This window comes from Brienomyrus brachyistius, chromosome 3, assembly GCF_023856365.1.
Source record: "Brienomyrus brachyistius isolate T26 chromosome 3, BBRACH_0.4, whole genome shotgun sequence".
NCBI lineage: Eukaryota > Metazoa > Chordata > Actinopteri > Osteoglossiformes > Mormyridae > Brienomyrus > Brienomyrus brachyistius.
This window is the reverse complement of record NC_064535.1, coordinates 17,722,084-17,784,034: the sequence shown is the minus strand read 5'-3', so window position 1 is coordinate 17,784,034 and position 61,951 is coordinate 17,722,084. Positions and strand designations below refer to the sequence as shown.

At 44.7% G+C, this 61,951-nt stretch overlaps 5 protein-coding genes across 26 annotated transcripts in view; 3 read left to right on the top strand and 2 right to left on the bottom strand.

The window, feature by feature from the left end:
* Positions 1-3,089, top strand: part of LOC125738726 (elongation of very long chain fatty acids protein 6-like) — a 4,563-nt gene extending 1,474 nt beyond the window's left edge. The window contains exons 2-4 of the mRNA XM_049007962.1: positions 1-74; positions 709-860; positions 1,492-3,089. The exon at positions 1-74 is cut by the window's left edge and continues 58 nt beyond it. Coding sequence (XP_048863919.1) covers positions 1-74; positions 709-860; positions 1,492-1,919 — 654 coding nt within the window. The 3' untranslated portion in view covers positions 1,920-3,089. The remainder of the gene's footprint in view (positions 75-708; positions 861-1,491) is intronic.
* Positions 3,090-4,043: 954 nt separating this feature from the next.
* Positions 4,044-16,839, bottom strand: aifm2 (apoptosis inducing factor mitochondria associated 2). 4 transcript variants are annotated; one of them, XM_049007955.1, is made up of 9 exons: positions 16,705-16,839; positions 10,673-10,860; positions 10,413-10,528; positions 10,136-10,255; positions 9,859-9,951; positions 8,020-8,128; positions 5,537-5,689; positions 4,751-4,951; positions 4,044-4,591 (listed from the first exon to the last, which is right to left on the bottom strand). In XM_049007955.1, exons 2-9 carry the CDS (start codon positions 10,845-10,847, stop codon positions 4,434-4,436), a joined length of 1,125 nt encoding a protein of 374 aa, XP_048863912.1. In that variant the 5' UTR covers positions 10,848-10,860; positions 16,705-16,839; the 3' UTR covers positions 4,044-4,433. The 4 variants fall into 4 exon arrangements, with proteins under 4 accessions (XP_048863912.1, XP_048863911.1, XP_048863909.1 ...); XM_049007954.1 differs by lacking the exon at positions 16,705-16,839 and adding an exon at positions 11,585-11,668; XM_049007952.1 differs by lacking the exon at positions 16,705-16,839 and adding an exon at positions 11,217-11,578.
* On the top strand, positions 15,067-39,588 carry ninl (ninein-like). 17 transcript variants are annotated; one of them, XM_049007929.1, is made up of 30 exons: positions 15,067-15,315; positions 15,723-15,980; positions 16,929-17,036; positions 17,943-18,150; positions 18,329-18,425; positions 21,584-21,783; positions 23,174-23,240; positions 23,554-23,744; positions 25,708-25,863; positions 27,254-27,424; positions 27,539-27,675; positions 28,178-28,318; positions 29,557-29,731; positions 30,298-30,408; positions 30,496-30,585; positions 31,086-31,224; positions 31,328-31,387; positions 31,480-31,601; positions 31,738-32,084; positions 32,792-34,015; positions 34,526-34,633; positions 34,820-34,889; positions 35,203-35,487; positions 35,575-35,688; positions 35,776-35,922; positions 37,462-37,611; positions 37,896-38,009; positions 38,321-38,530; positions 38,635-38,748; positions 38,890-39,588. In XM_049007929.1, the coding sequence occupies exons 4-30, from the start codon at positions 17,968-17,970 to the stop codon at positions 39,079-39,081; spliced, it is 5,115 nt and encodes a 1,704-aa protein (XP_048863886.1). In that variant the 5' UTR covers positions 15,067-15,315; positions 15,723-15,980; positions 16,929-17,036; positions 17,943-17,967; the 3' UTR covers positions 39,082-39,588. The 17 variants fall into 17 exon arrangements, with proteins under 17 accessions (XP_048863886.1, XP_048863884.1, XP_048863885.1 ...); XM_049007927.1 differs by having other exon boundaries at positions 16,929-17,040; XM_049007928.1 differs by having other exon boundaries at positions 15,723-15,991; positions 16,929-17,040.
* A 22-nt stretch (positions 39,589-39,610) lies between these two features.
* On the bottom strand, positions 39,611-42,591 carry gins1 (GINS complex subunit 1 (Psf1 homolog)). Of its 2 annotated transcripts, none has more exons than XM_049007963.1 (7): positions 42,300-42,591; positions 41,995-42,059; positions 41,779-41,877; positions 40,745-40,835; positions 40,326-40,442; positions 40,095-40,169; positions 39,611-39,919 (listed from the first exon to the last, which is right to left on the bottom strand). In XM_049007963.1, exons 1-7 carry the CDS (start codon positions 42,372-42,374, stop codon positions 39,851-39,853), a joined length of 591 nt encoding a protein of 196 aa, XP_048863920.1. In that variant the 5' UTR covers positions 42,375-42,591; the 3' UTR covers positions 39,611-39,850. The 2 variants fall into 2 exon arrangements, with proteins under 2 accessions (XP_048863920.1, XP_048863921.1); XM_049007964.1 differs by having other exon boundaries at positions 39,877-40,004.
* abhd12 (abhydrolase domain containing 12, lysophospholipase) lies at positions 42,585-59,132 on the top strand. Of its 2 annotated transcripts, none has more exons than XM_049007951.1 (14): positions 42,585-42,715; positions 43,505-43,685; positions 52,169-52,290; positions 54,411-54,516; positions 54,840-54,959; positions 55,966-55,996; positions 56,107-56,152; positions 56,293-56,422; positions 56,506-56,543; positions 57,323-57,402; positions 57,574-57,656; positions 57,934-58,012; positions 58,579-58,706; positions 58,855-59,132. In XM_049007951.1, the coding sequence occupies exons 2-14, from the start codon at positions 43,507-43,509 to the stop codon at positions 58,886-58,888; spliced, it is 1,176 nt and encodes a 391-aa protein (XP_048863908.1). In that variant the 5' UTR covers positions 42,585-42,715; positions 43,505-43,506; the 3' UTR covers positions 58,889-59,132. The 2 variants fall into 2 exon arrangements, with proteins under 2 accessions (XP_048863908.1, XP_048863907.1); XM_049007950.1 differs by having other exon boundaries at positions 42,620-42,829.
* The last annotated feature ends 2,819 nt before the right edge of the window (positions 59,133-61,951 follow it).

Genomic DNA, 61,951 nt, shown 5'->3' with positions numbered 1-61,951 from the left:
TTCATGAGGGGCAGGCAGAAGCTGGAGCTGCGGCGACCCCTCGTTCTCTGGTCCCTCGGCTTGGCCATCTTCAGGTGAGCGCCACGGGCTGCTGATGCAGGTTGTTGGCGACTATAACATGACTACAATGCCAAAGTATTTGAATGCCCCCTCAATCCTTGTATCTCCCAATATATGCTAGTTTACATGGAAATGTGTGGTTGGTCAACCTAGGTGGAGCTACTGTTCAGGCTCTCTAGATTATTAGAGTCAATATTAAATGGGAGATTAGGTAGCATGGACACTCGGGGTGAAATGCATTAACTACAATCCCCTGAATCAGTTACTGCTCCTTGGGGTGCAAGGTGAATACTGTGCCTGAATAGCTTGTTGGCTGAAGTGGTTCAACAAGGCTAAGAGCTGTACTTATCAGCTAACTAAAGTAATGGCACTGCAGTAACCCTGCTGCAGTGAATCCATGTCCACTGTCCTGCACAGTTTTGGATCCTGTATTTTAAGGCTATAGGTTTTTGTAGGGGGCAGGGTGCTAATCAGCTTAATGACACATGTAAAAGCAAATGTTGGCCATGTCTATTTCTACCTTATTCCCATGTAGACTCAGACCATGGCTTGAGTTCTGTGGAACTGAGATTTTACACTGAGATGAGATTCCATCAAGTTATGCTGTACATGTGATGTACTGACCTTTGGAATTTCAACTTGCCACAGTATCATTGGCGCTGTGCGGACTGGATGGTACATGCTGCACATCCTCACCACCCATGGTTTTAAACAATCTGTCTGTGACCAGACCTTCTACAGCGGACCTGTGAGCAAGTTCTGGGCATATGCATTTGTCCTCAGCAAAGCACCAGAGCTGGGTATGTGGATGGAGACCAGACTGAGCAAGCACAACTACAGAAGTGGATGTACAGTAACAATTCTGCTTTCCATCAGGTTTAGTAGTGAGAGATGTAACTTATCACTGTTTGGAATTGGCTCCATGATCAGCATCTGAGTTATTGCAGGTTTTGTGATACAGCACTAATACTGTAACAATGGGTTCCTGTCATGTTATGCTTGCGTTCAGGGGCTGCTACAGTACTACAACAAACGGACCAATGTGACGACAATTTCAGCCTGCATAATATCCCACAATGCTTAACGATACCACTGGACTGCCAAATGTTGCATTCGGTCTGCAGGAGGGTCAGCTACACTGTCACAAATTGTAGCTGAGGAAGAACAGGCCCAAGTTATGAGTTCATTTTGTATCCAACTTTTAATGCTACCAGTAGCTTGTATGTTTAACCATTTAATCTGGCTGGTAAAGTTTGTTAGAAAAAATTCACATTAGATTAATTCTAACCGAAATCTGACATTTTGACCATACTGCCAATCCCAGTGGCTTACTTCTGAGCAGCTGAGTATGAATTGGGGAAATGGTCCTCTTAGCTGGATTGTCTTGCCATGAAATCCTTGTCTGTTCCATAAGCCCTCTGTTCTTTGCAGGAGACACCATGTTCATCATCCTGCGGAAGCAGCGCCTTCTCTTCCTGCACTGGTACCACCACATCACTGTCCTCCTCTACTCATGGTACTCCTATAAGGACCAGGTGGCAGGTGGGGGCTGGTTCATGACCATGAATTTCCTGGTGCACGCCCTCATGTACAGCTACTACGCGGTACGGGCGGCTGGTCTGCGTGTGCCCCGACCATGCGCCATGGTCGTCACTACTGCCCAGATCATGCAGATGGCTATGGGACTGACTGTTAGCTGCTTGGTCTATCGCTGGATGCAGGTGGATCACTGCCCCTCCTACCTGGACAACATCATGTGGGCCTCCCTCATGTACCTCAGCTATCTGCTTCTCTTCTCCTCCTTTTTCTACCAGTCTTACCTCAAGTGCGGAGGTGGCAAATGCTCAAAGGCAGACTAGGCTGACTGCAGCTGGGCTTAATTTGGCAGGCGTCCCCTCTGCTTGGAGTCTGCAAGCGTAGCACTACAGACTTCAAGTGTCCTTTATGGACTTTGCTAAGAGGCAAGCAGCTCAATAGTCTGAATTTTACTGAACTTTAGTTGTAGGTGAGTCGTGTAATTTTCAACCAGTTAATCAGGAGGGCTTTTACACTGTAGCCCGTCAAGTCCTTTTTAATGGTCACAAGTCTAATTGTGGTATGTTAACTCATTGAAAAGCAAAGACCTGGCTGGAGTTGATCTTCATGTGAGTGGCTTTGCACCCAGCTGAGTTGGTGGTAGCACAGGGATTTTATGGCTGGTGAAGTAGGTTTTTTTTTTTTTTTTTTTTATACACTTTTTGAGTCTTGGCTAAATCTATCTGAAGTGACATTGCCCCTTGTAGTAAACACGCAGTAAGCAACCTCTTGGTTCCCTTATGTGTGGCCCTGGTTTAGTTTCATGAGGGATGGGCACTGGGTTTCAGGGTGTGCAGTATTTGGTTACCTGTCACTTGGCTATAGTAATGGCATTCTGGTTAATGGGGCAGAGAAGCCCCTCCCCTGGGTTTCTAATTTGAATGTGTTCATCTGCACAGTGACCCACACTTCACCTTGTGATTATAGATGTAGTGTTGGAAATAGTTCCGTATGATTCAGCTGCATGCAAAGAGTGCCCCAGTTTCCTGAGGGAATATGTAGCTATCAGACCCAATTCCTGAAGATGTACAGCAGGAGTCAGGATACGATTGGAAGGTGGCTATGAGTTGCTGTTGAAGGATATATCCGTGTTTACGATGGTCCAGTGTCCTGGTTATCAAGCATGATCAATCAAAAGTGAGCATTGCTAGACTTTAAGCCAGTGGTGGGATCATTGGAGTCGCACTAGTTTGCTGCTTTTTGGCTTAAGCCAGACCGTCACTAACAAGCCTTGTCTCATTTAGTCATGTATTTGTCACTGACCATGTTTTGATTCATGTGGTCTTTAGCCTATTGTACAGTAAAACATGGTTAGCTGTTCCACATGGATTTCAGTCCATTAACTGATGTAAATAACTTGGTGCGGTCCTGCATGTATCAACTGTTAACATGTATAAATGTGAATATTGATGTTCCTAGGATTATGGAACCTTCTGAAATTGTTTGTGTGTGTGTGTGTGTGTGTGTGTGTGTGCCCTCCCCGGCTTTCCTTTCAAAGGTGGTGTCTTTACTATGTTCATGGTGTATGGCCTGATTATCAAGCAACTGTGCTGTTAGTTGTCCATCTTGTACAAAAAAATTTTAAATAAAATTTATTTTTATATATTTGTGTGTTCATTCACATCAACAGGTCTCTAGAATTCCAACTTTTGCAATGTTCATAAACTTTCTCCACAAGGTGGTGGTGAAGAGCCAAGAATCTCAGGTCTCAACTACTGGGTTACATCCACACAGATCGTTTCATCTGGCCTGCGGTGTTTTATTTTAATCTGGCCCTCAAATCAACCTTCCCTTTAGAGTAGGGATGAAATGATTATTGTTTTAATGGTAAAATTCCTGATGCTTAGTATTAGTTTTGAATTTTTAATTAGTAAAACTGGTTCATTACCATGCTTTGAAAAAGTTCTCCAGCATCAACCAAAGGTGTAGCAGGATGCCACATGGGTGGGTTCTGTCAGTAAAACATGACAGAAGGCAGTTGCAGCACTGGTGCTTCCTCAGCCGTTTAAGAGGACAATCTGGTGTGGTCATCTTTGTGATCCCCGCCATCCACTACTTTAGTGAATGCCAGGTAGGTTAACATTTAGCTTAATACATGACATTAGAACTTTGGAATGGAGGGAAAATGTCATGGCTTGTCTAACTTGCTAATAGTTTGTCGACAACCTGAAGCTTTTCAGTGTTGCCACCTCTTTGTAAAAACAAGTCAGTGGAGTAGTGTAGATGGCAGTTTTGCTGCAGCTAGCTGACTATTGCTAAAATGAATTCCCTGTATGTATAACAGATTAGACCAGTTTCCTTGTTGGATTTTCCAATTGCAATGAAAGTACTTGTATTTGAAGTTCAGTAGCTGAACAATTACAAGGTATGGTTTTCAACGGTACTGGCTGTTTTCATGTTTATGCAAATGAAGTGCATAGTGCTGCTAATTTTATTTCTGGTTTTCAACATAGAACTTGGTGAAATGGTAGCAGTTTGCATCAGTACTTTGAACATTCTCAGAACATTTTAATCATACCTTCATAATGCCGATGACATACTTCAGATGGAGCTTAGATACCTACAGTGCAGCCTTGACTTCAAAGTTTAAAATGCATCTCTGAAAGTTATCTTGCTAGTTGTGAAGCAGCTAATGTTTGTTTAGAAGCACATATTTTTGAGAAACAATTCTCCACAATGAACTTAAATCAGAATGCAGATCCAGGCTGTCGGATGACAGCATTTTGAGTTTTTGACCCTTGTTGTAGACATGCTGGATTTCCATGATAAAGGACTGCAGCATGTGCGCCTGACTGCTGTCAGGCTGTGGGGGCCTTCTGGCCCATTTCGCGCCAGCTCTTCCACAGCAGTAGGCTTCTGCTCTTGACTAGGGCCACCAGGAAGCGGGGCAGCCAGAAGCCGTAGATTTGGCCGACACCATCGTTGTAGCCCATGGCCAGCAGCATAGTCATGCTACCTGTCAAAAACAAACCCAGCATTTAGTATTACAATAGTTTGGTATTTAATCAATACAAGCATCTGTGGACTGGTAGTATTTATCTGTGGTTTGTTATTAAAGCTGACAAAGACTGTGGGACTGGAAAATCAGGAATCGGGGAGGGAGGGGGGCGGTCACCTGGCTGGTAGGTAGTGAGCGGCTTGCCGGTCAGGCTGTTGAAGATGTTGTTGACAGCAACATGCGCATGCAGACCCGCGTGATATGCCATCTTGGACTCATTGATGTCTGCGCAGTCTCCTATCACATAGAGGTTGCTGAGGCCTGCCAGCTGCAGGTGCTCGTTAACTTTGAGGCTCCCGTTTTCTGTCATAAACTCACCTGAAGGGGAGGCATGGTTGGCATTTCTCAATAAGACTGACTAAGATGGTGGCACAGATAACTGAACTGACATGATTACATTCCTAATATAACTTTAAAGGGACTGGTAACAGTCAGTCATGTCAGAAGTGAAAATGTGACACTGAGGCATTTTGAGTTTTCATGTAGTAATTTGTGCCACAGGGCAGCATGGTGGCACCTCCTGGGTTACTGGCTCGTGTGTGTGAAGCTTACACATCCATCCACTGAATACGATTTCCTCTTACAGTGAACAGGTACACAGATGACATGGTGTCTGAACTGCTCTTACATGTGACTGTATATAAGCAATGGACTCTGGAAGACTGTCACTGCATGCAGTGACCCCCCTGATTTCCCTTGTCTTTCCTAGAATAGCCATCCAATGTCTTCCCTAAGACATTAAGGTGAAAATTTGCACATTATGTCGTCTGATTAACCACAGAGTTTATACTTCATCCTTTCTGAAAAAAATCTGTCAAGTGCCACACAAAAGGTCCATCACACACACACACACACACACACACACACACACACACACACACACACACTTGTCCAATTGTTTACCCAGTGTGGATCTGTAAGCTTTGGAGTTGATCTTGCTCCCCATGCAGCAAATGACAATGTCACATGCGAGCACTGTCCCTTTGTCAGTCTGGATTTTCATATCCTTCTGGGTTTTGTTCAATTGCAGGTCAGAAAGGTTCACCACTTTCTCTCCTGAGCCCAGAAAATAATGAGATAAGATACTGAAAGGTGTGTTAATTCATAAACAAACTTATGACTGCACAGAATAATATTTCAAAGGTAAGCAAAAAGGTAATCATGCTTTTTTAAATTATATTATGGTTCCTGTGAACATAAATAAGGAAGTTTCACATTCGGGGAGCTGATACGTATTTCAGTTTAAAAAAAAAAATAAAAAAACAGCCCCTCTCCTAGCAACGGCCATAATGGTTGTCCTACATAAGAACATAAATTTACAAATAAGACACCCATCAAGCTCTTTGGGGTGAATTTCACTAATAGCTCAGAGTTGGTAAAATCTCAGATTTAAAGGAACCCAGGGCTTTAGCTTATGCTAAACTAGCAGGAAGACTATTCCATACTCTAACTACATGCGGTGTAAAGAAGTGCTTCCTCAAATTAATTAAAAAATGTTCTCCCGCTATATCGGTTAATGGCCATGAATGCCAGTATTTAAACTAATACTGAAAAAGCCTATTGGCTGAAAAGCATCCAGACCTGTTAGAATCTTATATACCTGGACCATGTCCCCCCCTTAATCTCCTTTGCTCGAGGCTAAACAGATTCAGCTCAGCTAACCTCTCCTCATTAGACATTCCTCTAAGACCAGGAATCATTCTCGTCGCCCTACGTTGCACCTTTTCCAAGGCAGCAATGTCCTTCTTAAGGTATGGTGACCAAACCTGCACACAATATTCTAGGTGAGATCTTTCCAAGGAATTATATAGTCGTAGTATCACCTCCCTTGACTTAAACTCCACACACCTAGAGATTTTTTCAAAATTGGCTACCAATCGGTGGAACCCATCAAATATCTGTACTTTATATTTCTGATCCCTGCATGGATTACCTTGCATGGATTTCATCTGCCAGGTATCAGCCCAGTCGCTAATTAAATCAAGATCCCATTGTAGCCTCTGTGCTGCTAGATCACCACCCACCTTGGTGTCATCTACAAATTTAACCAGTTTACTGTATGTATTGGTGTCAATATCATTAATGTAAATTAAGAACAATAGTGGTCCTAAAATTTAACCCTGCCGTACCCCACTATGAACGCAGACCCACTGTGACATTGTGCCTCTATAACTACTCGCTGCTTCCTGTCTGTTAACCAGTTTTCGATCCAAGCTGCTACAGTTCCTAAACTCCCTGTAGCTTTAAGCTTAAGCAAGAGCCGTTTGTGGGGGACAACATCAAAGGCCTTCTGGGAATCTAAGTAGATCACATCGTAGGCCTTTTTGTGATCAATTTCTCTTGTAGCTTCCTCAAAGAACTCACGTAAATTCGTTAAACAGGATCTACCTCTTCTAAATTCATATTGGCTATCCCTCAGAATGTTATTTCAATCCAGGTAATCTACCATTTTCACTTGGATTATAGCTTCCATTATTTTTTTTAGTAATGCTAGTTAAACTGGATTGGCCTATAGTTTGCTGGATTACTTCTATCCCCCTTTTTGAATATGGGCGTTATGTTAGCATGCTTCCAATCATAAGGTACCACACCTGCAGATAACGATTTCTGGAACAGTAAAGTTAAAGGTTGGCTAATAATATCCCTCATTTCTTTTAAAACTATAGGTAAGATGCCACCAGGGCCCTGTGATTTATTTGTTTTGAGTTTAGCTAGGCTGTGTACCACATCAGCCTCAGCTGTACATATATTGGTCATAGACGACGTTGTATTCATTTCAAATGGTGGTAAGTTACTCGTGTTCTGTTCTCTTGAAGTTAAATCTAACAAAGTGCGTACTGTGAACACCTATGTAAAATAATCATTAAACTCATTTACTATATCAATGTCATTTTCAATTATAAGGCCCTTACTACCTAGCACATTAGTGATTTTAACTTTTAGAGCTCTTTTGGAGTTAAAATATTGGAACTTTTAATGTCATCCTTAGCCTCCAGTGCAATCTTCCTTTCTACATTCCTCTTGGTGAGTCTTATGTTATTTTAATTCAACCTGTAGACTTAGATACTCCTGCTTTATTTTGAAATCATTAGTTATTTTCCATTTGTGGAACTGAGCCCTTTTCCTCCTGACTTTATTCTTAATTTCTGTAGTAAACCACCTTGGCTGCAGTTTCCTAGATTTAGTTTTGCTGGAAACAGGTATGAAATCCTCTTGCACTTGCAACAATGTGCTTTAAAAAAATTCCCATGCCTCTTCAACCGTTTTGCTATTTAACTCCATCCAGTTTACAGTTTCTAGTTTCAGTCTCGTACCATTTAAGTTAGCCTTCCTACAGCACCATCACCCAAACAGAGCTAGCCAACCGCCCACAGTAGCTCAGTTACCCAGTACAAGCTCCACTCCCTTCTCCAACAGAACGTCCTTGGCCTGCTGTCTGACGGAAGGTATCAGCTTCGGGTCACCCAGATCCATTTGGGAGTGAATCAGAACCACCTGAGGGCACATTGCAATGGCAGAACAGCGTCAGTTAACGAATCAGCAAATCATTTTATTTGTCACATTACTTGATACTAGAGTACAGGGGGGTATTTTCTGTACGTCATTAAATTATCCAAGATCCAAAGCCTCATCTCGGATAAGTTAATGGTGGTGAAACTCATCCTGTTAAGTCAGTTTTTGAAACACACCTGAGGAGTAGATTAGCCTAGCTGGATCCAATCATCCAAGATGACTCTGCGCGCCCGCGCTGCTTGAAAAGCCCTTATACATCGAGTCTAGAAAACCTGACCGGCAAGTCTCTCATTGGTTTCCACAAAATGGCAAAAAACAGGATGCATTTTTCACACGTGTGTATATATATATTACTCAGCTAATGCTCAATTATGTTTTCCTTCTTATAGACTTAAGGGTAGTAGTGTCTTTGTAGTAAATGTGAACTTTGTGTAATCATTATTGAAAATATCAGGCCACAATTCTGTCTCTACCAGCTTTCCTACAGTATACAAAAAATTGCCACTTGCAAAAAATCTCAAAGCAATGCATACTCTCTGTGTGGCTGTGAGAGTCCTACTTCGCCTAGTTTGACTTTGAATATAAGGTGCTAATAAATGTTTGAGGTACGATATTCCCCCTCAGCTAAAGCAGTATCTTTCTAAAAGAATTTCCTCCAGAATCAATAAAGGATCTTGCTGATCACGCAAAACCCTCTCTATATGAAATTCTCTTCTTATAATTTGCGCACGGATATCAATTGGTCGCTCATTCATGAATGGCGAAGCCATGACTGAATAAATTCCGTGCACGGACACTGATTAAGTGCGTGAGCTAATCCTTGCTTACATAGAACAAACCTGCTCGGAGCAGGTTTGAGGATTTGGATGTGTTGCTATGACAACATATCTAGCAAGAGTTTCGAAAAACAGATCCAGGATCATGCCAAATCATTAACAACTACATCTGGCTAAACAAGTAATCCACGTATGAAAAACATCCCCCCGGTGAGTTAAAAAAGTTCACAACAGCAGCAACTAGCATGTATACAAATAGGATGTATAGCGAATAACATGTATACAAAAAATGGTTAATATACCAACATAATGGTGTACAAATTATAAAATAAATATAATGTGCAAAAATACAATAATTACTAAACGAAATAAACAGAGGTAGTTAGTGGTAAGCAGGCACAACTTGGTGATGACTGACAGAAACTGCAGGCAAGGTCGGCGTCACATTTTCAGGGGCCCTAGGCAAAGCTTTACCTGGGACGCCCCCTGCTGAGAAAATCGATGTTCAGTTCCTTCCTCTGCAACACAGGTAACTCTAGGGTCCTTGGCAACTGCTTATTTTGTCTGTACCTAGAGCTGGCCACGTATATAATATGTATTACTTTCATGACTTTGTTTGGGCCGCCTTGTGCCAATCGTTTTTTATTTTGGATGTGGTGAATGTCACTGGTCCATCCTTTCAACAGACACAGAAGGAGTTTCTGGCTACGGTTCGAGTTCCGCATGAAGAAATCTGCTCTGGTGGCCTCAACCAAAGACTTGAGGCTGACCAGCTGCAGTAAACTCAGTGTACTGATGGGCAAACCGAATGGCTGCTATGCAAACAACTTTTGGTTGAGCCGCACAATGAAACTGCTGGTTTAAGAGTTACTACAAAAAGCTAACAGTAATTTGACTCAGTATCATCCGAAAGGCATCCTTTTCAGTGAGACTTACCTTTTTATCGGGATATTCAGTCTTGACTTCAGCAGCCATCTCCACCCCCGTACACCCGCCCCCAACCACCAGCACGGAGCCTGCAGCCTGAATCTGATACATAAGACCATGAAACAGTTACCAGAACAAGCGTGTCACCCTCTGCCCTTTTTAAGACAAAGTAAGCTCACACACCTTCACCACTAAACCCTAACCCCATGTACAGCCCCTTGTGCTGTCTGCCTCTTGAGGTTAAATCTAACAAAGTGCCAGCATACTGAGTCACAACGAGACTCACTTCCTTGACCAGGTCCTCGTACTTCTGAATGGCCGTGCGGTAGGACGGCTCTGCAGTGGCACTTCCGGGAAAGGTCCCCTCAGTACCAGTGCACAGGATCAAGTGGGTGTATGGAATTTCCTGTAATTCAAAAAGCATTAAATAGAATTTTTGTATCTTTGCCATGGAGCAAATATGTCATTTTAATAGCTGCTACTGGTGTCACCCACTTCCTATACCCGATGTTCCCCCAAAATACATCACAAAGTCTCAAAATTTATAGGATACACGTCTTCACCTGTTCTCCATCCAGTATGACTACGCGTGTATCGGTGTTCACTTCCTTCACCAATCCCTGCCGGAAGCTACTTCCAAAAGTTTCCGAATAGGGAATAAATGTCTGCAGGGCAAAACCTAATGAAACCACAATAACAACCACAATAACTTGGTCAACCGCAGCCATTTCAGTATCGGAAAAAACGACATTCCCCCAAATGACAAGAAAACCCATAAGCAGCATTTAATTTACGTCACAAAGCTTCAGATGGATCACCTTACCGCTCTGGACCGAAGCTCGCAGAGCCGCTATGTTGTGGTGGAAAGCGTCTCGCACATCGATGAGCGTGAAGGGGATCCCCATGGACTTCAGTTGCTGTCCGGCGGCTATACCCGCGAAACCACCGCCAACAACAACAACGTGGACATCGCCTTCGATAGAAACCTGTCCCCCCATCGTTCACTTTGATCTAAAAAAACAACAACTACTTTTTCCACAAACTGCATTTTTCTAAGTCTTTGCATCAAATGACTCGACAAGCACACATCGCGTTTCCATTGGTAACTGTAGGTGGCGCTTTGCCATAAAATGAAATCTAACATGTATTAAATCAGTAAACATCACATCAAACAAAATATGCATATAACTGAAAGACTAAGTGTTTTTACACATCACTCACCGAGCAATAAGACACCGATTGTTTAAGCTCAGAGGCCTCGGTTGAAGATCAAACACTGCCTCATTAGTTAGTTTTAAGGCGGCTAATCTATTTCTTCCGAAACCAATACAACTTTCATCCCAGATTTCATTAGGGTTTGCACTTACCGATGTTTTCTACAGCGGTTAAAGCACAAAGTCATGCACGTAAAATCAAGGTTGTATGACTTCGTCAGCACCCTCCCACTACAGCGATTACAACACGCTTTCCAGCGAAGTGATGCTCACGAAAAGGAAGTTACTTGTGACTAAGCTTGGCAGCGTTTGTATGGGCTTCCACTTATGCCAAAAAATACGTTGATTTGCGCAATGTCCATGTCGACAGATCATTTGTCTGTGCCTGTGTCGTTTGACTGCGTTATGAATGTCGTCAGGACATGTGCCGTTTGTCTGTGTTGTTTTTGTTGTAATCCTGCTGTGTCATTCTGTATTTTTCTAGATAACGTCTTGCAACACTCAAACACAGTCAACCCTACCTTATCCGGACTTGTAATATACGGGCACCTCCCTTTACGGGCAGCCCTAGTTACGCGCATGCGCACATTAATTTTACACAACCAGTTGTTACGAAACCCAGTCTAGGTTTGGGGTGTAAGGGTGAAAGGGAAAGGTAAGGGAATAACAGGATGTGGAGAACAAGGGAACAAACGTGGACAAAGGGGTATTTTTAAAAATACTTTTTTCTGTTTTTATTGACACGCCACGGACATAGAGCAAACAAACCCGTGGCAAAAGGATGCAGGAGTGACATAGCGAAAACAATAAATAAAACACAGCTTCCGAACGCACCCCAAAGCTAAGTGCAGAGAAAACAAAAACACAACGACAAATTCTACACCTTACTCCCTAGCTTACTCCGGGTTCCCCCCACAGTCCAAAAACATGCTGAGGCTAATTGGACTTGCTAAATTGCCCGTAGGAATGTGTGTGAGAGTGAATGGTGTGTGAGTGTGCCCTGCGATGGGCTGCCCCCCCCCATCCTGGGTTGTTCCCTGCCTCGTGCCCATTGCTTCCGGGATAGACTCCGGACCCCCCACGACAGAGTAGGATAAGCGGTTTGGAAAATGGATGGATGGATATTTGTTGCTTAAATTCCAGGCCGTATTCCAATTGATATCTTCAAACTGGGAATTCCAAAAGAACTTAGACCGTAAAGTAATATAGGGTTATAAAGTAGCATTCTGGTATATTTATTATTCCATTTCCTGTCTTTTATGTTAATACCATTTATTGTGATATCTGTTCTAGATGCTGCAAGTCTGTTTGATAGGTTGCTATCTTGCAGAAGTTTATTAAGACCTGAAGAAACTGCATCAAAAACGATAGCATACTGTCTGGGAGTTATTGGAACACTGAATTTGGTCAGAAATTCAGACTATGAGAGCAAATGCCCCTTCTGGCATATTTTTCTCCGATTCGGAACTCGGATGAAAACGTCACGAAAAAAGTCACTTCCTATCGAAAGTAACTTGGGGTGCTAAGATGGCAGAAGTACAGTGTAAAGCTGAATTGACATAGAAAAATGTTTTGTCAGGTGAGCAACTGACAGATAAAATCATTGTCAAAATAGATTTGTCACAGACAAACGTTTTGTTACATGCTTAGTCGACATGAACAGTGTGCTATTAACATATTTTTGGAACAAATGGAACCCCATATTCTCTGGCTATTCATCTTCCAGGCGACTCTGCCTTTAAAGAGGAATTTATATAATCTGCATCGCTTCACTTATGCCCAGCCTGTCATTCCTTCTTGTGCAAAAACATCAGATTTACTTGGACAGGGGACTTCGTAATCTGGAGTTATTTTGCAAAGATGGGGTTAATAGATTAAACTGCTGCTTTTATATCTGAGAAGGGCAGTAGGCCTAACACTGTCATTCTGTCACGCCCGGCTCATCCAATCCTCCTGTGTGCCACGTTACCTCTCGTTAACCTCATGTGGAATCCCTGCATTTACCTGCTGTTCCTTATTTCCTGCCATCAGCCCTGTGTATTTCATTCCGCGTTCAAGTATGTTTCCCCAGTCCTGTCATTGACATCGGTGTGTTTCGGTGTCCTGTGTAGGATTGATTCCTAATAAACCCTTCGTTTTTTGATCCCTCGTCTCCCTGTTCCTGCTTCCGCAATCTAAGTCACGATACTTTCAATAATTCAATCCACAGCAAAGATTATTGGTGACTGACCAATAATAAAGGCTGTACAATTCTCCCGTTGTAGAATAAGATAAAAAATTGAACTTCTTTTCACTTTTTTTTATTTCTCTGCCTTTTACTGTTGCGGAAAGTCACATCTATCCATGCATCAACTATTTGACTGAAAAGTATACAAAAGTATGTGTAAGCCTATAAAAAAGACAAAGAATAATCGTGGAAATACTTAATATATACAGTTTCCTGAAACTCTGTTGATTGAAGAGAGGGTTCCTGGATGGAGAGGAAGTTTTACAAAACACAAGCACACTGTTCTTGGCACATAAAATATCAAAATGAAGGAGAAAACTTGTTTTTTAAATTAATTGTTGTCTTCCCATTATTAATTTGAAAGCCCCTAGACTCCCTGAATGAAATGCAACTTTGGCTTTTTGCTATTGCACTTTACATCGTGTCCATTAGAGCCTCTGCATGCACATCATGATTTCTTCATATTTTTTTAAAATATAAAGTTGTGCTGGGGGTCTGTTACGCAGTGCTGGTGCCACCTATTGGTTTTACGGCTAAATGTAATCTATATATATAACACTGTTCATTATACTGTAAAACAGTAATTTTGCAGAATTTCATCTCTTTTAATACTGACAAAGAATGGGAAAATTGGTTAAAAAAAAGTGCTATGTGGCTAATGGCACACGTTAAAATATTTAAGTGAGTAGATTAAATAAAAATGAATGAATATAATCTGAATCTATCTATCTACAACCCGAATTCTGGATAAGTTGAGACGTTCTTTAAATTTGAGTAAAATGAAAACTAAAAGACTTTCAAATCACATGAGCGAATATTTTATTTACAACAGAACATATATAACATAACAAATGTTCAAACTGGGAAATTGTGTACCTTTATCCAGTAAATGAGCTCATTTCAAATTTGATGCCTGCTATAGGTCCCAAAAAAGTTGACACAGGAGCAACAAATAGCTGAAAAAGCATGACAGTTTAAAAAGATTCAGCTGGGAGAACATCTAGCAACTAATTAAGTTAATTGGTATCAGGTCTGTATTATGATTAGCTATAAAAGGGATGTCTTAGAGAGGCAGAGGTTAGGCTCTCCAATCTGTGAAAGATTGTGGAATATTTTAAAAACTATGTTCCTCAACGTCAAATTGCAAAGGCTTTGCAAATTGTTTATAGTGCATGACATCATTGAAAGACTCAGAGAAACTGGAGATATCTCTATGCGTAAGACCGTTACTGGATGCCTGTGGTCTTCGGGCACTCAGATGACACTGCATAACTCACTGGCAAGATTGTGTCAATGACATTACTAAATGGGCCCAAGAATACCAGTCGATAAACACAATCCGCTGTGCCATCTGCAGATGCCAACTAAAGTTCTATCATGCAAAAAGGAAGCCATATTTGAACCTGGTCCAGAATTGGTGCTGTTTCCTGTGGTCCAAGACTCATTTGAAGTGGACCGTTTCGAAGTGGGAAAGTGTTCTATGGTCAGACGTGTCCAAATTTGACATTCTTATTGGTAATCACGCTCCAGGCTAATGAGAAGGGAGAGCTTCCAGCATGTTATCAGCATCCAGTTCACAAGCCAGCATCTCTGGTATATGGGTGCATATGGTATGGGCAGCTTGCATGTTTTAGAAGGAATTATGAATGCTGAAAGGTATATAAAGGTTTTAGAGCAACATATGCTCCGCTCCAGATGACATCTATTTCAGGGAAGGCCTTGTGTATTTCAGCAGGACATTGCAAAACTGCATACTGCAGCTATTACTACAGCATGGCTTCCTCAGAGAAGAGTCCGGGTGTTGAACTAGCCAGTCTGCAGTCCAGATCTTTCACCTATAGAGACCATTTGGTGTATTACTAAACGGAAAATGCGTCAAAGATGACCACAAATTCTTCAGCAGCTGGAAACCTATCTCAGGCAGGAATGGGACCAAATTCCAACACCAAAACTCCAGAAACTCATAACCTCAATGCCCAGATGTCTTCAAACTGTTTTGAAAAGAAGAAGAGACGCTACACCACGGTAAACATTCCTCTGTCCCAACTATTTTGAGACCTGTGGCAAGCATCAAATTTGAAATGAGCATATTTTGTACATAAAATTGTAAAATTTCTCAGTTTAAAAATTTTATGTTATCTGTTCTGTTGTGAATAAAATATTGGCTCGTGAGTTTTAATTTCATTCAAATTTAAATAACGTCCCAATTTTTCCGGAACTCGGGTTGTATATATCTAACGCCGTCGAAAATAAAATACAATGACTGAAAGGAAACGGACAATATTGTAGTTATGGTAACATTGTACAGTTATACATAGAAGTGTATTGTTCTGGTGTCCATTTGTAGTCACATCACAACAGGAAAAGTTGCATGTTTGCAACGAAGCAGTTGTGTGTAAATTTCTAGTCTATTGGTTGTTTTGTTTCGGCAGCTTGACCAGACTCGGCCGCCTGGCCAGCAGGGGCTGCGAGCGCCTCCCCGGGATCCTCTCGATCCCTAACATCACTGGAAGAGCGCCAGCCTCCATTTCAGCGGACAGAGAAATTATACGACCGAATACACTGGAATCGTGCATCGATCTTTTCTGGAAACCGGTTTGAGTAACGTTACCGTACACAATGACGAGGCGGCCGATCCTCCCAGATCTCTCATAATAACGACCCAAGATGGAAAATCGTCCTCATTTCGGGTAGGCCTATAGTAAGTTAAATTTCACGGAGCTAGGATGCAAGCGATTTACTGTAACTACATTGTAACTGCTTCCAATTGTACTGTCTCCATATATACGTTTTTATTACATGTAATAAGTGTAACAACCCGATGCAGAAAGTTACAAGGTTTTCGGATCTGTGTGTATTTTGGATAAATCTTTCCAGTATTCCTTAATTTACCCTTTTTGTTTCACAATCGGCTGCATATCGGTTTCCATGGTGAAGCGTACTCGTGTCACGCTTGCTTGAAAGGAACTAGCGGTAATATCGGTCTGTTTCCCTTTTGACTTGGTACACAGCATTGAAGCTTTATGCATATATAATCGACTATAGTTATGGTCTGCCATTTCTATAATAAAATAAAATGTTTATGATATAGGTTGTAGCGGTTTCCGTAGCAAGTAACCTTATAGGCTACCGCCAAACTTATGGTTAAAGGAATATATTGTTTTGCCTGTTCCTAAAACGTCTTGTGGAAACAATTATTTTTTCTTTGTCAATATTTAATCGATTGCATGTGACCGTATTTTCGTATACCTATAACTGCTGCCGTCGTGTACATACTTAAGAAACTTTGACCCAATGCCAGGCAGCCGTATTTAATGCTTTGGGGAAATACTTGCGGTCGTAGTCATAACTCCTTTTGTAGAGGAGCCGGAGGCCGATCAGGAGAATTGTCGGTACAGGAGAAAAGTTGCTTACTTTCAGTTTTCACTTCCCGTTCACGGTTCCGCTCTTTCCCACTCCGCCTCTGTGATTACGGCTGTTGGTAAAATCCCCGGTTTCAGCTTCGGTGGGAAACATGGTTCAGTGTATCTGCAGCAGGCTGTCGTCTTTGCATGTAACTGCGAATTATCCCCTCGGAGAAGTATAAAAATCCGTATATAAAACAAGACGTGCCGGAAAACAGGTTTGTCTTCTTGCAGGAAAGTGAAAGCGGCAACGCCACGGATAACGCGGAGAGGGAAAGTCAGGCAACCACTGACGGCGACGAGAGTCCCGCTCTTCCCCACTCCGCCTTTATGATTACCGCTGTTGGTAAAATCCTTCAGATACTCACCGTAAAAATAAAATAGCCTTTAATTCAAAAGAATGAAGCTACGGTTGTATCTGCTGGGCACATGTTTATACGGTGTTAATTGCAGTCAGATTGTTGAGTCATCTATTTTTTTCAATCGTCATATGTATTACATATAGTAGTCTAATTTTGTTACACTCAAACAAATTTTGGTGTCATATGTGTCTCTGTTCAGTTTATAATGAAACTGTATGAATATTGACTTCTAAGCTCAGAGAACCGTACAATAATAGACAGTAAGAACCACCCCATGAACCAATAATAATAATAATCGATCCTTTATTGTTCCCTTGGGGAAATTCTGTTTTACACCTCCCTCAACTTTTTCTAGAGCAAGCTGTCTGTGAAGGGCAGCCACCTGTTGTGGTGCCCAGGGAGCTGGGGGTTAAGGGGCTTGCTCAAGGACCCGCAGAAGTGCTGAGGCTGGGTTTGAACCAGTGACCTTGTGATTACAGGCACACACGCTGCCTCCAATAAGAAGTGACTTTGGATTTTTTTTAAATAGCTTTTTCATTGTGTATCATGAATTGACCTACTTATCAGGACAGTCAATGTTTTGTTGACCCTGACATAACGACTAAAGTAAAACCTGCACCGCCACCATTGGGTTTGTTTAATCGCTAGGTTTGTTCTCTGCTGAGGTATAGTCCCATAACCAGCAACCTTGTCAAAGATGAAACCATTTGTGTGGTGGCTTTTGTCCTTTATTGACAATTTCTTTGAAACTGTTGAGCCTAATTGTGAGTGTTTGATTGAGGATAGATTATTATCAGTGCGTCAGACAGTTTGTTCATTATGATGTGTGCATGTCTTCACCATAACCTGCCTCCTCCCATGACTCCTCTGTCGCCTTTTGATGCAGGAGTGTTAGAGTGGCTGACTGGGAGATGGAGGACGAGGAACAGAGCCGCTATGTCATCCAGCTGAAGGAAGAGTTTGATAGCTGTGACTCCAGTGGCACAGGCTGTCTCAACAAGGAGGAGCTGACGGCTCTGTGCCACAAACTACGGCTGGAGACCCAAGTCCCACTGCTGCTGGCCACCCTGCTGGGCCCAAACCACCTCGGTCGGGTATGAGAGCATCACCTGCGGCCTGGTCATCATGTCCACATTAATTTGTGTGACAGAGCCCTTTTTTCTGGTTCTGCCTGTGCTATAGTCACAGAACCTCGTGGTTATGCCGGTGAGGGAACCACTCTCGCACGTGATCTCCATTTTTACCCTGATCCCTCTTTGGATGTGGTTCCAGGTCAACTTTGAGGAGTTCAAGGAGGGATTTGTGGCAGTGCTATCACGCTCCCTGGACATCAGCACCTCAGAGGAGGACACCAGCTACCTGGAGCCCGGTTTGTGAACTGCACACAAAATAAAGCGTATCGAAATGTTACAATGTGTCCCTGACCATTACAGCCAGCATAGAGGTTGAGAGGTTGCTGACCTTACAGTAGAGCATGGAAAGGGTGTGTGAGGTTATGGTGTCATCTGATGAAGCTGTTTCTCTGTCGGCCGTTGGTGATATTAGACAGAAGTATCTTAGTAATCAATATAATTTTCCAATGCGCAAATATGGAGACGCAAGCAAGATAAATGTATTTATTAACTGTAACTGAAGCACAAAGATAATTCCATCTGCTCAATTTTTGATCCACTGGTCATTTCTTTTTTTCTCCCTCACGTAAGCTAGTGCTGGTGCTTGTGGTCAACTGATCAGCAAGATTCACTGTTAGTGCCTCCCCAGTGTTGTTTGAACAAAAAGTACCTAGTTTGGAGTAGGTACTATAAAAGGGTTTTGGAACTGCCTCTAAGGAACTACAATCGGGCTGAGTTCCTGTGGTGTGAACCTGACAAAAGTTCCTGATTCTGGAAAAAGGTACTGGTTCCAGATAAAAGTTTCTGTGGTATGAAAGTGCCTAATCAGTCCATGACTGATATTCTTGCAGGGATTGTGCCCCCACCCCCCGCTAATCATTTTAAATAACTTCAGATGTACTCTTAGTGATTCTGTTCTGGACTATGGAAGATTATAAGCACAAAAATTCAAATGGCAATTCATTTTGCAATTGTCAATTCAATATTCAACCAGAGCATGCATTTGTCATTTCAATATTTAATCTGTGCATGTAATTTGAAAATATATTTTGCAATCGGCAATTCAATGTGCAAAGTGCCTATGAAATCCTTAATTAATTTCATAATGTTTTGAATAAAAAATAGAATGACAATTCACTGAATTGCATTTCGTTTTGCCATGGGCTTTTTGCCTCTTTATTCAAATGGCAATTCATTTGGCAATTGTCAATTCAATATTCAATCAGAGCATGCATTTGTCATTTCAATATTTAATCTGTGCATGTAATTTGAAAATACATTCTGCAATCGGCATTTCAATGTGCAAAGTGCTTATGAAATCCTTAATTCATTTAAAAATATTTTGAATAACAAATAGAATAACAAATCACTGAATTGCATTTCGTATTACCATGGGCTTTTTGCCTCTTTATTCAAATGGAAATGGCGTCCCCGGGAATTGCATTGCATGTTGGGGAGAAAACTCAATTTGCAATTCCCAACTGTCAGACCGCTCATCAAGGTGGACCTTCATTAACGACGTCACTTCCTTGTTTAGGGCCTCGCTACCATTCAACGGATTTGTTCGTTTAGTTAGAATGAGTAAACCCATCAGCAGTAGATGCGTTTGATAGGTTGTTTGTGTTGTCACAGAGGGTAGAGGAACTTACAATCTTAACTGGACTTGATACGAGAAGGGTGCAAACTAATGTAGCTCAGGCGTTACATCAAGTCACGCAGTTGGTTACCCTCTGTGACAACACAAACAACCTATCAAACGCATCTACTGCTGATACCCGATTAATTTCCATGTCATCTGCTAAGGCAGAAATATTTACTGCAAGCTCTTCTGCCGCCATTACTCATTCTAACTTTTTTTTTTTTTTTACGTTTTAAAGAACTTTATTTAGAGCAAAACAATTACAAACTCAAACAAACAGTTACTTATAAAAGTCTACATAACAATATATCACACCTCCTGTGGTAAAAGCATGTTATTGCAATGATATAATCAGCATGTTACAATCAAATAAGGAAAAGTGCAACTAGTTATAATTATTACAAATAATAAAAATAATAATAAAAAAATAAAAAATAATAATAAAGAAGATAAAGGGGGTTTACTCATTCTAACTAAACGAACAAATCCGTTGAATGGTAGCGAGGCCCTAAACAAGGAAGTGACGTCGTTAATGAAGGTCCACCTTGATGAGCGGTCTGACAGTTGGGAATTGCAAATTGAGTTTTCTCCCCAACATGCAATGCAATTCCCGGGGACGCCATTTCCATTTGAATAAAGAGGCAAAAAGCCCATGGTAATACGAAATGCAATTCAGTGATTTGTTATTCTATTTGTTATTCAAAATATTTTTAAATGAATTAAGGATTTCATAAGCACTTTGCACATTGAAATGCCGATTGCAGAATGTATTTTCAAATTACATGCACAGATTAAATATTGAAATGACAAATGCATGCTCTGATTGAATATTGAATTGACAATTGCCAAATGAATTGCCATTTGAATAAAGAGGCAAAAAGCCCATGGCAAAACGAAATGCAATTCAGTGAATTGTCATTCTATTTTTTATTCAAAACATTATGAAATTAATTAAGGATTTCATAGGCACTTTGCACATTGAATTGCCGATTGCAAAATATATTTTCAAATTACATGCACAGATTAAATATTGAAATGACAAATGCATGCTCTGGTTGAATATTGAATTGACAATTGCAAAATGAATTGCCATTTGAATTTTTGTGCTTATAATCTTCCATACTGGACCCAGTACTAAGTTAAATGTACATATGATAAGAGAATTGAGCAGAACTCCTGCTTATATCACAGATTTGCAGAGACAGATAATGATTTGGTACCTTTCCTAGACATTGACAGTTGAGCGCATGAGTGTGATGGCATAACTTTTACCTCAGATTTTTTGTTTGGTGGGGGCAGCCTCCATGCACGGGGCAAGGAGGAATTTCCTGTGTCCAGCTAGGCATGAAATGGTCATGGGCACGAATGACTAACTTCTGCTGAACTGTTCGACCGGCTCATCTTACTGTCCTGTTCTGTGGCATTGACGCATGCTGCTGAATTTTAATGGTGTTTGCTAAGCTGGTGAATGAAGCTACCCAGCAATCTCAGCAGAGAAAATGTACTTTTCAGCACCGGGGTCACAATCCAACCTAATAGACCAAACAGTAGATAATTGACTGAACAAGCCCCTGAAATTCACACCCTTCCATTAAATCCGTGACACAAACTGATAGTTACTACTAACTACTGTCAAACTAATGAACAAGTAGAACACTGCTTAATTTATTGCTGTAGTTGTATTGTTTGTCATTAGTAAGTTGTGTTTATTATATATGTGGTTGTGTACTGAGGTTGTATTAGCCGTGAACTCTGCATGTCTACATATTTTGTCAGCTGTGCCCGAGGAAGTGAAGCCTAAATTTGTCAAGGGTGCCAAGCGGTACGGGCGCCGCTCCAGGCCCGACAGGCCCGTTTCGGATCTGACAGTCAACTCTGAGGAAGCACCGTCCTTCAAAACGGACCAGGACAAGGCCCCCAACTCAGATGTCCAGGGGACAGGACTCAGGAGGTCTACCTCTCTGGAGAGTGTGGAGGTGAAGCGCATGTGTGCAGTTCTTACTGTTGTTATTGTGATTGTTAGTAAATATGGCTCATGAGTAGCTCTGTTGCCTCCCACCTCCATTAGCCAAGGGGTCAGTCCCGCCGTCACTCTGTGCCTGGTGTTGTCATGCTTTCTGTCTCATGTTATAGAAGCAGGACAGTTACCTTGTGACTGTGGTACTCCCCTTATATACTTTAGCAGAGATGCTATAATCAGCCAATCACACGTCCTCATGGTGATGATCGGTGAGCAAAGTGTAAGCAATTCTAGACCCGATTTAGAGGGTCTCAGCTTTTATTGTCTCAGCTACTCTGAAAATAATTTTTCTACAACAATGTAGCAGTTTATCCCATATATTTGTATAAATTCTGTACACCCTGCTCTGCAAAATGTGTTGTGGGGGACTCCCCTAAGGGTCAAATCCTAGATATCCCTGGATGAAGGTAAGCAAGCTTTTGCAGATCACTCCACTTAACTGATAGCCTTGTTTAGGTCTTATATAATTTGTAGTCTTGTTAGGTTTATTTATTTTTTTGTATAACATGTTTAATCCCTGTTATGCAAACCACCCATATCACTATTACAACCTGATACATTATACTGGTTTTCAGTTGGTGCCCCCCCGAATGCCACCATGCCAAACCTGTACCCACTACCTTGGTGCAAAAAGCCCAGCTAGTAGTTAGGGTCTATGGTAGGGGCTCTCATGAGGTCAGATCAGTGAGATGCATTGTGGGGATCAGAAACTGTTTGTGGGTGGTGCGGGGGGGGGCAGTACCGTCACATCGAAGCATGATTGGGATGAGCCATGGAGGGACTGTTATTTAAATGATTAATCTATCTTAGTAAGTGTAAGGTTTTTGTTTCATGTGGTTCACTTATGTGGACAGGCTGCTTTTTAAAGAATATTCATGTTTTTAAATTAATATTCATTAATATTTGTGAGGATGTTAATAGCAGATGCTAATTCAGTACTTTGTATACGTTGGTGACCTCCTGTACAGGATGGGTGAGTGAGTGTGGAATCCTTGTGGATTTGATCAGTGCTGTAGAGACATGCTGTGAAAGTGGCTCAGTCTGACCACTGGATGGAGCACTGCAGTGCAAATGCAGCCAAAACAAGACTACATACAGTGGATATAAAAAGGTTACACACCCCTGTTAAAATGGTTTTTGTAATATCAAAAATAAAACCAAGGTAAATCATATCAGAATTTTTTCCACTACGGTTCCGTGAAATCCGCAGTTACGCATATGCTCAGGCTACAGTGACCATGCTGTAGTGTGAGGAGACCTAATGCCACCGGGCTGCATGCTCTCAGACTCTATACCGCATCTGGCTGTGGTGTTAAGACCGTGTCCTTTTGCTGTCTCGCCCTCAGAGTATCAAGTCGGATGAAGAGACCGGAAGCAACAAGGCTGCAAATTCGCAGACGTTCGAAGCACACGGTTCGTCAGTGTGGGTGTGAGTGTGTTCAGTGGGGCTCTCCCAGCTGCTGCAATGGATTCCCTTCCTCAAGCCTTGTTCATACGTCACTTGTGCACAGACTTTTGTGGTCACACTACATTTGTCTGTGTATTCAAAGAGCTGCTGTCACTTATGACAAAATTTACGTGTGTGGACTGTAACGGCACCTGGAAGAGTGAGGTACGAGCTAGGCTTCATACAGACCGATACAACAGACAGGTGATCTGTATGGGTACTCTGTATGCAGGCTGAGTGACGGATTCACCCCGTTATTTTACCTCTCGCCCTCCCCAGGCCAGCTGCAGCAATGGAAGCACACCAATACTGGGAGTCCCCGGCACGCGCCCACCCCACTGACAGACTCGGCAGGGCAGGGAATGGGAGAGGTCTGGGCCGAGCTGGGGGTAGGCAGCAGCGGCTTTCTGGACAAGCAGGAGCTGTCGCTGGTGTGTGAAAGCATTGGCCTTGGGGACCTGGACACCCAGGTAAAGGACCAGGGTCTAGACTCAGTGTGCAGGTTCAGGATAGTCACCCTTTAGGACTGAATAATCCTTCAGTCTAATAGTGTTTTTTCACTGCCATCAAGAGCTGAGCCATACCACAAACTGCAAAGTAACTGTGATGCGCTGAAATTACCCTGCTTACTAGCAGGGCTGCAAGCATCACCAGACCGAGCTGGTTGTGTCACCACCATCTGATTGACATGCATGGAGATACCGGAGTTCTGCACATGGATTATCTGAAAAAAGGCATATTCTATATATTTATTAATCAACATCATTCCCAATAACTCAGAAATTTCCAACATCTTAAAAAGGCACTATAAAACAGCTGAACAGAATTCATAATACAAATTTATACAAACAAATACTAATTCCGCTAGCATTTGATGCTAACATAACACTGTCACATTGTCACAGACTTGTTCGCAGAAATTAACACACAGTAAATCATGATTTACACCGTGTGAGTAATAAGGCATCTCTGTTGTCACTCCCGAAATCTGGCAACACTTTTACCAAGCCGACCCTTCTGCAGTGGAAAACCAAAGTGAGCTGGAACCGTGCTGTGACTAGTCTCTCTTTGCGGTACAGGTTGGGTACGCATCACTTCCTTTGTTCCAATGGAAAAGCACCAAAAATGACAGTCAGGTCAAAATATCAGTCAGTATCATTACCTTTGCCCATGATATGTCTAGATTAGAACTTTTAACCAATAATTATTTATTAAAATTCTTTGCAGGGAACCAGTCACCATTTCGGAAGCACCTGAAATAATGAAATGTAGTCTTCAGTTTAATATGTCTGGCAGCTGGCTATTAAGTGTTTCAGTTATTCATTTTCAGTTAATCACTTTCAGTAAAATTTCTCATGGAGAGATCCATGTGGAAACCAGTCAAGGATGATGAAACAGGTCAATATCCAACAAATCTCTTTATTTGTAAACAAGAGTCTGGTGTGTTTGAAAGAGACAGGTGAAATGTTCTTAAGCAATCCAAAAAAAATGCTTTTCTGAAATTATCCACTAGATGGTGCTCAGTGAGAATAATAATAGCAAGAACAGCAGCAGATACTTTATTGATCCCTGTGGGGAAATTCTCTTTACACCTCCCCCAACCTGTTCTGCCAGTGAGAGCAAGTGGGCTGCAAAGGGCAGCTACCCAAAGCAGTGAAAAGGGGGCTGGGGGTTAAGGGCCTTGCTCAAGGACCCACAGATGTATTGCGGCTGGGCTTGAACTGGTAACCTTCTGATCACTGAGCCACCCCAATGGATATGATATGTCTATATACATTTAAAAAGTGCAAACTAATTTAAAGACTTTATTCTCTGCACACAATTAAAACTATTAACATACAAAGCAGTAGCATTAGATGTGAGACTAATTGACTAGATTATCACCAAACACAAACTATCTGCTTACTATGCAAGTCAGTTGTGATATTCTCCATTATCGGTGTACTAAACACAACACAATACCTTTTATGACTATAAACATTTAAAATTGATGAAACATTGTCTGTACACAACAAAAGATTAATTTATGCACTCTGTCAAACCAGCACTAACTACATCAACAGTATCGGCAAATTTCCTCCCTAATTATGTAGCCAGTTATAAAGGTTATAAACCTGAAAACAGTCTAATCCATATTACAAAGTGTGATTAAGAGGTGTGTCTGTGTTGTCAGCAAGAGACCTTGTTGGATTTAAGGTAGTCTGGGCCACATGTAAGTGAATGGAGATAAGGTCCACTTAAATTGGGGTACCTTAAATCTGACAAGTTAGCTGCTTAACCAATAAGTCTCGTGATACAGGCCCCATAGTACATGAACTTCTGAGGATGTCAAAGGCATCATACTTTTACTTTGTAGATTGCATTTCACAGACAAGGTCACTTTGTCTGGTGTTAAACAGTAAGCATGAGATTTCCCTGCTTGTCCCTTGTTAGGACATGGAGGCTCTCTTCAGGAAGCTGGACAAGGACCAGGACGGCAGGGTCAGCCTGAAGGAGTTTCAGAGGGGCTTCTTCAAACACGGGATGCTCCTCAAACCCAGCACCTGCTCTACCCCTATTCGCCCCCAAGCCCAGCATGCAGCAGCAAAGGTCAGCTAGTCTTCATCAATATGGCTAACCTTAAGTGATGCTGAAGATACTATTTTTACTGTTGTGCTTCGCTTACCACCACTTTATATCACCTTAAATAGAAGAAAGATTTTCTTTTCTTGAATGTTTTTTTCCATAAAATAATAATTAAAAAAACGAGTTTGATTTGGTGATTTGGCTTGAATATAGTACCAAGTTCACAAAAGGAAGGAATGAAATAAACAACTAAGAACCTGGCATATATTTTCAAGCACTTAGTAAGTTGGCTAAGTGACCAATTGGCTTACTGTCCCATTTTCATTTGCTCCAGGCAAGGGCCAATTTGTTAATTAGCAGCTGTGGGCAGGGCTAGTTTTACCCTCAGCTGAGAGTAGAGCAGCAACATGCACAGTGGGGCCATGTTCACAGTGATGTCCTACACATCGAGCTTCTCTGGCGGTGGTTTACTGCCTTTTGCTAGAAGGGATGGCCGTTATTCGTCCTTGAGTGAAATTGTTTGCTCTTCCCAGGTAAAGCAGTGTGATCTGTGGTGCTACTTATGCCTAAGATACTGGGGCTGTTAAACTGGGCAGCAGGAGCCCGTAGGAGATGGGGCTTGTTTGCAATTATGTTATACTGATCACAGTCCTGTACTGTAGCAGCGCTTTCTGTGTTCTCCTATGGCAAATATGTAGTCAGTCAAGTGTCAAATACAGATCTGTAATCTAGAAGTGTATGATCTATGAATGTCTGGTTTCTACGTCAGTCTCATTCTTCTAACCGAAGAACCCTAAATGACTGTCAGCTCTGCAGTGCTGGCGGTCATCAGACTGTGTAACATGTCAGCCCTGCAGTGCTGGCGGTCATCAAACTGTGTAACATGTCAGCCCTGCTCAACAGTGGCTGTGGCTGCTGCCTGCTTCAGTCTGCCTTCCTATTACTGTGGGGAAAAGAAGCGTCCCCACATGGTGCCTCTGTTTCATAAGGTCTGAGACTCAAATGTAATCCCACGCAGATCCACTCACTCTGTACTCTGCAGCTGAAACTTGGATTATGAGTCAGATCATGTGATCTGACAACAAAAGAAATTGTTGGTGTGGTTGAACAGCCTTTTAATTTTAAAGCTATTTTTGACCTGAATTTGAATATTTGTTTCCTCTGGAGGGTGGTGGTCCCAGGAGAGCATGGAGGTGCAGAGTGGTGTCCCTGTGGGGTGTAAGACTGACTTTTGAAAGTGATTAATTGTAATTGTTGACACACCACACAGTGCAGAACAATGAAATGAGTCCTCTGCATTCAACCCATATGTCACATTGTGACGTAGCAGTGGGCAGCTAATTCAGCGGCTGGCTGTATGTCGGTTTTGGCTCTTGGTCGGGTGACTGTGTCCCGTCGGTTTGGTTTTCCCCAGCAGGCCCTGGAGGATTTCCCCGTGCAGTCCACCTCAACCCCGCTCCTGTCGGATGGAGTGAGTCTCAGGCTGCTGACCCGACTGGACAACGGATCAGGCTGTGCCAGTCCAGAGTGTGTCATCACTGTGTGGAGTGAAGAGGGTGTCAGACATGGCAGGGAGATCCTGCAGGTGCATGCAAAAAAGCAATAGACTTCATTAGGGTGGTTTGCTTTGTTTAGTATCCTGTGAACATTTTAATTGACTAGACCTTCCGGTACCTGTGTGCATCCTCTGTCCCCTCAGACCTTGAGCTTCTCTCTGGATGAGGCATTGAACCTGGCAGAACTCACCATGGCACTGGACAACGAGCTGCTGGTCAGCGAAAACATCATCCACCAGGCAGCCTTAGTATCCTACAAGAGTGAGATCCAGTTCCTCCAGTATGTTCACTGCTCTGTCACCAGGCCCCTACTGGTTTTGCTGGAAGTTGTGAATGCCTTGATGTATTTGTCTTCGAAGGCCGTGGGTGTGTTGGTTCTCGTTTTACAGACTTCATCCATTAAATTAGTCACTATTTGCACAATGAACCCCCCTCACTACTTTGAGTTGTACATCAATCACTTATAAAGAGCTTAGTCACCACCCTGTAGTACTGGAATCACTGGAATGCAGTGCCTTAGCCAGTCACAGGTCTCCATCTAGAGTTGCTCAGCTACTGGTGACCAGGCTTGGATGTTGGCTTACTTTAGCTGCTCAAAGGCTCTTGAAGAGCCAGTTTTGTCTTTTCTTAACTAATATTTTGCTTAATATATATTCTCTGATAATATTAAATGTAATTGCCATGTAGAGGTTCAGCCTCTACGGACATATAGATGGAAGTTGCGCAATCTCTCAGCACCCTTGTGTGTGACATGACCAGTGTTAATCTGATGTGATCCACAGGATCCAGGCTGAACAGGCCTGTAAGGAGCGGGACAAGGCCAAGGTGGACCTGGAAAGGGCAGAGCGACGTAACCTGCAGCTGGTCCGGGAAGTGGACGAGCACCACGCCACCATGGAGACCCTCAATGAGTCAAAGATCAAGTAGGGCTTATTCTTCAGTGTTGGATCAGCAAAGAAAAAATATACTATCTGGCCAAGAATATGTGGGTACCCGTTATTGAGCTGCATCCATTGCTAAGACAGGCATAAAGTCTCCATAGACAGACACTGGCAGTAGACTGGATCATACTAAAGAGCACAGTGACTTCGAATGTGGCACTATCACATGAAGCCACCATTGCAACGTCGAGGTAGGCCATTCAAGCTGACGGCGCAGGACCACTGACTGTGGTGAGAGGTAAAAATAGCCTTTCCTCAGTCAAGACACCAGCCACGGAGTCCCTCACTGCTGCAGGAAGCACCGTCAGCTTGAGAACTGTCCATCTAAGGCTTTATGGACCGAGCTTCCATAGCCGAGCAGCTGCATACAAGCCTAATACTGCAGTGTGTACCAGCAAAAAGCTCAGCTAGGGTAAAGCACATCACCATTGGACTGTGGAGCAGTGAAATCCCCTCCACAAAAGGGCTGAATCAGGCTTCACTATCTGGCAGCCTGAGAGAAGAATTTGGGTATGGTGCATGACAAGTGCATCTGCTTGTATGAGTGCATAGTGCCCACTGTAAAGTTCAGTGGAGGAGGTTTGATCATTTATCTTTTTTCCTGTTTTTTTGTTCTGGCCCCTTAGTTCCAGTGAATTGTAATCTTATTTCATCAGCATACAAATACATTTTAAACAATTGTGTGTTTCAAACTTTGTGGCAACATTTTGGAGGCCTTTTTCCTGTTCCAGCATGACTCTACCCCTGTGCACAAAGCGAGCTCCATAAATCTATGGTTTGGTGGGGTCGGTGGAGAATTACTTGACCAACCTGCACATAGCTCGAACCTCATTACCACTGAACACCTTTGGGATGAGCCTGAATGCTGAACCAGGCCTTCTCATCTGACATTAGTACCCAACCTCATTAATGCTTTGGTGGCTGAAAAGACTCAAATTCCCACAGCCACACTCCAAAATCTAGTGGAAAGCCTTCCTAGAAGTGTGGAGGCTGCTATAGCATGCCCATGACTTTGGAATGGGATGTTCAAGAAGTACATAAAGGTGTGATTACAAGGTGTCCACATACTTTTGGCCAGGTAGTACTTCACCAAAAGGGACCCTTGTACTTTCAATTCTGTGGCCATTTTAATGTAGTCAGCCTTCATTGTATTGGTGGCTTCCTACTGCAAAAGGACCCCTCCCTTATGTCCCAGGAAGTGACACTTTCTGATTTGGTAGGAGTATGGAACAGGAGTACCGTGATAGGCTGACGGCCCTACGCAGCCAGACTGAAAAGGAGAGCGAGGTGCTGCTGCAGCAGGTCGACCGGGAGCGAGCACAGCTCCAGAAGGAGGTGGATGATCTGCGGGTGCAGGAAGCCGGTTTGCAGGAGGAGGTGGCTGCTGCCTCCCAGGTGTGCCATACTCCTGTTTCCTGGTGGCTCATCAAGGCTTATATACTGTGTGTGTGTGTCTGTGTGTGTATGGGGGGGGTAATTAAGATTGATGGGTTAAGTTTGTTTTTTGTGGAAGCGCACTGCTAAAATGTTAGCTTGTTGGATTTTGGCTTGGAGAGCCCTCAAGCAATTAAGCTGGAGCTCATGTGCTACTTGGCTCTTGCTGTTTGTAAGAGAGCCTCAGTTCTAAACCATAGGATTCAAGGGATTCAAACGTTTTATTGTCTTGTGTACAAAAGACACTGTACAGAGTACAATGAAATTCTTGTCTAGTTTCTGAAGAAGCATTCAATTAACAGAGCAGTGCAACATTATAGTGACTAACATTGAATAAACAGACAAATGGCTAGCAAGTAACATATGCTATTGACAGAGTGTCCATGGGTGACCACAAGAGTGCAGGTGTGAAGTGTTTTTGAACCGTAAGTAGCATGTGTCTTGCATTATCTGGGAGCTGATTGTGCACGTACATGTATGTCCAGCTGACATTAGTCTTAACCTAACAAGTGTCTCTGGTGACCTAGGAAAACAGTCGGTTGGAGAAGGAGATCGTTCATTTGAAGTGGAGGCTCCTTGACTCCGAGACAACCATCTCGAGGCTGCAGAAGGACCTGGATCACCTGCTCAAGGACAAGGTGACTCCATGTGACCTGCCGTGTCCTTTGGTAGTGACCGTGCAGTGGCTAAGCCATGAGTGACTGTTCTGATCTGTTACCTTGCAGTTTGGCAGCTTGGATGGCATTCAGACAAGCCTGCTGGGCCAGGAGGATCGCTTCGCTGACATCATCAGAGAGTATGAACAGCAGTGCCGGGTGAGTGATGTCATCTGGTGGGCGTGCCCTGTTAGCATCTGCTCAGCATTAGCATTAGCTTTGTCGCCATAGTCTGACTCTACAGAATTCAGAGACATTGCCGACAGTTTAAGCATCTCCCTGGTGGTGCCATCAGTCAAGCCTCTCTCTCTCTCTCTCTCTCTCTCACACACTTTCTTCATGGTTGTTGGGGATTATAGAAAGTAAAGGTGAGAGTTTTTGAGGTTCAACTTCCTGTCTGAGCTTCTCTGGTTTTGATGTGGTATCAAGGACCCTGCAGGCATTGGATAGAGAAACTACACTACATTGATCTTCTCTTGATATTAAGCATTAAGTGATGGTCTGGTTAACCATGCAACTTTGAGCTGTCACATGTACAAAGTTATTGTAATGAACCGGTGTTTTACAGATGCCAGTGGTAGTAGTGTGTGGTGACTATTTTTATGGTGTGTGAGACCTGGGGATGTCTGAGGGCTCCTGCCTATGCCCATGTCCCACAGGAGCTGCGGGACAAAAATGATGAACTGAGCTCTGAATTGGAGATGCTGAGGAATCAGGGATCGGGCAGGAAGTACCGGGACGGCACACCCGCACACACCTGGTCCGGCCGTCGCTCTCTGATCACGGAGTCTGATTCTGGTACGTTCTGCTCAAAGTGATGGTCTTGGTTGTACAGCTCAAAGCATGATAGGTAATCTTGTCAGGTTCTTCACCTGATCCCTTGTATTGTTTTGCTTGCTAGATGACCCAGAAGTGAAGACGGGCTCATCTCCCCTTACCCAAAAAAAGGTGGATAAGAATGGTAATTTAACTTTCAAAGTATGTTAACCTTTCTGCAGTTGAACATGAAAATAAATGGTGGTACACATGACTCCTTAATATGACTCCCACCAGTCCTGGGGTCCCCAGAGAGTGCCCTGGCCAACATGAGCATCAAGACGGAGCTCGCTGTGGAGCACCTGAAGGACAGACACAGGCAGGAGGTGCAGGATCTGAAGATTGAGCTGGAGACCAAGGTACCAAAATTACAGGATGTAGTCTTTCCTTAGAAAGTGTGACCTTGGAACAGTAACGGTGGTCCCAGAGGGCAACTTGCAGTCATGCAGGGAAAAGAGCTTTGTCAACACCGTGTTTTAACATGACCGTCTCCAGGTGAACTACTATGAGCGCAGTCTGGAACTAATGCGCTTCAACATGGAGGTGGAGCGCAGGGACATCTCACAGAGCTTCAAGGTGGAGATCAGTGAACAGGAGGAGCAGAGGGCACAGGCAGAGGAGCGGGAGGCGAGGCTGCAGGAGACCGTGGCGGAGTTGCGTGAACAGCTGCGGGTGGCCACTCAGGAGCCTGAGCTGGAGCAGCGGGCCCAGCACGAGAGGGCGGAGCTGGAGCAGAGCTACGCCCGCGAGATTTCCAATCTGGTGCAGAAGCTCACCTCTGAGAAAGAGCAGCTGCAGGTGGAGCTCCAGTTGAAGATGGACCAGGAACTGCGGCTGGTCAGGTGGGTCAATTAGGAGAGTAAATAATGTGACACCGCTAAAGTGTATCGTACGGTTTGTCTGCATTCTGACGTTCTGAATGTTAGCAGGGCTCCAGCTGTCATGGGATGCTCCCCTATAGGAAAAAATGACGGAAACCATCCACTTGAAGAATATACCACCCACTCCCCCCAAATTGTTCTGTGTAATTTCACTTATAAAAGTAAATTCATCCATCTGTTCCTCTATTGTGCCCTGCAGTGTGTTAATAACCCATATCCTGGGTTATTCCCTGCCTTGCGCCCATAGCTTCCAGGATCCGGACCCGCACTAGCCTGTGTAGGTCAAGTGGGTGTAGAACATGGATGGATGGAATGTATGGATAAAAGTAAATCTACAGACTGTCAGGGGTACTGACCTGCAGACTCCAGTATGAAACCCATCTTAATCTGGACTATGAGATTATAACCACTCCCCCACCTCCATCCTTTTTGAAATATTTGTACAACTTGACCTCTGAATATAATCAGTCAGTGACTATCCTGCTGCTCTTTCTCCAGCTTTCTTGAGTGCAATTTGCTCTGAGTATCAGTTAAGGCAGTAGATGCAAGTGTAGGTGGTTGCCTGTTGCTTAATGCAGAAAGCTGCCCAGTGTGGGAGGTCGCAGCAGCTTGTGGAGGGTCACCAAGCCAAAGTGGTGGTCGCGGTATAAGTGGGTGTGTGCCTGTAGGGAGGAGGAGAGGGCGAAGCATGCCATGGAGCAGGAGGTTTGGAAGGTGCGGGAGAGGGAGCTGCTAGAGACGCGGAGGAAGCTCCAGCGTGGAAACGAACGGGCTGTGGAGGAGCAGGCCCTCCTGTGTGGCAGCGCTGCCTTGGAAAGGATACAGCTGCAGGAGGCGCATGAGCAGGAGGTCCAGGCACTGAAGGGGCAGCTTCATAGCCTGGAGATCGAGCTGGAGGAAAGACGTGCCCAGCTGGATGGCTGCGTCTCCTCACTTCTCTCCTTGGAAGACTTGGCTCACGGTTTGACTGCAGGCCTGCGTACCACAGAGCAGGAGCTGGAGGTAAGGAATGACAAGGAGAGTGCCTTCCTCTGCAAGGTGGAGCAATTGACACAGGAGCTGAGGAGCAACCAGGAGAAGTGTGAGATTCTGCAGAAGGAGAAGGAGGTGCTCTGGGCCAGCTGTGCCCAGGTGACTGCCCTCTCTGCCCAGTGGCAAGAGCAGCTGAAAGCAAAGGAGGAAGAGCTGAAGATGGTCAGGGGACAACTGGAGGTAGCATGGGGAGAGCTGAGAGATGGAAAGGCTCGACTGCAGAAAGCAGTTGAGGACAAGGCCCAGCTTCTGGAGGAGCCGAAGAACAAGTCCATCAAGCTGGAACAGCTTGAACCATGTGTCAGCTGCCAAAAGGAAGATTTGTTGTGTACAAAGCTGACAACACCCAGCATCCAAGATGCCTGCAGGCAGGAATGTGACAAGGTCAGCAGGCTGTTGGACCAGCATTCTCATACAGAGGAAATGAGAGCTGAGTTATCGAAAGTCTGGAAAAACACACAGGACCTACGCTTCAGGCTGAAGCAGCAAGGAGATATGGTCCTGAACCTCCAGTATCAACTGGACCATGAAGTCAGTGAGAAGGTTCAGCTGGAGAATGAGCTCAGAAACATGGAGGTTCAACTCGGGCTTAAGGAAGAACTCTCTGAGGAGCTGAAGAGCAAGCTTGAGCTATTGACTCTCCAGCTCAAGGGCAAGGAAGAGGAGCTGTGTGGCCTTAGGGAGAGGCTGGAGGGCTCTCCTTGCCATTTGCAGCAGGTCCTGCTGGAGGCCCAGGCTCAGACACGGAGGGCGGAGGAACAGTTTGAGAGGGAGAAGATCAAGATGAAGGAGCAGCTGCTGGACATGGAGCGGCTGGTCATGGCTGTGGAGGTGGTGATGGAGCAGACTGGTCCTAACAGGTTTGTGATCTGCAGAATGGTAGCTCAGAAAACAAAAAAACAAATGACTAACATGCATCTGCCTCAAGGGAGAAGCTGTCAGCAATGGAGGCCATGCAGCGCTGGGCCTTCTTCCTTTTTTCTCTCCGAGTGACTATTATGCCACTGTCAGTGACGTAACAAGAGTTGCTAACCTTCACTGTGGTAGCAAGCACGCAGACGAGCTGTGTCAAACATAGGAGTGTGTAATGCATTAACACTTTAGCATCTTGCTAATATAATCTGTTGACTGATATGCATGGGTTTCGTTTGTTGTATTGATAACCACACTAAGCTATGATTTGTCTTTTTCTTGTATACAACTAATCTGCCTTGGTACATGATGGCAAAACCTGCCCTGGTTAATCTGGAAATGCCTTGTTAAACCAATGCTAAAAATAATTTTCCTCTCCTGTATGATGTGCACTTGCGGTGGTGCATGGTTGATCAGTTTATAAGTATCTGTTGAGAGTAACATGGCCCCTTCCCCAGCAGAGCGCAGCTTGATGAGGTCACTGCAGAAAATGCGGTGCTGAAGAGCCAGCACTGCATGTTGCAGCAGGACATGCAGAGGCTGCAAGAAGTTGTTGACAAGAAGAGGTAAGGCAGATGGAGCACTCTGTCTGACGGATCCAGTGCTGTTTGAGGAAGTTGGGTGTCACTGCTCTGTCTGAATACCACCAGAAACCCCACTGCATGTTCTTCAGTTAGTCCATCCTCAGTTGCATGGGATCCATATTTAGGAGTAAAGCCACAACAGCTTTTGCTTTCTTGTTGATTGTCTAGGAAGAAACTGGAAGCGATGGAAAAGGAACACGAGCAGAACCGGGAGGAAGTGGAGAGGCTGTATAAGGAGGCAAGTTAAAGTCACTGACTTGTATGTTCCTCCATTATACAGCCAATCCATAAATGCATACATCCCAGCTGTGCACACACAAGGCGTGGTTTGAGCCTACAATCACTGCGCCATCCTCCATGGTCATGTGACCTGTTCTGGTCATAAATGGCAAATGCATGTGCAAATTAATTTTATCAAGGGTGAGAGTTTGATCATCTGAAGAGTATTGTGTTATCTTGATGTGTAGTGGTTTGTAATGGGGACGGGGGCTTCTTGGTGATTGACTGGCCTTCCAGCATTCTGGGTTCCCAAATGGCCCTTCTGTCTTCAGAATGCCAGGCATCGTGAGGAGTCCCTGCAGCTAAGTAGCCGGAACCTGCAGCTGAGTGAAGAGAACGTGGAGCTGAGCGTGCAGCTAGAGTCCGAGCAGGATGCTGCACGCATACAGGCAGAGTTGACAGAGCAGTTGTCTTGTGAGCGCGATGAGGCAGCGGCCATGGCCCAGCAACTGCAGCAGGCATCCAACCAGCGGGAGCGTGAGCTGCACGGGCTGCAGGCTGCCTGGCAGCAGGAGAGGGAGGTGCTGGAGCAGGAACTGCAGGCAACCAGGGACAAGGTGCCGTGTAATGACGAGATCGGCTGGGGGGGGTCCTGCCTTGGGAAGGTTCTCGTTACCTACATCTGGTTCCTTGATGATCTGCAGCTCCAGAATCTGTCGGCCATGGAGTCACAACTGGCTGGGTTGACGCTGAAGCATCAGTACTTGGAGCAAGAAACGTGGAGGCTGCAGAAGGAGCTGGAGGAGCGGACCATGAAGGTGAGGCGCTGGGGTGGGGCGAAGCTGTGTTAAGCACACTGCTCTTGCTCTGTGACTAACCTGTGCAGTGTGTGTGGGTCCTGACAGGCTGAGCAGCTCCAGGAATCACTGGGGTCCCTCAGCACCCAGGCAGAGCAGCTGCGCTCTGAGCTCCAAGCTGTTAGCCTGGACAGAGCTCTCCGGGCTCAAGAGGCGGCGTCCCACCAGAAGATGCTGCAGGAAGCCCGGGACAAGGTCAGCACTGCCATTTGTGAGGTTTCATTGTTGCAGTACAAGCTGGAGGCGAGAGGCCGCTGGCGTTTGCTGTGATCGGATACGTCCTGTCAGTCGGATTAATCATCCTGCAGCACTGAGGGAAACGCTATTTTCCGTGCCCAGCCCAACGTGCAGTAAAAACTCTGAGCACTGAATCGAACTCCTGCGTATTTCCTGTTATCGTGGAACTGCTGCTTTTAGGATCATCTTGTCACTGATCTATTAGTTGTCAATCTGATACTTCTGCTATGAAAGGGGACACTTTTTTGTGCTGAATTGCCTATTTGGCCGGCTAGCTGGCTGCTTTCTGGAGTTAATGGGGCTGCCTGACACAAAATTACGGCGAGAGAATCTGCCACTCAGCTTTTCCTCTCCATTTTTGTTCACATGGGAGTCAGTCTTCCCTTCTGTGTTCGTGTTTTAAGCATTTGCCTCCCTTCCAGCCTCTGTATCTTCGTTGCAAGATGTGAACAGCTGGCATTGGATTTGCTGTGTGTAGTGATGGTCTTTCTAGGATTAATGTACAGTTCTAGTTTAAAAGTCTGGAAACACTAAAAATCATTTGTTTTCCAACAAGATAACCTTGAGATGTGATTAGGTTTATGTCATTGGTATTTTGCGAACAAAGGAGATGGAGTGCCATGACAGATGACCTCGCTTCGGTTTTCCACTACCAAAGTTGGCTTGGTAAAGACATTACCAGATCTAGAGAGTGACAGTGACATAAAACCCAAGAGATGCTGCTTTTTCTGTTCACTCGGTGTACCTCATGATTTACTACGTGCTAATGCCCGCTAGCAAGTCTGTGAGAATTCCTGTCTTATATTACGGCTTGCATTCTTTGCAATGGGAAATCCAGCATTACAACTCGGGTACTGTTGGACTCTTGGTGCCAGTGGAAAAGTACTGTAAGAGAAAAGGTGACCAAATAATGCCCAGAGATTGTGGAAACTCCTTCAGGACTATTGGAGAAGCATTCCAGGTGGCTACATCTGGAAGCTGGTCGAAAGCTTTGATATTTATTACTTCATTGCCTTGGGGTCTGTATGAATAACATAGCTGAAATTGAGACAAATGCATTTAAAGCAGGTGTGTCCAGACTTTTGACTGCTGCTGTAAAATGTCCTGAATAACTAGTGTCTCCTGAAAGTGTGGAATTCCAACCACAGGCCCTGCAGCAGGGGTTCTCAACCCCATGTGCTGTTCCCAGCACAGTATTCCACTGGGGGAGATGGAGTAACTTTCCAAAAATAAATGGCATGGCTTGAAAATGCGTTTTTTTTTTTTTTTTTTTATATATACAATCCCTGACATTCAGTTTCAGATCACATCTGGGGGAAAAAATACAAACTGCTGAAACAGCTGCAGCACCTTACCCACCTACCCTGGCCAAAAAGTTTTACTGGTCTGCAGTCATCAAACGGTCGGAAAGCCCAACCCACTTGGGTACCAGAGCACCGTGTGAGGGTAACATGCTGTCTGCTGGATGTTTTGATGTTGACATGATCTGTGCTTCAGGTGCAGGAGCTGGAGGCCACTGTGGAGAAGCTGCGCAGTGAGAAGGAGCAACTGAGCAGCACTCGGCGGCAGGAGGAGGCGCAGGAGGCCCAGGCCCTGACGAGGGAGTGCCAGAGCCTGCAGTCCCAGAACCAGGAGATGCTCCAGAAGGTACAGCAGCCCAACACTAGTGCGAGGAGCTGCTCTCATGTTCACCCACAGAGAGTACAAACTAGCGACACTCATCGGTTCTGAAGGAACAGAGCCGAGTTTGAACACATGCTATTAATCCCTCCCTGTCTGAGCAGCATCGTAACATCTGACCCCCAGCATATCCACTGCAAAAGGTGAATTTAAGTAACGATTCAGCTCCCCAGTGACCAGCAAACCAGTGACTCGGGTGAAAGACGCAAGCATTACAACTGTTTTATGCCTTGGCCCTGTGCGTCTCCCAGGTGAGCCAGCTGCAGCTGCAGGAGGCCGAGGTGCAGAGGGTGACCCAGGAGAGTCTGACACTGAAGGCCAAGCTGGCCCAGCTGGAGAAGGAGCTCCTGCAGCTTGAGGACCAGGTTAGAGTTAAAATAGTAGTAAATGTGTGTTTTTTTTTTTTTCTTTTTTTCTTAAAATACTGTGAAAAGGGCTAAAATATTTATTAACGAACTATAAATTAAAGCTAATTTAAATAATTAAAGCAACCAACATACAGGCACTCAGCTAGAAGTTACCACAGAAAATCACCACTACTGTTTTGAAGTTGAATCATTTTGTCAACCCTCTGGATTAGGGTTAGGGCCACAAACTTTACTCTCTTGCTTGTCTGACCTGTGGTACGGTAACCGTGGCAATATGTGTGACCGTGCTGTGTTCCCCACCAATGCAGGGCCGGCATGCGGCCACAGCCATGGCCCTGGCGCAGTCACAGCATGCCTGTGAGCTGCGGCAGCAGAGCGAGCGCATCAGCCAGGAGGGCCAAGAGCAGCTGGGGCAGCTTTGCACACGACTGGCTGAGGAGCAGCGGCGCAGCCAGCAGCTGGAGGCGCGGCTGAACCAGCAGGCCCAGCAGGCCAGTGTGCAGATGAGCCTGCAGCAGGTAGGGCCGCAGTGTGGGCATTGGCTGACCCTCCGCCGGGGGCCTGTGATGGGCTCAGATCTGCCGATGGTTAGGATTGGAATATGTTTTACTGTTATGTTCAGGAGCAGTATGAGAAGGCGAGGAGACTGATGGAGGAGAATATTGAGGAAGTAGAGATGAAGTTGAAGAATATCCGTATAGTGCTGCAGGAGAAGGTGAACCAGCTCAAGGAGCAGGTAAATCCCTGGTTAAGCCAAGTTCACCAGCCTAGAGTAATTATATCTAAATCAACCAATCACTGAGAGGGGCTACGAGCTGGAGTGAGGTTGCAGATTTACTGAGAATCCCAGGTAAACCTTTGCCTTCACCCACCCCAGCTGTGCAAGAGTGCCAAGTCGGACATGCTGTTGAAGGAACTGTATGTAGAGAACGCGCAGCTGGTGAAGGCACTGCAAGTGACAGAGCAGCGGCAGAAGGGCGCAGAGAGGAAGAACTACCTACTGGAGGAGAAGATCGGTGCCCTCAACATGCTGCTGCGGAGGGTGGCCCCTGCTGCCTTTGGCACGTAGCCCTCATCAGTGTGATGCTCCGGAATCTGAAGCCTCAGTGCTCTGACGGTGCCATTAGTTGCACCAATACCGCAGTCGTCCATCTCTGCAGATTCATATGTTCACCTGCACAGCAGAGGCTCCAGGCACAGAAAAGTATGTTATACTGGGATGGCAGACGGCCTTAATTCTAACATGAGGAAAACCACATTAAGTAATGTGTGATTGCCACACTACTATCAGCTCAGTATGCTGCCAGGGTCAGCCTGCTTTGTTAGGGTGAGCAGAGGCCCATGCCCCTGACTGTAATCACTACAGCAGCTTCCCTATGAGTATTTTAAGGACCAACCAGTATTTGAGCCAGCAGCAGTTGTACCTTTCTCCACACTTCTCTCTGGCAAAGAGGACTAATTTCTAAGTGTTATTTAAAATATAAAATTTCTGCACCTATAAAATGTACAGTTTTGATACAGTCCAGCTGCACCATTTTAATCTTGCATTGTAACTGAAATAAATGTTTGAATAATATTTAATGTAACTGGCAAGCATGGAGAATGTAAAAACATTTTATTAGAAAATATCAAAGTACTACATACAAGAAGCAGCCCAAAGTCAGCACAAGCATCATCTTTTCAATAAATTCTCCTTTCACAGATGCAGGTATTATACAATTGCAGATACAAGTCAGAAAACCACACGTTCTTCCTGTTAAACACTGACAGAGTACAGGCTGGAAAATGCCTATTTTGAGACGTATTTCAGTTCAGAGTAAGGTGAGCGCACTCCTGACTCAAGAGATCACATGCTCCAGCACTCCTTGACGAATCAGCTGCTCACACTTCCACCGTGGAAGAAAGTGCTGTGGAGGAAGAAGGCAGAACTTGTATACCGCAGCATGGACCTTCAAGGTAATGAATAACGAAACCCAATCCATTTCACTAAACCTAACAAAAGAAATCAATTTGTTAGGACTCTAACAGAATAGTGTTTTCCTTTCATCTCAGTTTCGGGGAACTTCTCTTCCATTTCCTCACCTGGCTGTTTTTCTTCAGAAGAACGATTGTGCCATCATCTATTTCAAACTCTCCATGGTCCTTCAAACAACGAACCTGTACGGAACAAACAAAATAACAGGGGCCAGGTGTCAGAAGCTTAAATGCCCACAAACAATGAAAAGGAAAGATGCTGGTTGTCTAGGGACCCCCCCCCCCCACACACACACTACTAGCTACAGAAACTAGCAATGACACACAATGAGTTCTCACCTCTATATACAAACTCTTGGGTGGCTTCATGTCCTGAGTGATGTCAAGGCCTTCCTCTCCCCCTAATGACCTCATATACATGGCCAGGGACTTCTTGTACTGGTTGAACCATTCCAACTGGGAGGGATGTGGAGCACATCACCAGTTTATACATACATACACACATACATATACATATATGTATATGTTATACACACACTCATACATACATACATCCAACTAAGCAGGATGTGGAACACATCACCAGTTAAATATGCACATGCACGCGCGCACACACACACACGACAATGTAGTACCAATGATCAGCACAGCATTAATTCAGGAGTTAGGAATCCTTGCTTCATACTGCACTCCCATTACTATAGAACTGGGTGGAAGGAAAAACACCTTCAACGCTGCTTAATGGGATTGATTCTTACCTCCTCTGCACACATGTGGAACCGAATAGATGCTGGCAACACGCTTCCATACTCCCACCTTAGTGCTCGGATGCGCAGGAGTCTGTCATAGCTGGGGATGGAGGTTGGGAGTATGTAACGGCGAAAAAAGACAAGGCAGTCACATTAAAAACTAATACATTCCACATCAGTTCATTCCAGGGGAAGATGTACTTCCTAACAGGGAAAATACAATATCTGGTACTATGATCGACATTTCAGCTCAGATTTTATATAAAATTCTGGTGTTTGACATTGCTAAAAAAAATGACACTGTGACTCTGGCAGCAGATGTGAAGACATGTAGAAACCACAATTTTAAAGGTAGGGGACTGCTATTTTACATATAGCTTCACATATACAAGATGCAATACACTGCCTAAAATAGTCCTAATCAGATTAATAATTCCAAAGGTATTAAATCTTAAATATGAACAAAACAAAAAACACATTTTTTGTGGGAAAAGCAAGTGTCAGTTAATAATTATATCCAAAATTTGTGACGAACCATATCATTGAGGGCTCTCACATTTTAACTACTATATGAGAAGCACTGTGTGAAATGTAAGCCCTCTACCTTGAAAGCATTGATTTTACAAGTGTTAGAATACACACTTAGAGGACGCAGTACACAAATACAGAGATATTTCAAAAATTAATTTTGGGAAAAATAAAAAAAGCGCCATAAATCAAATTCATAAAATCATAGTACCAGATATTTACCCTAAATTTTGAAAGGCCTAGCTCAAGTATTTTCCTAAATATCGCAATTTTAAAATGGCCCATCAATACACAATTCTAGAAATAGGCCTGAAAGCATCACCATCCATAATTTTTTTTGAGAAAATTAATGACAATAGACACCATAAAATTTGTACTTTTCCTATTCAGAAACATGTCTTCCCCTGGAATTTCTACAGGTAAATGTGAGGTGGTCAAGTATGAAGTTATTCTTAAATTTGATTAATTGATATGTAATGACCCTTAGCGTAAAGAGTATACAGCAAAATACCTACAGATAGGCTGCGACACAGCGCTGGTTTCTTAGCAGACAGGTGTGCCGGAACTTAATAGTTGGAATCAATTCACTTTTGCCTTCTGATTTTGCTTCATTCCTAATGACAGAAATAAGAACAATGTCAATAACGTGACAACGTATGCCGTATATATTAATGTGACATAGAAATTGTCGATAAAACAATAGGCGAAAATAAAAGCGAATGAACACTTACACATCACTCTGATTTTGTTCATATAACGCCTTCATTTCATCAAGTACCTGCCGAATTCCGTCTTCCTGTGTGAGAAGTCGGAGGAATCATAGCAGATATTAAAAAGTCAATTTATTCAACTAAATTTGAGCCTAGTATTCGAGAATCATGAAATCTTTGGATCATTAAAGTACATTCATATTTCTCTATATCTAACTGTTTTGAATACAACTGTGTAGTTTAAGACTGTGCAATCATAATACGTGGCAGAAGAGATCGGTGAAATAATACACCCCTGACGCATCGGAAAAGCGCGATAAACTCACATTGAAGGCAGACAACTGCCCATCTCCCAGGAGGTGAAGCTCCTTGATCAGTTCAACTCCCTTTTCACAAAACATATTAGAAACTAGTCTATTTAAGAACCTCAGCGGAAAAGGGCTACCTTTCGAAAGGTAAATAACTATTTATTCTCTCAAGGAGAATTAAAGCACAAATTTCTTCCCTAACAGTGTAAATGTAAATAACACAATTTCGCGGCAAAATTCTAATACACAACGTCGACGGAAACTACGGATCCTGCTGCAAGACAAACCGCTTTAACGTCCCGAACCGTTTGCAAAGTAGGTGTGTCAATGATAGAGCCACTCTGTCAAACTCTCCGCGTTATTCCAAAAGCCTAAAATGAAGCGATTACTCGTGACGGACTGATGACCGCGATTAGTAGCAGTTATCAGCCGAGGTATTAACCGCCATGCTGACGGGTAATATTATATTGTTTCTCTAAAATATTGTTTTAAGTTAAATCTAATATAGGTACACAAAGAGTTCATCTGCTTTATCGACTGCCTACAAGGTAAGGCTTGTGTGTTACGTGGAGTGTGAATATTTATGGCTCGCTAGGGTAGGGTACGAACTATCATGGGACAAGACACACAGGAAAAATACCACAGTATGAAGATATTTCTCTCATATTCAGTTGGTTTATCATTGGGATTACAAAATGTTAATAGAATGTATAATTACTGTAATTTTTATATTTACTCAGCAAAACAGTTTGCAACCACGCAGTACTTGTTTGTACTACAGTGGGTTTTATTGACGTCTTATACTATTGTACCCATATAACTAACAAGCACTCAATAATATATTGCGGAGTAAAATTCGCGGAAGCAGCACAGAAACTTCCTATGTGCCGAAGCCCCGCAGTGCCGCTTGTGCCCCTCACAAAGATGGCGGAGACTCGACTTTGATTGGCTGAAGCGCAGACTTGGGCGAAAGGTCGCAACGATCAGCTGGTCTCTGCAGATACCGGGATTCCTGTGAAACGATGTAGCGAAGTGCTGAGTGTCAGCTGCGCTGCTGGAGGAAACAGCAGCATCGCGGCTGCCCCTGTGACACTTACCGCACTATTCAACGCTCGCCCACGTATCATACTATCTTAGTTGTGTGCGCTGCGTGTACGGGTTTTTTTTTAAAAAGATAATTATCTCTGTTGAATTTATAGTGTCTTTGCGCCTTAAAATTGCAGGGATGCGAAAGCGGAATACTTCTGTTGCCGCGGACCATGACAGCTCCCTTACTAAAACGCTACTGGACACAAGTCGGGGTCTGAAATACTGTCAAAAGAAAGGAGAAGGCGACCAGGGACCCGAAGCTGCCTTCGAACCGGCGGATCTGGATTCGCAGAAGGAGATGGGGAGGAGAAGAAGGTAAGGCGGCTGGACCTAGAATGGGGAGAAAATCGCTCACGCTATTCACGGGTTAATGCAATTAACTTCTGCTGGCTATTGCGTCGTGTAAGACTTGCCCCATATATTTAGATACCGAATAGCACATTTCATTGAAACCATGCTATTACGGGATTTGGGTCTTTAAATGATGCCGTAATGAAATGTTTTTACGCATTTTCTGTCGTATATTATCTTTAGAAGTTCATTTGCTCTCCCTGCCGAATACGAAATGTGTCACTTCCTTATCAACTGGTTATTCGCGTAGCTGCAATGTTTAATGATATCGTAAAGGAAAGAAGCAGATAAATCCTTTCGAAATATATTTAAAATGCTACCTCGTCCTGAAGTACCCACGTATTTTGACGGTCCAACGACTCTAGCTGGGGATGTAAGTATTGTACTTTTAAATATAGTTCCTATATTTAACGCAATTATAGCGTTTTTTGTGTGTTTGCACTAAGTATCGTGTAAATCTAAAAGTGACTACAACGTTCATTTAAACTGAATAGAATTTATTGGAAACGGGACGTACAACGGTCTCGTTGCGATTCTGATTGACTATAAAGCAGAGACATAACGAAGCATGGTCTTATCTAATAAGCGAAAAAGCACTCGTCACTTAAGATAAGATTTCTGATATTAGCACGTTTTCATCGGGGTGAAATGGGATCAGAGTGTTACCTACGTCTTTGCTGAATGTTTTGGTGGACTCATCCAAGTCATTATCTGAACATTGATCTATCATGAGCATATTCAGAATAACATTGATCCTTTCAGTACTGTAACCTTCACATTAGGAGAAGATATTATTTGACAGATATAGCGTCGGTTCACTTTGTATATTAAAGGTCTTCTGTAGATGATGTTCCATGATTTTTTTGTCAATGTGATGCTGGTACAGCCCCACCTGGTATTGTTTTTTTAAAATTTAGTGAACAGAGGATCTCCGCGGATACGTGCAGTACTTATGTGTACAGTAAGCACTTTCTTCTGAAGAGCGATTTTCCATTTCTCATTTTTTAACTATCTAAACTAAACACTGTACTTTTAGTACTTTTATTGAACATTTTGTAATGGGATGCAATATGAAGACAATGATATGCAGGACAGAGTGAAAGATAACAGGGGGGCAACTTTCAGTCTTGCAATCCTATGGCCCGCAGTTTATAGTGAAGACCTTGCGTAACTGCAGATTTAATCAGACCATTAATTTGGTGGGCAGGTAATTTATTAAGATGCTGAGAGGGAATTTTGTGAGTAATTCCCTTCTCCAAGAGCGCTATTTATAGTGTGGTCAAACACAACCTACAAACCTCTGAAACAGTGCTGAACCAGCCTCTTGGACACTTCGGTTACTGTTCAAATGGACCCCATGAGCATAAGTTATGACCTCAAGAGTTGCGATGCATCATGGATCATGAGATCCAGCTAAGATGTACAGACACTGAAAAGTGCCTTTGGGTCTTTGTCAGTGGCATGACTGGGGGAAGCTATGGGACTACAGGAACGACACGACAGAGGTAGTGGGAGCCTGCGTAAGATCCTGGGCAGCAACTATACCTTCCAAAATGATTGTGAGGACCATTGAGGTAGAGGAGGTAGTACCTAATTTATTTTTGAGATTAAATTATGAAACAAGTAACTTAAATAGTAATCTTTCATTATCTATCCATCCAGCCAGCCATCCATCCATCAATTTATTTGTTGCATGCCATTAGCTAATATCCATTTTCTTTGCCTCCACCACTGTTAAATTTTACACAATATACAGTTACAACATGTACATTTAGAATGGGTGAATGACAAAAGGATTAGAAATATGACACAACAGACTTCTAATTCACATGAATTATAACTTAAAGCATTGGGATAATAAGTAATGAACCACGATATACAATGTAAAACATGAACAACAAGGATAGGGAAAAAAAACAAAACAAAAAGAATGCCTCAGTCAGACAATCAGCAACTACCAGCACCACCATTCTAACCAGTATGCCTCATGTTGAACAGGGAGATAATGTACGAAAGAAGCCCCAGATCTTCCTAAACTTATTTAATGAACCACTGACTGTAAACTTATTTTCTTCCAACCTGATATAGTATAAAATCTTTAATCCAACAAGAATAAAAAGGAGGTTACGCTTTAGCTTACGATCAGAATTAGCTATCTAGCAAGTAGCGTGGCAGAAGCAATGACATTCTTTTTAGAAGCAATAAGCGAGGGTAGAAGGGGAGTGACGGCAAATAGAAACATTGAGATATTTGGTTCTAATTCTTCTCCGAGTACCTCTGAGAGTGTTTTAAAAATGTCAGTCCAATAATAAAACAATGATGGACAGGAACGAAACATATGTAACGAGTGTGCTGGAGATTGCTGACACGAGTCATGCTGCAGATAAACCTCTGTAAATCTTGGTAAAAGCAGTTCAGTTTTAGCATGATACATGTAGTGAGGAGTTTTGCACTGAATAGTGCCGTGTCTGACATAGATACGTTGTTGTATATTCCTAACAAATTTCCCTCCACAGCTCATCAGGTCTTATTTGCCACAATCCTCCACCCAAACAGCTTTTAAGGAGTCTAAGGGTTCAGAAGGCAAAGAATGAATCTGATTATATATGATAGAGATTGAACCTGTCAAAGTAGAAATTGGTGTGACAGAACCATCTAAAGAAGTCGTGCCCGGCATAGTTGGATTGGGTATTGTGAATCCACGTGAAAGCCAATGAAAGGATGCAAAGACATTGTTGTGATAGAGGTCATTTTTCATTTAAAGAAACAATTTCCCTCTTTGGAAAAATTTACTATTGTAATATTGTAAAATGTATTGTCTTCTTGCCTCATCTTTTTTAGCCAACAGCAGCCACTGGTCATGACTGATAGAAAGCTAAAAACTGAGTGGGCGTTAGGCATTGCAAAACATGGTCTCTAGCTTGTGCTCTGCTGTGGAGGTTGATGCAGGACCAGGAAAGCCAAGGTAACTTGAGTAGGTCATGGAATTGATCGCAATTAAGGCAAAGGCTGAAGTGTTTCAGCGCTGGTTGAGGGCCCATTCAAGCTCTGTGACTCGCAGCAATGAATCTCCAGCAGATCAGAACTCCCTGGTGTTTCTGTGTGAGTTTGGTGCCGTAGACAGGCATACCTGACCAAAAGCCTTATGTAGTATATCTTCATAAAGCAGGGCTCTACGAGGACATAAGCCCCTTAGTTTCTCTGATAAGAGGAAAAGTTACTCTGGTTATGTTACTGGCCCAACCTCAGGATCTGTACTTTGAATGTACCACCTTGCACTTCCCTGTCAGGATGCATGGCATGTTCCCCAGCACAATTGTAATTAAGACTTGAGCCCAGTCTTAATTAGCATGTGTGTCTGACCTTAAATGCTGACCTTTATTAGGGCACTGCAGCCTTCTGGCCGTCGGGATTTTACACGGTCACCTCGCAAAGCTGATCTCAGGCAGTGGGGGGGAGTAATTCCACAGGAAGAGGCGGCAAAGCACAGCACGGGACTCCTGAGAGTTGGAGACAGAATGAGGTTACCACTGACGGGAGTGTAATGAAGCTGCGGATGAGTATAGAAATGTTGCTCCTCCTGGTGTCAGCTTTGTGCTGTAATGCCCAGCTAAAATCTTGTAATTTTTTTTCCAAGGCATCACACTGACTGGGGATGGTTGGCTAAAATATGTGGCGCTGGTTTCATTATTGGCTGATAATTACAGGATCGATTATCTTCTCAAAGATGTGGAGGAATATTGCTGTGTTAGGACTGCTGAACCTATGGAGGTTGGTGAGGTCAAGGGTGATTCCCTGAACCCCAGGAGGGCAGCTTTGCCCAGGGGGTATTCAGCTTGGGTCCGCTGATCTAACAGGCCTGACATTTGTATATGTTGCCTTTTCAGCATTCATGTGAGAAATGTTCCTTTAAATGCACAGATGCTTTAGAAGAAAGGATTTTAGCAATTCCCCATGCTAATGACCGCCTTGGGGAAGCAGTCTTCTCTTAAGCAGAACTGAAACCCCGGAGTATATTTGACGTTCTGTCTGTGGTGAGTCTTCCATAGCATGTCTGAGTCACTATGTCTCACCCGCTCGTGTCAGGATAAGTCCAGCCCGACAAGCTTATTTTGTGTCTTTTAATAACAGACTTTATGAGCCGTGATGCCTTTGGCTGTGTTACTGCAGTGGCCATCTGAATGGACATCCTTGGCCATCGAACTATTTCTAGGTTCACGCCGACGCCTTTTGCAAATGAGGATGTTGAAGCCTAATGCGGAGGAAAGTCTTTAAGAATAAAGGCCATTAACTTTTATGGGCATCCTTCTCAGAGCTGCTCCCAGGCCCTGTAGTCTGTCACGCTCTTTCGCAGGCGGTGTGTCGCACCCGTATGATGATCGCCCATCCTCTGGGGAGCTTGAGAAGTAGAGGAGTCAGTGGCACAGTGCTGAGTTGTCACGGGTTGTTTCACGCGGGCCCCTGTGGGAAAACGGCTTGTCATCAGCAAGGTGACATTCCAGCTATTGTTCGACCTTCCTGGCATGATGCCAACCCCCCTCGAGCATAGTTCTGACAGATGCTTATGGGATATCAGTCCCCTGAAGTCCTTGCTGATGTCTCTGTCTTAAGGTGATATGGATCCCCCCTCCACAACACAGACTTCAATCTACCCTTGAGAAATGATGCCTCCAGTCAACATTCTTGGGAGGTAAAATGGGGGCGGAGCCCAGGTGCATTTATTGGCACCTCAGTGTCACAGTTTGTTGAACACTAGCCACTTAGCCCTTGCGTTCTGGTGTCCCACAGTATGGACTAGGGATCCACCACTCAGTTGTCAATAAAGCTAGCTGAAATTAAGGTTCTACTAATTAATTAGCATTGATGGAAAACCCATGAATAATGTGTCTTTATATATTTATGATGAAGGAGCTGTCTCACAGGAGAAGATACTTCCTATATTACGAGTCACTGCTATGTCAGTGTGGTAACGACTCTGGGAGAATGTTCTCGATGTTAGTTTGATTTACAGTGATTTGAAACACAGCAAGTGATGGGGAAGGATTTAGCAAAAACTGACATCTACATGACGTACAGAAGGTGTACCTTACCTACACCTAGCCGGGGGGAAAAGGATGCTGCGCCTAACTAATCCAAAAACAGTCACTAAAGGGGCAGAGGATAAGACTACCAACAAACAGCGAAACCTGAATATGCAAGGGACTACTGAATAATGAAGGAGCCAAAAATGCAGAAAGGGCTCCACTAACGATCTGTAGTAATAGTCGCACATAAATAAGTGGCTATTCACTATGAATGGAAATACTGTATTATACCACACAGGTCTCAAAAGTGTTTTTTTTATTTAGTATGAAAACGGTTTATTTGTAAGGTGCTTTTGTTAAGTACAACATTTGCTCTTTGAGAGCTCAACATTCTTATTTACTTGTTTTCAGGTTAACTTGTAAAGCTGGCTTGTTTCATATTTAAATTTTAAAGCTGTGAGTTTCCGCTGTTTGTTTGAGCTTCACAAATAACACCAGTCAGCAAAGCACTATTTAAAGCTATTTGTGATTTTAACCTTATACATGTGATTTTTTTTTTTAACCTTATACAATTATAGTAACTGATATTATGGGTCATCAGAATTTTTAAATCTGCATCGGGCCCCGGCACTGGAGCGTTCCTTCAGTCAGTAACTAGGTAGCAGACCCTGGGTCAGGAACTGCATGGTGACCGTTAATGGTGAGTGGCGCCATGGTGTCCTGTTGGCTCAGGATTCTGTCCTTGATCCATGCTGCCCTACAGGAGGCGGAAGAGTTGTTCCCGTCCATTTGGAGGGTGTGTCGCTTTGATCGCTCTCTCGCAGCTGCCCATCGGCCGTGCCGCGGCTTTCATGCTTTTCCTTGTTCTGTTCTGGGTGACTGGGCTATTAAGGAGGAGAGGAGGAGAGGATAAACATTTTCCTTAGTAACACTTAAGGTTTACCACAATGCTCAGTGATTACGGTCATCTTGACAAATGTTTCAATTTGCACACCAAAAATCGCCAATGTACAAATGATGTAATGCCGAAGGTGGGGCTTCCCTGGTATGCTGTTGTCTGACCCTCAGGGTCTCCTCTGCCACTGGGTAGCAGGGAGCTGAAGCTGATGAGAGCCTGATTACAGTGCACTATGTTGTTTTATGCTGACCATTTGCCTTGGCCTCACTGCTCTTTACCACAGATACCACAGATAGAGTCATACATAGTGTTTTAGGGTTAGACAGCTCTGTACAAAGCAACTGCAAAAAGAAAAAACCCAGGAATTCACATTGCAAAATGTATCCTTTGGTCAGCACATTTCTTTATCCAAGAGATTCTGTGTGGGAATGAACGGCTCCTTTAAGCGATCAGCAGAATAGTCAAGGTGTGTTTCCGGCGTGGTTTCTGATTTGTGGGATCGTAATGGGCCTGCACAGCCCTGGCCAATGGCGTGGCGGTATGTTAGCTATGCACAGAGCAGCTAATGAATGTTAAAAACCATGTGGTGGTTGTGGCTGCGACTGTCTGGCCATGGCTCTTGCTGGCGCCGCACTCTGGCATCGGATGAGCCCCTCCAGCTGGCGGCAGGTACGCGTGACATGTGCCGGTTGTCAGGGTGATCAAGCTGCTCCGCAAAGATGCTGACGGTAGGTTGCAGAAACACTTCAACCGTGTATCTGCACCTGCTCTGCTGGCTGCTGAGCTCCAGTGTAGCGTCTCTGCGACTGCCTGGGACCCACATAGTGTGAAAATCCATGGTCTCCTTGATTTAATCCACTACTCTAATTAATTTGTGTTGCATGTAACAATTTGTGTATTGAAGGAAACATGTTTATTACCAATCAAAATAACTTAGTCACTTAATCCTTGGACCAAACCCATGTTTGGGGTTGTCATTTAAAAAAGCTTTATTTGGCTCATACAGCAGTCATTGGCTGTTACCTAGCAACCTTGAAAACACTGGGGAAGGCTTTGTTAAATGACATTGCTTAAATGTCATTAATGACAAAGACACTAGCAAGCACTTGACAGTTTTTGAAACATTTCTCACATACTTATTTACATTCCTTTGACATTCTTGTTTACATCTGTTGCTTTTGAATTGTTGTTTTCAACTGTGGGCTAAACAAGAATTGAGTTAATCTCCAATTAAACTGGAATTCTTGGATGTTTTGAATGGGGAGAAAAAAAATTTAATAGTCGTAACTGACTACTAAAGTGTTGCCTTCAGTTTTGATGTCCTGCCTGCTTGTTTCTGGTTAGTATGTCAATACATAAACAAAATGGCTTCTCCTTGACCTCCTTTTATTTGAAGCAGATCTGTCATACAGCCTTTTCAAGTTGGGCTGCATTCTAACTCTCTGTGGGTCCACTTGTCTGAGTGTATGAGAGGACATTGGGTTTATTTCTCTTCAAGCGGTGAAGGTGATTTGCAATTCGAATGCTTTAATTGTTGATAAAGATGTTGAATCGAGCTTAAATGACTGGACAGCAGCATGGCTGGAGCCTTTTTTCATTGTTCTAGAAGTGGGGAGAACATAATTGATTCCATGAAGTGAGGGAGAGTTTGCCAAGTTCCAGTTGGCCTTTATTTGGGGGAAATGTGGCATCGTCGTGTGAGCAGTAGGAGGTCTGTCCCTCAGGGAGCATATGGGCAGTAGGAGGTCTGTCCCTCAGGGAGCATATGGGCTGTAGGAGGTCTGTCCCTCAGGGAGCATATGGGCTGTAGGAGGTCTGTCCTTCAGGGAGCATGTGGGCTGTAGGAGGTCTGTCCTTCAGGGAGCACGTGGGCTGTAGGAGGTCTGTCCTTCAGGGAGCATGTGGGCTGTAGGAGGTCTATCCCTCAGGGAGCACATGGGCAGTAGGAGGTCTGTCCCTCAGGGAGCATATGGGCTGTAGGACAGCACTCCAGGTGGGCAAGGTGGGCCATTTCTATTTCCACATGCAGGAAAAGTGAGAACCCCCCCCATACGCAGCCATACGGTAATGAAACACGGAGAGGCAACCGGCTTCCCCATTCAGCATCGTGTAAGGGTGATCGGTGGATACCCGTTTCCTAGGCAAAAGAGGTCCCCTGGCTCCTTGGCCGCATTCTCAGGCATTCCCCAAGGGGCCGGGGTATCAGTCAGCCGGGTCGCGAAGTGGTAGGGTGCACCTCATCAGGATTAAACCTTGGCATCTGGCCGGGGCCTCCGGTCATTGTCAAGGCAACTCGTCGTCCTTTCCACATGCCACGCCTCTGCCAGACTCACTGTGTCAGGAGGCAGGCAATGAAACTGAACTGAATCATGGTTTCATGAGCCCTTTTCAGCCATGCTGGCACCATTTCAAAGAACAAAAATCAAAGGTTTAAGGAGTGTGTGCATCATGTCAGCAGGAGCCACCAGGAACACGCATGCCGGCTGGCCCCTGACCTGCTGTGTATCTGTGTTTGTATGTTCCAGGTCTGGCATGATCCCCCGGCTGAAGCGGATCTTTCTCTGGCTGCTGTTCATATACTTAGCCATCCCCATCCTTGTCAAGCTCTGCCCATCCATTCAGGCAAAACTGGTTTTCTTAAATTTCGGTAAGTAAACTTCACGTCACGCATCCGTGTCCTAATGAAGAACAAACGCTTCTTTTAAGCGCCACCCGGAGATGGTCTAATATTTCATTTCCTCTTTTAATCAACTCTCATTTGTTGAACTTGATGTCGGAAATCAAGTCCAAGCACAGGGGTGCTACAGCGTTGTGAGATTTTGCTCATTGCTGATTGGCCGTCTCTGTGAACGAGCGGTTCATGCCACAGTCGCCCATCTGCCGGCCTTTCCCTGTGGGCCGCATGCCTCCTGGCACTCAGCCCTGGTCTCTAGGATGCTGAGCTGAACTCGTGTATCCGATGCATTCAGCGATCCCTGCATCAGCGTGAGGTGACATGGGAAGTTCCTAGTTCAGAAAAATGAGCGAAAATAAGGGGACATGTCAGGAGTGGAAATGCCGTACGGCCCTGGGCAGGCGCGGGGTGGGGAGCGGAGGTCCTCTCTGGCTCGCCCCCCAGCTGATGCTGGCTTTGGTTAGTCAGTGGAGGGCATAACTCTCAGAATGGAGTGAGTCTGCTGGGGTTTTAGCTTGGAACGAACGAACTTTTAATGACAAGCAGCCAGAATCCCAGCATTTTGCTGACTTCCCTGTCAGCAGCCGGCAATCTTTGCTGGTCACTCGGCTCAGTCATGCGCCATTTGGCTCTGATTTGTTTACGCGGAGACAACAAATGAAAATGACTTGAGCTGTTCCTCTAATGCCTAAATGTCCTGGGAAGTGTCACATGCTGCTCTGCTCGCTGAGACGCTGAGCACTGATGGCTCCCCATTTCTCTCTTAGCTTTGGCTTCTGGATGGTCGGGATGGTGGTAGCATCTCGAATTGCATGACAACAAAAGTGGGCTTTATCCGTCAGCCCAAACACCGGTTTGCTTTGGACAGTGAGTCAGATGAAGCAAGAGCAGCAGGACTTGTTCTACAGGATCTTTACAAACATCTGAGACATTTACACTCCCCTCTCTGTTCTGATTTGTAGTTGTCTGTCTATGTGTTTATGCTTTGGCAGTGATAGCCAGACCATACTTATTTAGCTGACACTTTTATCCAAAGTGAGGTACACTAAAGACAGCAGGGTCAGCCTGGCACAATTGGGGTTTTCAGGTCTTGCTCCGGGGCCCAACGCTGACTGTGCCAACCTTGGGATTTGAACCAGTGACCTTCTGATCTCCGGCACACATCCTAACCCAGAGAGTATTACACTGTCCCAATTACATTTTGCCATTTATGAAAAATGATGTGCCATTGACCATGTCTGTTTTTGAAAAAGTAACCTTGAAACAAAAATGTATTTCTGGTAATGCAGACAAACACATAATTAACCTTCGTCTGGTGTCATAAGAAAGGCTCCCAGCCCCAGGGGTGGCTCTCCCTTGCTGGATGCTCGGCTGTCCCAGACAGAAATGAAAATGGCTCGGCTGGACAGGGGGTGGAAATGTTCTCTGCATTGTCTTTGAATATTAAAAAGCTGACCACAATGATATCACCGTAGCAACGGCAGTTCGAGGCTCGTACTCTGTTAATTTCATTGGTAAACGCATCTATGTCTCATCGGTAAGCGGCTGCGGCTACAATCTGGCGTCGTGTTATGGGTGCGTTGCTGAGCTCATCTCAGCCAGGGCACCATGGTGACCTATCCCAAAGAACCAAAGGGGGTGGGGGGTGCCATTTCTCACTGAGGGGTGCGCTGCCCTGCATCCACAGTGACTGGTAATTACTACCGTGACCTACAACACAGGTGTTCAGGAGCTGAAGGGCGGCCCTCGATGAGCATGCTCAGTGAGGTGAGGATGCAGTAGGGGCGATGGGCTTATTTATAATGCACCACCACTGCATTCTGGGAGAAGCCTGCCAGTCACATGAGCCCCTGTTTATCTAACTTCCCCTTGCAGAGTTCCTTTGCTTCTTCAGTGTCACCAGAAGTCATTTTCAGCAGTCAGGCAGCCCTTGCCAGTGCTCTTATCCTATGTTTTTCTGATGCTACAATGGATAAAGCACTTGGCCTGGTGTTCAATTAAGGTTTCAGAAATAGTTTTGTAAGCAGACACTTAGATGGCGGTCTGACTGTGTGCCGGCTGGTGCTGGTCTCCATGGCGCCTTTTCCCTGCAGTGCGGGTGCCCTACTTCATCGACCTGAAGAGGCCACAGGATCAGGGCCTGAACCACACCTTTAACTTCTACCTGCAGCCTGAGGACAGGGTCAATATCGGCGTGTGGTGAGTGGACCAGGGGTTGCGGGAGTTCTGGAAGAGTCAGGGTGAACTGGCACACAGCTCACAGCCTACAAGGGGCCGCTGCATTTCAGGGGTACGTTGGGTCTCCTGGGGTTATGACCATGTGGGATACACAGTCCATGAGTATGGGAAGGACGGACTCCAACAAAAGACCCTGCGGCACTCTCCGACCATCAGGGGTCCTACACCAAGTCAAATTAGGATGACATGAGGATGCTGATGGTCTCAGCTTATTGTTCTGTTCAGTTAACGATGTACTGAATGTTGTAAATGCACCTCATGGCTGAAAGTGTCACCCCAACCAGGCACACGGTCCCCGCCCAGCTCTGGAAGGACGCACAGGGGCAGGACTTGCAGTGGTTTGAGGGCACCTTCCAGTCCTCGCACCCAGTCATCTTGTACCTGCATGGCAATGCCGGGACCAGGTAGGCCCAGCCCCTCCCCTACCGTAATTGATCTGCTGCAAGCCTGTTTATGTTTCCAGCACTCATTTTTGGGCAGCTGGGTGAGCTGGTCATTTTTTTTGACACTCTCCATTGTCCCCTTGGTAGTGCCCCCTCCCACACGTACACCTTTACCCCACCCCCTTGGCTCACGCTCAATCTGCTTTTAGAAATTCCCGGACACGGCCGACACCCAGCCCTGCACACCCCCTGTTTCACTCAGCTCCCTTTCACACGAAAGTCCAGGAACCTGGTTCCTTGTTCCGAGTTCCTTGGTCATCTCAACAGGAACCTTCTGTAGCTTCTGGCCACTTTAGTGTGTCAGTTTGTCACTGTACTACAGGAACTGGGACATATATCCTAAATAAGCATTGGAGACACAAAAAAGCATGTCTTAAAATTCGGGACAGATTGCATATTTCTTTATTTTTTATGTATACAGCCCACAACCTGTTTATAATTCATTATTAAATCTCGCCAACAAATCGATCTTTTATTTTCCACCGAATATAAAACAACGCAACATTATTCCACTAATGAGCACTGGCAAATTTCACTGTCAGCGCTAGTGATGTTAGATTTTCTGATGCAGAAATAGGGAGACTCAAGCAGAAAAGTATTCATTAATGCATTATATGTAACTGAATACAAAAAAATCCATCAGCTCAATTTTTTTTTACCACTACTTCTATCTCTTTTCCCTTCCACCCGACTTCCAAGTTAGCGCCATTGCTTAATGTCAATCAATCAGCAAAGTTTATCACTATAAGCCCCACCCCAGTGAAAAGGACCTACTCTGGAGTAGGGACTAAAAAAGGTTCAGGAACTACTTCAGGTGAACTACAATTAGATCAAGCTTCTGTGGTGGGAATGCAACAGAAGCTCCTGGTTCCTCAAAAAGGTTCCTGTGGTGAGAGAGCATGTTCTGAGACACTCTCCTGTTATTTTCCTCCATTTGCTGTTCACACATTGCTTCTGCCTCTTGCAGGGGGGGAGACCACAGAGTCCAGCTCTACAAGGTACAAGCTTGTCTAATCTTCTGCTAATTGCTTTTCTGGGCGGGTGGTCCTATTTAAGTACAGTGAAATAATATACTCTATGTATAATAATATACTCTGCCCCCCCCAAGGTCCTCAGTTCATTGGGCGTTCATGTGGTTACGTTCGACTATAGAGGTAAGAACATCATTGTTATATTTTAGAGTGACGTGAACGGTGTGCGTAGGAGGTGGCTCGTATTCAGCGTCGTCGGGCCCTTTGGCCGGAGGAGGGGGGGGTGGCATCGTATTAGCGGCACTTTTTGTTTCTTCTTTCAGGGTGGGGTGATTCGGAGGGCACCCCCTCGGAGAAAGGCATGACGGCAGACGCACTCTTCCTCTATCAGTGGGTGAAGGAGAGGATTGGGGAGAAGTCACTTTATATCTGGGGCCACTCACTGGGCACGGGGTGAGTGGGCAGGGGGGCTGATCCTGTGTCTCAGCAAGGCTGACTAATTTGACTAATGGGTTGTGTCCGATTCTCTTTTCCAGGGTTGCTACAAACCTGGTCCGTCGTCTTTGTGACAAAGGTGTGTGGCATGAGTGTATAATGACTGAGATGTGACATGGATTCAGGGCTCATGTGGACCTTCTTGGAGATGGGAGGTCAACCACTCAATGAAACATTCCAGCAGCATTGATGTCCAGGACAATTTTTTAACCATGTTGCAAAGATAGAGCAGTGGTATGTTAGTGGACCTAGATTGGGCCCCTTATCAGAGTCTTTGTGGGTCAGGTTAAGAGGACTTTATGGTACCATGTACTGCTTGTCATACCTCAGGTTACAGACAAGCTCTATGGGGGTGGGGGCTTTTGGCAAGGACAGTATGTTCAAATGCAAGGGCAGGATCACTGTAACCAGTATGTGTGTCTCTGCCATTTTCTAACCCAACGATCACGCAGTAGGCTGTGAAATTATGGTCGTTAAACTTTCATGTTTCTTTTGAAATTGACAAAGGTGAGCAAGTCCTCCGTTGTTTGGCCTCGTGGGTGTGGCGCGGCACATAGGTCTGCCGTAAGGTCACTTACAAACGGGTTCGAAGAAGGGCCATTGTAACCAGACACTGATGCAGAAGCAGTGGAACAAAGTTAGCTGGTGAGACTCATCTCCGGTATCGTCTTGAGTTCCCCGGAGTTGAATTTTTCACGCTGCCAACTTTAGGTCTCCCATGAACCCAGGTCTTCAGAATGAATCCTGGCTGTTAACCAGGGAGATCAGTGATCTCTCGGGGTGGGGGCACAGCTGGAGGTTTCACTGCATCTGATTTTTTCGCTGCTGCTGACCGAATGGCCATTTTGTCTGTTTCAGGGACCCCGCCGGACGCCATGATCTTGGAGTCTCCGTTCACCAACATACGGGAGGAGGCCAAAAGCCACCCTTTCTCCATGGCAAGCCATCTCAAACCATCTGTCTGCCACACCGGAATGGCCTTCTCGCTGAGCCAGCAAGCAATCCTCTGTGTTATATAAGCCTGTGTGTCTGGGGTCCCGCTTACCTGACCCTCAGCTAGAACAGGTCATGCCGAGTTTGTCTTAAGATATCTTCTTTTCTCATGCCAGGTTTACAGATTCCTGCCCGGCTTCGACTGGTTCTTCTTGGACGCCATAACAGCCAACGACATTCGGTTTGCCAGCGACGAAAAGTAGGTTGGCCTCCTAATTCTCCATCATTGTCCGTCTCTGTGCGCTTATGATAAGGGCCTTAGAGCCTTTGAGACTCCACTAGACAGAAGGGCAACTCTTAAGGCAGTGGGCTACCTAACACACACACCCAATCATAACTACTGATCCAAGTGGCAGGCTGATTCTGGGGAGGCCCTAAGGGACATTACCACCCCTCCTGAGTGCTTGAACCATGTGTTGACCGTGTCTCCAGAGGTCGGCCCTGGACTAACAGACATGTGACCTTGTTCCCTCCAGCATGCACCATATCTCCTGTCCAGTGCTCATTCTCCATGCAGAAGATGATGGTGTTGTACCCTTCCACCTGGGCAAGAAGGTTGGTGCTTGGATGGCTATGACAAGTCATCTGTTCACAAGGGTAGAGGCCAAGGTTGTTATAGTTAGGATTGTTTCCACAAAGATCTGAATACATGTGTGTGTGTTTGTGTGCATGGATTATATTCATATAACATATAACATCTTGGGGTTACTTATGGTTAAGGTTAGGGCTGGGTAGGGTTAAGATTGTATTGTTGGGATTAGAGTTTTCCCCATAGAAATGAATGGAAGGTTCCAACAAAGATATAATTACATACCTGTGTGTGTGTGTGTGTGTGTGTGTGTGTGTGTGTGTGTGTGTGTGTGTGTGTGTGTGTGTGTGTGTGTGTGTGTGTGTGTGTGTGTGTGTGTGTGTGTGTGTGTGTGTGTGTGTGTGTGTGTGTGTGTGTGCGCGCACGCGTTAGTGTGCATGAACACATCAAGCTTCTTCATCTGCTGCCCAAATCAGCTGCTTTTAAAGAACAATGTCACTGACGTCCCCATAAACACAGCTCCCATTGTTCAGTGGGGAACTTCACCCAAAATGTGCCAGTCGCATAATTCCACTACACCCCCCCCCCCCAGCTGTACAACATCGCAGTCCAGTCCACAAGCCTGAATGGGCACAAGGTGCAGTTTGTCCCCTTTCCCATGAGCCTTGGCTTCAAGCACAAGTTCATCTACAGAAGCCCAGACCTGCCACACATCTTGAGGTATGCTGCTCTCTAACTGTGTGAGTGTGTGTGTGTGTGCGAGTGTGTGTGTGTGTGTGTGTGTGTGTGACAGTCAGTGTTTTACTGCCACTCTGTGTTTTGTATGAACAATGCTGAATTCAGTTTTTATCTCTGTTTTTCTCCACAGTGACTTCTTAGGCACAGCCCTTCCATACGTGTAGCTGAGCAAAATAAAGGGCTCCTGGCCTCCATCTCCAGACAGACAGACAGACGGAGACACACGCACACACACACACGCGCGCACACAGTCAGATGGACAGACAGACAGACAGACTGACTGGGGATACCCCATTCCTTTTGTTTAGCATTCCTTTGAGAAACTAAATGCGTTCTGGTTACAAACAGCTATGGCAGAGCAAGGAGCTGCTTGTCATGGTTTATAGACTTCGAGATGGTGGGGCGGGGGGCGGGGGGCAGGGGGCAGGGGGCGGGGGGCGGGGAGAACATAAAGTACAAAAAAATATGCAGCAAACTGGGGAGACCTACAGTCACAGGCCTCTGACAGCAACATGCATCATCTGCAGGGTTGGGGTTCTGCAAGTCAGTATTGTATTCATTTGAGGAGCAGCTTGATAGTTATACAGACTAATTCTATATTTCTTTTTGTCCCTTCACTGTTAAATGATCTGATTTTAATGAATTGATGATCCAGGCAGGACAGGCTGACACTTAGTGTTGCATTGAACGTTTGAGTAATGAATCATGTGGCCTTCGTTCATGTGGATCATTTTCTAGGGTTTCTAGGAGGTATTTATATTTCGGTTTAGTGGAAATTTGTATGTTACTGTAACGGTGCAGTCGGCTCAATTAGCTACTAGATTGGTCTGGTTCTCAAGGTAACCTCTGCTTGGGGGTGGCTTTGTGGCTTCTTTGCAGTGTCAGCACCCCACCCCCACCCCCGCGTGGTTCTCTTCTCACTGTTCACAGGATCAGTTTGTGTGAAATCGAACAGGAAGCAGGCTACTCCTGTTATCCGAATCCGCTCCCGCTGGCTGCCAGCAAGGTCACCGCTCGCTGGCCGTTATTTATAGGCAGCCGTGTCAGTGCCGCAGTACCGTCATGGTGCATCCATTTGAAATGGGCTGGGCCCCAGGGTGTGGTGGGGTGCAGCACATCAGCTGCCGTGACGTTCATGGAAGGTGCAGTAGTGGCAGATTGAGGCACCTCCCCCACCCACGTGCCTGTGGTGTCCGTCTGAGTCTGTGAGCTTTCTGCATAGTCACCTCAGTGGTAAAACGATGCCAGCGAGGTCTAGAGCCACTCGGCCCTTTCAGCCAGGTTCCGGGGGGAAGCTGTCATGCTCAGTAGGCTGGACAGACGTCGAGTTCATTTGCAGGTTCAGCCACGATGGTGCTGTTCCACGCTGCAGGGCTTGTCGAAGACGCCACCCGGTGGCCAGACCTGTGGGATTCGACAGGAGGGTCAATGTCCCTGCAGCTCGAGTGAAATGCAAACACAACAGTGTGGCTGAATTTCACTTCTTTTAAGGAAACCGGCTGATACTAACTGGTGTTAACTAGTACTAGAGAACAGCAGGACATTTGAAAGGGGGACGTCTTAGACGAATCTCTTAATGAAGTGTAAGTGAAACACACTTCTTTTTTTGCTGTTCATTCAGCTGCCTTTAGCTGCACATTCACCCCGTTTGAATCCCGTTGCCATTTCCTTGTCCTCTCTGGAGCTGCAGCTTTGGCCCGGCTGTTATTATCTTGCATGTCATTGGAAACAGCCGTGGGATCATCAGACAGGCCGGAGAGACGAAAGGATAATGCGATCAAAGAGGCACATGCCACCCGCAGGTGGGTTAGCCAAGCAAGTCACGTCAGATGCTAATCCCCTTAATGTATAACATCTGATAAAGGATTCAGAGAAATAATCATTCAGTTGAGGGTCATTCTCAGAAGAATCTCCAAACAGCCTACCTCCTCTCGAATGCAAGACCTTTCATACCAAAACGAGTATTTATGCCCTTTCATAGTGTCCTGTCACTGCTCAATGTGAATGATGACCTTTGGCGTATCTCGAGGTACTTGCACACCTATATAGGACCGCATCGGCTACCGCTGCTGCTGCTTGAGCAGACTACTGTACCTCAGTGGTTTTAGCAAGATCTGCCTACATCACTGAACTGTTGGTCTCTACAGGGCCATCTCATCCCAAGTTATCTGATTGAGTCATGCAGCTGTATCAAGCTTTGTAAGATGGATTTGGTGTGGATCTGCATGGCAAAATTACACCATTAGATAGCAGTTGTGCATGCAGATGGCCTCTGAACGTTTGACCGGAATGTGCAGCCAGTTTCTCGGGCTGGCACCTATTTGGAAGCGGCTTTTCAAAGAGAAACTTTGTTATGGGATGCCAACCCCTTCCCCTGGCACACAGACCTGGTCTTAAAGTGTATTCATGAGTAATCATTCAGGAATGCTCTTTTAGGTATTTTTAGTGAGGTTTAGAGTGAAGGGCGACCACTGTCCACTGTTGGAGGATACACGTTGGTCTTGTTGGGGCACCAGGCTCTCCTCTCATCGGCTGCCAAATCGCACCTTGTTGGAAACATCATGACACAGAGGAGACTGTATCCTGTCAGTGTGTTTTTACTATAGTCTTTGTGGTTAATTATGCTACTCATGAATGTAGGAGGGTGAATGGTTTATTATGATTGAATAATGGTTGTTGGGCTGGTGAAATTTGATGGAGGCGGGTGGTGTAGGTGTTAAAACTCCTGTTCTGTCCAAAGACCCAGCCAACTTTAAATATCACTAGAAGTTTCCCTCCAACAGGAGCCCCTGCCACCCCATCATTGTTTCACGCGTCACTTCCTCTTTCAAGAATGGCCATCCTATTTGCACATGGATGAGTCTCACTGTGCAAGTTCTCCTGGGCTGTGGCCGCTAGTGGCCGCCTGTCCTGGGGGGGCGTCGTGCTGGGTCTGAACATGCAGTCTGATACTCAGCGAAACAGGAAGTACATCTCCCCATCCTTACCTGACAGACGTCACTTGTTCGACTTCACCAAAGACGTTCTTCACCTGGGCCAACACATATGTGGAGAGTCCTGAGGCTGGAGACGGGGGCCGGGGAAATCGCATTGGATGCACCTGTATAGCTTCTCACACTGTACAACATGCTGATGCCGCTTAATAGTGGCGTTTTGCTTGCAGTGCTGTTGTGTCAACACACTCGGAGGTCGAAGGGCACAGCTGCCGCGTGCCGCAAGCGTGTTGA

Bases quoted from the DNA above. Each gene is read 5' to 3' on its own strand.
- aifm2 (XM_049007955.1), bottom strand. From the start codon at position 10,847: ATGGGGGGACAGGTTTCTATCGAAGGCGATGTCCACGTTGTTGTTGTT. The intron at 4,952-5,536 runs GTAAACAATTGG...CCTCCCCTTCAG, and splicing joins AGCTTACAGATCCACACTGG to GTGAGTTTATGACAGAAAAC. The intron at 4,592-4,750 runs GTGACCGCCCCC...TGTTTTTGACAG, and splicing joins GCTCACTACCTACCAGCCAG to GTAGCATGACTATGCTGCTG.
- gins1 (XM_049007963.1), bottom strand. From the start codon at position 42,374: ATGTTTTGTGAAAAGGGAGTTGAACTGATCAAGGAGCTTCACCTCCTG. The intron at 42,060-42,299 runs GTGAGTTTATCG...CTTCTCACACAG, and splicing joins GGCAGTTGTCTGCCTTCAAT to GAAGACGGAATTCGGCAGGT. The intron at 40,836-41,778 runs GTAGGTATTTTG...CTCCATCCCCAG, and splicing joins CGCTGTGTCGCAGCCTATCT to CTATGACAGACTCCTGCGCA.
- ninl (XM_049007922.1), top strand. From the start codon at position 15,958: ATGGAAAATCGTCCTCATTTCGG. The intron at 23,241-23,553 runs GTTCGTCAGTGT...CGCCCTCCCCAG, and splicing joins GCAGACGTTCGAAGCACACG to GCCAGCTGCAGCAATGGAAG. The intron at 23,745-25,707 runs GTAAAGGACCAG...GTCCCTTGTTAG, and splicing joins TTGGGGACCTGGACACCCAG to GACATGGAGGCTCTCTTCAG.
- abhd12 (XM_049007951.1), top strand. From the start codon at position 43,507: ATGCGAAAGCGGAATACTTCTGTTGCCGCGGACCATGACAGCTCCCTT. The intron at 55,997-56,106 runs GTACAAGCTTGT...GCCCCCCCCAAG, and splicing joins ACAGAGTCCAGCTCTACAAG to GTCCTCAGTTCATTGGGCGT. The intron at 58,707-58,854 runs GTATGCTGCTCT...TTTTCTCCACAG, and splicing joins GACCTGCCACACATCTTGAG to TGACTTCTTAGGCACAGCCC.